The sequence below is a fragment of the Channa argus genome, chromosome 9 (genome assembly GCF_033026475.1).
Source record: "Channa argus isolate prfri chromosome 9, Channa argus male v1.0, whole genome shotgun sequence".
NCBI classification, from domain to species: Eukaryota; Metazoa; Chordata; class Actinopteri; order Anabantiformes; family Channidae; genus Channa; species Channa argus.
In genome coordinates, this window is record NC_090205.1 from 6,102,058 (window position 1) to 6,173,620 (window position 71,563).

Here is a 71,563-nt window from a genome sequence, read left to right on the forward strand (position 1 = left end):
AGTACTTTGCAGGGCTAGCATCAGGATTACTGACTCGTACGGTCTTAGCTATTTCTAGTGCTGGACCCTTTAAACTTTCCATCAGCCTGCGTTTTTTTCTCTCTGTCTGTATATTCACTCTCCTCTACCTAAGCCATACTTGCTCCAGCCAATGATCAAGCTGCTCTTCACCTGATGGAACAGGATGTGTTCCTGAGAAGATGCGCAGTCTGTGATATCCACCTTCAGACAGAGGTTTATTCGTTGTTTCCAAAATATCACCAAAATCCTGTAGCACTAAATCAGCTGTACTTGTAGACAGCTGTCCACCTGGGAGTAGACCTCTAATGTCCTCTATTGTTTTCCCTTCAGCCCGCAACAGCAATTTTAATTTGCTCTGAAAGTTCTCTTCCACAGCTGGGGCGTTATCTATAGTCACTAATGTCCATGCTTCTCCACCTTCAGGAAGGTGCACCTCAGGTGGAACACTTGTTAGTTACGGCTTCTTTACATTCACGCAGAACCATAAGGCTGTTAAGTTCTTCATTAAAGATTCTTCCCCTTACTGTCACTCTACCCAGGCAATTGATGGTCTCAAGAGTCTCTTCAATACATGCTATTTCCACCTCTTTTGGGACAATTACTAATAGTCCATGAGCCTCATCCAAACCTTCACCTCTGCACCATCTTTTCAGCTCAGAAACTAAGTCAGGGTTATCTGCCATGGTTTTGGATTAATATTCAAATCTGTATTTATTCCTACTAAATACCCAAGACTAGTCCCAGCGGTGCCTCCATTTATGTAGCCAGTCTACTCTCCTTTAGGTGTATGAGGGGCCCTGAGTTCTTTACTTAGCTCTAAACTCAGTTTTGATTACTTGAATATTTTTTATGGTCTTGAATTTCACCTGTAAAAGCAGATTATTACTAACTTCAAATACACTAGTTTACTCACCCTTTAAGAAATCTTTTTAGAACTGGGATATCTATCGAAATTATTGAAGCAATAACATCACAAAACAGTTATAGTTTAAACTTAAATCCCTATTTAATTGAAAAGTAAAAATAAAAAGATATACGAATATATATAATAACTTAAAATGTTTACATTCCTTATTCCTAAATAATATATATTCTTAAATATATGGCACAGTATCAGAACAAAAAATACATTTACCCTTCAGGGCTGTTTAACCTGACTCACAGATGTTTTAACTGTCCTTTTATCAAAAACTCAATCAATTAATAAAACCAAAAAATAGTTGCAGGCCTGAGTCGGTGCTGGGGGGCGTTGTGACCAAAAACTCAGTGGCCGCTTCACTCCAACAAGAGCAACAAACTAAAATGTGATACCTTTTTCCACAGGTGAGCGATATGTCCAACCAATCCTGCGACTCCCTCTGTCACTGTCTCCGAGTCAGACGTCTGTAGAGCTGTAGAGCCTGTCCAAAGGTGTCTCTGTCCTCCGAATCAGCAACAGTTCAACAGGACACGTGTAGCTGGGTTAGCTTGGTTAGCTAGCTGCCTCCCTCGGTTGACGCTGTTACTACTCCTCATCGGATTGATGAGTAGGTCCTCTCCTGATAAACACTTCGTATTTCTCGCTGAAATACTTAGTCCATCAGAAAAAAAAAAAAACTATCCACTTGCAGATTATCGATCTGACAATCTAAAACTGTTACCACAGGTTACTAGCGTACAGCTTCAAACTTTTTCCTTCACACTTAACTCGTTAGCTCGTTAACATCCTCTCGCTCTCTCCTGATCACGATCTCAGCGCATGTTCACATTCACTTCCGTTAACAAAATAAAATCCTACGTTATCGCCTCAAAAAGATCCCACATCAAAACATTTGAAACATTTTAACCCATGAATTCAACATTTTATATCAGAAACATTTTACAACAAATATAACAAAATATATAATTTGACCCGGTTTACCTGTGCATTTGTAAATAAGTATTTATCTAACAAACCTTGTTTATTTATCTATTTAGATCACTTATTAATATATTTTAAATATTTAAATTTATATTTGGGCTACACTGCAAAAAATGGTTCAACAATGGTTTGAGTAAAACACTGAGTTTGAGGTATTGACTTGGCCTCCAAGTTCTATAAATCTCAATGTACTCGAGCATCTGTGGGATGTGCTGGAAAAACAAGTCAGATCCATAGAGGCCTTGGAACTTATCAAGCATCTGTTACTGAGGGCTTAGAACCAGATAACTTCAGGGGTCTTGTGGAGTCTGTGCTTCGATGGGTCAGGTCTGTCATTGGAGGCAAAAGGGACCTACCCAAGGTTTGGGGAGTGATTATAATGTTAGGGTTGATTGGTGTGTATCCTCTGCAGTGTGCAGAGTGTACACAACTTAGCTCAAGCAGCACTGGCCCCACTGAAACAAGCAGCCATAAAGAAATCAAACATTTGTGAATGTCTCAATTGTAATTTACATTATACACAAATTAAATTGCTTCACTTCTTTCCTTTGTAGTTGTTCTTCTTCTTCTCTGTATCTTTCTGCAGATGTCCACAGCTTTGGAGCTGTGTGTTTCCAATGTGCAGTTACTGGCTCTGTCAGACCCCTGGCATTTTGGTTGTAGACCAGTAAAAAAGCATCAATCATCTCATTCCTAGACACCTGGAAGATATCACAGCATATGCTCACATCCTCTTTATGGGTACAGTTACTTAAAAGGAACATGAGGTGGCCCTGGTGGCTAATGTAGAGAATAGAGTTGAACAGAGGAATGTAAACAGAAAGTAAAACTTGTTAAGAGTTTGCTAACAAGAAAGGATGACAACATTTCATACCACACATATGTAGCTGTTCAGTAAAGAGTTGAAGTTTCCCTCCTGGCTATGTGTGGAAGTGTCCTTGGGCAAGACACTGAAATCCCAAGTTGCTCCCAGTGTGTCAGGTGAGCACCATGCATGGCAGCCATCGGTGTGTGAGTGGGTGAATGAGAAGCAACATTGTAAAGTGTTTTGGAAAAAAGTGTTGTATAAGTGGCCATTTATCATTTATCCTCAGGCTCTGACACAGAGATAAAGATATGTCATTACACCACATTATTACCAAATTAAACAGTTTATGAAAGGGTGCAGCTCCCACGATCTCATGGTCACAGACCATAGTAAAGTTAGGGTTATACTGGTAATATTGTGTTACTATATGTTATTTTGTGTGTTTTTGTATTCATGATTTGCAGTGTTACGTTTTGTCTTGTTTTACCATGTATAAATGTCAGCCTCATTCAAATGAGTGAGTGACAGCAGTGAGGTACAAGACCCACAGTACACAAAGAATCCCAGAAAACACTGCTGCAAACACAGTTTTCCATATGAACCTGTCAATGTAGGCAAATGCTTGTGTTTGTACACTAATGGCGTCCAAAGGCCGGAGATGACATAGTCAGATTCTCTGTGCATGGTAACATTAATACCACTTAGTGGACAGGAGTCAGCCCTGATAGACGGGTATCGAACCACACGGGTCATCACAGCTGGCAGTGTATGTGGTTGTACATGCTGAACACCCGTCCATCACAACATTGAGCAGTTGCATCTAATGTTGTGATGTGTTACATAATTGCCAACAGGACAAAAGCCTGGAGAACAACAGCTCCATGAAATCTCCTCTCTGAGCTCCTGGAACCTGAACAGAGAAAAGACCTGTGAGTACAGTCAATGATACAAAGGTACCAACAGAGGATAACAGTTCACTCAGTGTGAAGAGATTTCTGATTGGACATTGTTACCTGTCTGATTTATTGATTTGTTGTCTTGAGTGAACAAACTAACCATAGTCAACATTCATATATTTCTTCCATTAATCATAAGGTGTTGAGCTCTTACTAGAAGTTCTGCAGCGCTAACTGCAGTAAATTGTAAATGATGAAAGTTTGTTTCAATCATTGAGGAAACTGAGCTTTAGAGGAAGTGACTAGTTTCGATGGTGAGCAATCTTCTACAAACAACATTATTTTAAGACCCACCACAGCTATAAAGAAGTGAAACATGAGAACATGTTACTGTTTATCCGTCTTTAATGAAGACAGTTATTCATAAATTATTCAGTTTATTCACTAGGAAGATAAATGAAGAACAAAGTAAAATTCATTCTGCCACCACTGATGCACCTTTAGGAGGATTTGGATAAAGAGTCATAACTGGGGGCGACTGTAGCTCAGTTGGTAAAGGCAGTCGTCGATTCGCGGACCTGGCTATATGTTGAAGTGTCCCTGGGCAAGACACTGAACCCCTAACAGCCCATTCCCCTCCCCAGCTGTGCAGTGCCGGTCCAACCCGGTAGAAATTGCGGACAATGATCGCTGTGGCGACACTGAACTCACGGAATAAGCCGAAAGGAGAGTAGTAGGAGAAAGAGTCATAACTAACGTGGCCACAAGATGTCACTATCAATCCTTTTCCAGGTGCTTCCCTCTACATGGTCAGTCAAAATGGGAAAAAGTGTCTTAGAATTTTACTGTTTACTGCATTAACATTACACATGTTCAAATAGTTGGATGCCTGACATTCAATTTTATGGGAGCTTTAAATCAATGCACTCTTTTGTACATAGGAAATAAGTCAGGCTGTGTGTGACAGTGTAAAGGACAAGCACTGTTTAACTATAATCCTTTGAACTCATGAGTTGACCAGATGCTATGAAAACCAGAATCCCTAATTATCAGTCTCGTGCAAGGTACAACACAAGTTAGACACAGATAGATAAATAATATAAAAGCATGTGACGGAAGAGCTAATAATCTAAACAGGACCAGACAGCCGGACCTGGCATGGTGTCGACCAAAGGATTCAAAAAGCTGAGAAGAGACATGAACACGGAAGAGCAAACTCCTAAACATCTAACATCACAGCAACTTGAGAGAGTGGAGAACTCCTCTGCTGGGAAAAAAAGACAGCAGATCATGCTGTTTGATGTCAGAGACACTAAAACTAAAACTAATGTTGATACTGATCTGAGACTAATCACCTCCCAAGATCAGGACAAACTGTGTCGAGAATAATGTCAGCTTCAACTCCAAAACCCACTCGCCTGCAATTTTGGATGCATACTAATGGGGTGGAGATTGGATCAAGCTCCTGTGAATGTGTGAACGGGAATGTGATGCTGCATTGCCAAATTAATGCGACAAAACATGAGGCAAAGGAGACTGTGGCTGAGGACTAGGATGAGATCTTTTTGAACTCAGCTGAGATGTGGACTTTATTAGAGCTAATTTGCCAGATACATCAATGTCTGTGTGTTGACATTATTGCACGCTAATATTTAGGACTGAAATTAAATTAATTTAAATTAGCCAAAGCTCCTTAACTGATCGCAGTTAAAAAAATTAACGACAAGGTTTTTGGGGAACCTTGATAGAAATTACTGGATACAGAACAGAGTGGATTGAAGGATATTGCACTGTTGTTCAACCGTTGAGCGGAGGAGAACAGAAGATGATGATGAAGAGTGCGAAGCATCAGAGGGAGCTGATCAATGGACAGTGGACTCTGACACTACATGTTCATGTGGCATAAATAAGATGGAAATCAGTCATTAACTTGTTATTTACTCACTTATATCCTGACTACATGCTTATTTCACATACATACATGAATACAGATTTTTGGTTTAGGTCTGAGCATCTACATTACTTGCTGAGTGTTTATGATTCTCATGTCTGCTTTTGTTTTGAAATCAGGATCCCTGCAAGCCACCAGTGGCGATTGTTCACATTGAGTCCATAAAGATGTTTTTCCCTTAATTGGGTTTTTTCCGTCTGTGTTCTCTGGGTCTGGATTGTCCCGGAATTTCACCTGAAACAGGGTTTTTTGCCTGAACTTGCAGTGAAGGGAAATTAAATTAATTCATATGAAATGATCTTACTTGAACTGTTTTTTAAAGAATTTACACATTTGAAGTTTTTTGACAATTGTGAATAGTTAAAATTGAGGAGATTGTTGTACGGTGAGAGAGTTGCCTTTTGAGACTCTGAGGTGATTATTTTTCAATCCTTCATCTGTTTTTCATTTTGTTATCAATGACATTTGTTAACTCTAATTAACTACTAGTAATTTAGCTTACAAGGCCCAGACTGTTATTAATCTGACAGGATGATGGTCTGATTCTAATATGAGGCAGGTTTATGGTCTGTAAACTTGTTTCTGTTTTACTTGTTTGCTTTGAAGTGTTACGTAGTCTCGTCGACTAAGGGAGGAGGGACTGTAGTGGTTAGACATTAAATATTAGAGTTCATGTATAATATAAACTGTATTACATGTAGGAATGAAGGAGTACTTGGAAGTTGTATTATTATATATGGCGTTTTTCAGTACATGGGAAATGTGTGTGCTACTGTTGAAAACAGTAGGGGCATAGAATTTTTGGCAAGATAGAGGTTGAAAACAGGATATGATGTTTATCCCTGAACTGTTGCTAAGGAGGAGAAAGATGGGAGAGTATTAGAGTCTTTTTGCCTTTTTGCCTGTCTGACTGATGCTTTATCCACAGCATTAACCATCTGCCTTCATACACCTGTACAGCTGGACTGAGGTCAGGTGACCCTGGAGGAGAAGGTCATCCCTGGTTGGCCGTAACAAACTCCCTGGCAGCATTAGCTGTGTGTATGAACCAGTGTGAATGTGAATTCAATAAAAGCGCCTAAAGCCAGTGCTTTAATGTCCTTTCATGTTAAATATGATAAACCACACAGGCAAAACCATTAAAGTGTGTGACTGGACAAGTTTCAGGCTGTACTGTACTATACTGTCTAACCTGTTGCTGGTTGTATCCTGGTTGGTTATCACCAGTTTATAAGGTGCAGTTGTGCGCAGCCTCAGTAATTCGTCCTCCATGATGACGATGTCAGGGTGAGCAAGTTTCTGCATCAGCTTTCCCATGAACGAACCGACTACAAACACGACACAAATCACTTCCGTTAAACATTTTGGTGAACAATCTGCATCCACAAACCAAAGCTTAATACATTTATTTAAAAAAAAGAACACAAGTCAACAAACCCTCCAGCTACACACAAGTCTGTTTAGCCTGTAGCCTCGTGATCACATGTCCCTCTTGGACACAATGAATGATACATGTCTGTACATATATGTAAAAAGGCTGTTTCCCAGGTGGAATAGAGGAGCTACAGTCAGTAAACCAGTTTTGAAATGCAGAAAGGTTAACATTGGTGTATTTGTATCTGTGCCTATCACATACAAATACTATGAAAATATAATGAATATGTATAGTTGTGTATTGCAGTACTGTTACTCTGAAGCAAATAAAAGGAAATATAAGAGTTGTAAAGTCACATGTTGTTAATATTTTTCCGTCTGTGACGCCTGAGTTTTCTTGATGTTGTAATATGACGTTTTTTGATTACAGCATTTTGGATGTAAGGTTCATTTTGCTGAGCGACATGTTTGCAAAGACTCAGTGATGAGTTAACGGCCATAAAAGCTGCAATAAGCAGGTTGACTTAACTCAGATCTGTTCACTGGACGTGACACTGTAGTTAAAACCCGGTGAGCTGCACAACAGACGATCATGTTGTAAAAACCAGTAAAGTTGCCGGTCTGTGAGGATTCTCAGTCATCCAGGTCATGGTTATCCCAAAGTGCTGTTCAGTGGAACCTGGACTTCAGCGTGTAGATCTCCAAGATGTGTCCTCTGTCCTCTGAATGTCTTGTCCAAGCACCAGTCCAGTTCCCACTGAACAGCACTTTTAGTGTAAAGTTAGCTCCCACTGTTTGTTAGCTGTTAGCTACACTAGCTGTAGCTGTTGACCTGCCTGCATCGGCTAACGTTATCTGCTGTAGCTAACAGTACAGAAACACTAGAAACACTGTTTGGCTGAGCAGGACAAAGTCAAGAGCAAAACACCACGGCGACTCAGACACAGGTAAAGGTGAGACTTACCTGAGGGACTTTGGAGGCGGCTCTGCGCTCCTCCCTTCAGCACTGGCTTTACTGACCGACCTCGGAGCTTCACGTGTTCTTCACTAAGCCTGAGCGCGGACTGTAAGGCAAACTGTGAGCTGAACCGTACTCTGCCGGTAAGGCTGAGCCTGGGAGTCCGAGCTGAGGGCAAACAAAACTTCCACTGCAGACTAATCGGTTTACGCGCTCACAAATCTTGCAGACTGAAGAACAGTAGCAAAATTCCACCGATAAAATCACAATTGTGAGGCTTTCCAGCACTTTTACTTTTAACCTAAGTGTTTTGTCAGATTATTAGACATTTACAGTTAGTTATTTGAGTGAATACATTCGCACATTATTTTACACACAAATATTACAGTCACAGATTTGTTATATATTTGTTATAAACCTGTTATATTTTTATTGCTTACTTCTACACTTGTGCTTGCAATTTATACATTTCATTTGACTTCTGTTGTGTCTTGTGATTAAAATTTAATCAAAAGGACGGAATTGTGATGGAAAATCAAGTATGATTAAATGATTGCATTTTACTCTTAGCATCTTACCAAGTTATAATGGCAACTTGTACTCACTGTACTTTTGAAATATTGTTCAAATTTTGTCTCATATACATGTTTTGTGTCAAAGTGTTTGCAGAACTGCTCCAAGGTCATTTACTGTCTAACAGCAGACCATCCCACACTGCAGTGACCCAGAGTCACTTCATGCTCACAGGTGCTTATCAAAGTGCTGGAAAGGGAAAAGGTTCCATAAAAGGAGAAAAGAGCTGGGAGCCAGAGCCTGAGGGTGGAGAATGTTCTGCCCAGCAACAGAAGGTTCTAAAAAGGTTCTAATGTGTGATGTATGAAGTTTAGAACTGCATAGGATGGAGAATTGATACTGTCGATGTACTTTTCTCTTGCAAGATAATAAAACCCTAAAAGACGTCCTGGATGTTGAAGCTTCTTTACTGATTACACTTGAGGTGTCTAAGACCAGATATTGTCATTTTTGCCATGGCAGAGAAGAAATAGATGAAATGCAGAAATGGATTCTCTGATTAGTCTATTGTGTTTGTATACATGTTAAGGACCTGTGTCATAATGCTACAATAATAACTTGTTGTCTATTTTTTTAGTCCTTTGTATGTGACAGATTGAGCTGAATATGTTCTGGCAAATGAATCCAGGCTGATTAAATATTAAAAAACCTTATTTCCCAACTATTTGACCTTTTATTTACCGACTGACATGTTTGCTGGGTTGTATTATTAGGCATTACCATGTATTCAGAGTATCATCAATGTGGAAGAAATCACAAAACTAGAAGTGTTGTTCTTATGGAGTTTTTACTTTGCATGAGATGATTTTTCAACAGAGAACATGTTTGTATGTAAATGAAACAGGTGGTGCACAGGGACAAGATATATTACTGTAAGTCAGACCTCGACCCAAAAGCAGAATGAGCACACAAACACACACAGGCTGAAGAAAGGAAGTAAATTAAGTTTAATTAGGACAATTGGAGAAAACAAAGGCTGACTGCTCAAACTAAAAACACCTCACAGAGAGAAATATTAATACAAAATACAACAAAAGGAGGGATGAGGGATAAAGCTGACAAACTCAGGGGTCCAGTACTATATGAAAGTCAACTAAACAAGGCAGAGCACATTAGAGGGTAAACAGTTCAGGTCTGAGTACTGCAGAGGAAAGAGGATAAACCTGACAGTTCGGACTGTGGGAGCTGACAGAACACAGACAGAGTCTGCTCTGAGGCAGGTTTAAGAAGGTTCATACTAATCAGCAGCAAGTGCAGGCAGCTGTGCATCCATCCACAGCATCAGTCCAGGGTGAGACAATGACAGGGAGGAAGAGCAGCCACCTACAGAGGGAGACAGAGTTAGAACAATAATAAGCAAAGCACACAAACACACAGGCCTTGACAGAGCATATTCATGTTTTATATGAAACATTTCCATATGTATGATGTCAAAACATTTACCAGTGTTACACTTCTTTCTCACAGATCCATTTAAGAGAATGTCCACAGGACAGGTCATTCCACTTGTGACCTTTTTGAACATTAATTTCTGCACAGTCTTCTCCATCAGTCGAATATTTAAGAAGATTATCGGGCTGCTTCACATCCCAGTATCTAACCAGTCAATGAACAAAAAAATAAAAATCCTGAAATTGTGAATATCTGACATAAAAAGACTCTTGATGGTCTCTATGTTGATAACTTATTAAATGTTATGACAGCAGTGGTGCAGTCAGAGCCAACAGTACTGAAACAGACAGGAAGTGTGTCAGCAGTCATTCTAGCAGCTCTGAGAGTCTCCAGTCAGTGGTGTTCAGAGCCAAATGCTAACTTGAGCTTTTATGTCTTATTTCCCTTTTATGCCTACTATGTTCTATTTAATCTCTTTTATCTGTTTGCTTATTTTCACTCACGTGTTTCAGTTGTATTGGACCAAACACACATCATTTCCAGATGTATTTAGATTTAAACAAAGTGAAGCATATTTCTGTCTTACTTAAAAGTCAGTGGAGTTCCATCGATCCATCTCCAGGTCCCCTCTCTCTCTCTGTCACTCAAACCAATCCAAGTTCCAATTCTGGTGAATGCTGAGAGAAATGTCTGTTCAATTGAAACAAAAGACAATCGCTGCAATTATATTTTAGTTGTAACCAGCAGGAGTGAGACACAAAGACACAGCACACACACATTCATATCCACAAAAAAGCTGAAACACTTCCATTCATGATACAGTGGATTCAGAAAGCAATCACATGCTCATATTTCTTCCTCATGTCCAAATCATCCACATTTATTATAATAGTGGCATAACTATTAGATTGGCCAGCAACATCAACAATGCATAAAAATATAAAGTACAGATTCATTTATTTATGATTATGATTATTTTTACATCTGAAATTAGCAGAAGAAACTATTAAAGCATCATGTGAATTGGAGAAAGCATTTTTGTGCAAAACTATAACTTTACATATTGTCACTTTAGTAAAAGATATCTAAAAATTCCTGATCATGTTCATCATTCTTTGTTTGGACACACTGCACCTGTTCTTCAGCACTGTTAATGACCACCAGGTCTGCTCCTCTCTTTTTGCAGTCCTCTCTGCCTTTTGTCCATGAACCAGACTCAGTGGACAGGAGATAACAGGAGTAGACGAACATCATCCATCCTGCAGGACAAGTTTTCTCTGCAACGTAAAACAATAGATATTAGAAATGTATCAAGACACAACTCCATCTACTGCCAGAGAAAGATGGTATGAAGTAAAACATGCAAACAGAGGAGTTTGAAGTGTCTTCACATCTTAACATTTTAATGTGCTCACAGAATGTGAACATGTCCTTAATCCTAAACATATAGTGAACAGTTCACAAGTCTAAATCCTTGACAAGATCAAATGTCCTGTCCCTCACTGCCCACACTCACTCACTCTGACACTTGTTCAGTTCCTCTGCTGTTTTATTGAGTCTGGTATTCAGCTGGTCTCTCTCTTCAGTCAGTGAAGACACTTTGTTCTTACTGTCCTGGAGAAGTTCAGTCAGGTTGGTTTTGATGCTGGAGAGTTCTGCAGCTGCACGTTGTGCTGAGTTATCATCTGAAACCACATGAATTCATATAATGTAATACCACATACTATTTAGCCAGGTCTGATTCTTTGCTATCTTTATAATCTTTAAATCTTTATAATGAACTGATGCCCATTTAAGTTCCATATGGTAAAAATATTCACCACAATCCTACACTTTTAATCCTACAGTTCAATAAGTGGATTTTCCTCTTATGCCCCGTTTAAAAAAGCATTAAAAACAGTGGTTAACCAGGGGGTCCTGGGCAAAGAAGTGTAATGAAGCTCCTCAGTAGCAGTGGAGCCTTTACAGGAAGCTTAAGGGGATTTGTTGCTGACTTTGCTAAATGTGCCAAAATGAGGGGCCACTGGGGCCTTTTCCTCATTTTTGGTTGAGGCATCAGACATTTGCCTGTTTTGCCTGTTCTGATGGTACAACTCTGTAAACATAGCAATATACCTATTGACTATATTGATATAGAAATGCTGTTGATGACATTGAAATAATAAAACACAAAAACGCATAATGCTAATTTACTATTACAGAAGAAGTGAAGGTGAAGTTGTTTGTCTGGTGCTGAACAGCTACATCCACTTTTCCCGCTAAACTTTGTCTTTTTAGTCAAATCTACTTACTCTAAAAATAATTAAATTCTTACATTTAAAAATGCCATAAAAGCTTTGAAATTCAAAAACATAAGTAAGAAACCTTAAAAGTTAAATTTGTAAAGTATATGACAATAATTCTGAAACTCATAAAGTGACTCTGGTATTAACTTATAAAACATAGACTCACAGTGGACACCGAGGACGATGAGTCCAGCCAACAGGAAAACACTCAGCAGCCCCAGACAGAGACCAACAGCTTTATAAAGTCTCCTGTCTGAGCTCCTGGGACCTGAACAGAAAAAGACCCGTAAACACAGTCTTAGATCAGAAATAACATATGATTAAAACAGATTTAATCTCCACTCAGCAACTAATTAAACATTCTTACCTGTCTGATTTGTTGAAGGACTTGAGTAAACAGACTTGTCATATTCAACATTGACATATATTTCCTCCATTGATCACAGGTTTGTTAACTGCCTCAGAGCTCTGGTCAGCTTTGCAGCACAGTACATGTAAATGATAAAGACACTTTGGTTTCAGATACTAAGAGGAAGTGATGGGCCTTGTGGTTTTGATAGTGGGCAATGCTCATTAGAAGACACACTAAAATACATGTGTGATTAAGACAACCCAGCTACAAAAACACAACAGACTTTCACTATGTGTGTTGCTGCACTTGAGACATTTCTATGCTGAATTTGAACTCTTGGACAAAGAGAAGAGCACGATTGTTCTCTGTTTGATCCATCTCTCTGCACTTATGTCCATAAACCTGTTTGTCTTCCAAATTAGAGCAGAGCAGATTTTAAACTTAATTAAATTAAATCAACTGTTTCTTTGAATGTCTCAATTGTTTTGTACATACGTAGACACAACTTAAATGCTTAATTGCTCTACTTCATTCCCTTGTGGTTGTTCTTCTTCTTCTCTGTGTCTTTCAGCAGGTGTCTTCAGCTTTGCAGCTGTGTGTTTCCAATGTGCAGTTACTGACTCTGTCAAATCCGTAAAAGATCTAAACCAATTCCAGACCACCGACATTTTTTCTGTAAAAAGCTTCACTCGTCTTATCCTTACGTATGCTCACCTTCTTTTTATTGATTTTAATTCTGCATTTGATACAATACGACCTTATCTAATACTTAAGGAATTAGGACAGATGAGTGTAAATCATTTTATTATTAATTTGTGTTTCTGTTTTCTAACCTGATCAGTACTGGTGTTGCTCAGGGGAGTGTGAGCTCTACATTGCATAAAAATAAATGTGTGAACACCAATGCTTTCAACCACATACTGCAATTTCAAGATAACACTGCTATTTTCAGGCTCTGACACAGAGAGGAAGATATGTCGATACACCACATTATTACCAAAAGAGTTTATGAAATAGTGCAGCTCCCACCATCTCATGGTCACAGACCATAGTAAAGTTAGGGTTATACTAGTAATATTGTGTTATATGTATGCTTTTGTATTTATTTTTGTATTTATGATTTGCAGTGTTACGTTTTGTCTTGTTTTACCATGTATAAATGTCAGCCTGATTCAAATGAGTGAGTGACAGCAGTGAGGTACAAGACCCACAGTACACAAAGAATCCCAGAAAACACTGCTGCAAACACAGTTTTCCATATGAACCTGTCAATGTAGGCAAATGCTTGTGTTTGTACACTAATGGCGTCCAAAGGCCGGAGATGACATAGTCAGATTCTCTGTGCATGGTAACATTAATACCACTTAGTGGACAGGAGTCAGCCCTGACAGACGGGTATCGAACCACACGGGTCATCACAGCTGGCAGTGTATGTGGTTGTACATGCTGAACACCCGTCCATCACAACATTGAGCAGTTGCATCTAATGTTGTGATGTGTTACATAATTGCCAACAGGACAAAAGCCTGGAGAACAACAGCTCCATGAAATCTCCTCTCTGAGCTCCTGGGACCTGAACAGAGAAAAGACCTGTGAATACAGCCAATGATACAAAGGTACCAACAGAGGAAGCAACATTATTTGAAGACACACCACAGCTATAAAGAAGTGAAACATGAGAACATGTTGTTACTGTTTAGCCGTCTTTAATGAAGACAGTTATTCATAAATTATTCAGTTTATTCACTATTAAGATAAATGAAGAACAAAGCAAAATTCAATCTGCCACCACTGATGAACCTTTAGGAGGATTTGGAGAAAGAGTCATAACTAACGTGGCCACAAGATGTCACTGTTAGATTCAAGCAAACACACAATTTGAACAAACACTCACTGTTGTTTAACATTCATGATAACAGATGAACAAAAATCTTTTGTCATGTTTTGTGTGACTTGAATCATTTATTTTTGTGTGCTGTAAATATGTAGATTATTTGAGATTTGGAACTTTTAGCAATTTACATTTTAAAATAAATGTATTTCTGTATTTTTAAGATTATTGTAACATTTGAAAGATGCTTTTAAAAACATTGTAACTTGTGTAATTCTCATGTAAAATGGGCTCTAATGTGAGTGAGGCATAGAAATAGCACTTGTTTATTCAATATTAGAAATAAATGAACGATGCTCTCATTTACTAGCCAGTACTTACTGTAATATTGTTTTAGATTCTTCAAAACAATGTAGTCTGATATAAATGATAGAAAAACTAAGCTCTCAGACCTCCCAATAAAGTTGATGTATATCAGTTTAAATAACTTATGTAAACAAAATTTCTAACTGGACTCTAAATAGTAATAATAATAATAATAATAATAATAATAATAATAATAATAATAATAATGATTTTTGCATAGACCTTGTATACATGTGCCCTGTTTGGCTTCATTCAACAGGTGGCTCATTTCAGAGGCAGTTTGTGCTGCAAAAACAGTTAAGTCCAAACTCCGAGTCCGTGAAGCTCCATCAATCCTTTTCCAGGTGCTTCCCTCTACATGGTCTGTCAAAATGGGGAAAAGTGTCTTAGAATTTTACTGTTTACTGCATTAACATTACACATGTTCTAATAGTTGGATGCCTGACATTCAATTTTATGGGAGCTTTAAATCAATGCACTCTTTTTTTACATAGGAAATAAGTCAGGCTGTGTGTGACAGTGTAAAGGACAAGCACTGTTTAACTATAATCGTTTGAACTCATGAGTTGACCAGATGCTATGAAAACCAGAATCCCTAATTATCAGTCTCGTGCAAGGTACAACACAAGCTAGACACAGATAGATAAATAATATAAAAGCATGTGACGGAAGAGCTAATAATCTAAACAGGAGCAGACAGCCGGACCTGGCATGGTGTCGACCAAAGGATTCAAAAAGCTGAGATGAGACATTAACACGGAAGAGCAAACTCCTAAACATCTAACATCACAGCAACTTGAGAGAGTGGAGAACTCCTCTGCTGGGAAAAAAGGGACAGCAGATCATGCTGTTGGATGTCAGAGACACTATTCTTAAGCCCGATGGAAAAACTAATGTTGATACTGATCTGAGACTAATCACCTCCCAAGATCAGGACAAACTGTGTGGAGAATAATGTCAGCTTCAACTCCAAAACCCACTCGCCTGCAATTTTGGATGCATACTAATGGGGTGGAGATTGGATCAAGCTCCTGTGAATGTGTGAACGGGAATGTGATGCTGCATTGCCAAATTAATGCGACAAAACATGAGGCAAAGGAGACTGTGGCTGAGGACTAGGATGAGATCTTTTTGAACTCAGCTGAGATGTGGACTTTATTAGAGCTAATTTGCCAGATACATCAATGTCTGTGTGTTGACCTTATTGCACGCTAATATTTAGTACTGAAATTAAATTCATTTAAATTAGCCAAAGCTCCTTAACTGATCGCAGTTAAAAAAATAACGACAAGGTTTTTGGGGAACCTTGATAGAAATTACTGGATACAGAACAGAGTGGATTGAAGGATATTGCACTGTTGTTTTGTTATTTTTCAATCCTTCATCTGTTTTTCATTTTGTTATCAATGACATTTGTTAACTCTAATTAACTACTAGTAATTTAGCTTACAAGGCCCAGACTGTTATTAATCTGACAGGATGATGGTCTGATTCTAATATGAGGCAGGTTTATGGTCTGTAAACTTGTTTCTGTTTTACTTGTTTGCTTTGAAGTGTTACGTAGTCTCGTCTACTACAGGAGGAGGGACTGTAGTGGTTAGAGTTTACATATTAGAGTTCATGTATAATATAATATAAACTGTATTACATGTATGAATGAAGGAGTACTTGGAAGTTGTATTATCATATATGGTGTTTCTTCAGTACATGGGAAATGTGTGTGCGTCAGTAACAATGGAACAGGTCAGGAGAACCTGGCGTTTGTCCCAGAATTAAACATTTCCAGGCGATTCTGTTGAAAACAGTAGGGGCATAGAATTTTTGGCAAGATAGAGGTTGAAAACAGGATATGATGTTTATCCCTGAACTGTTGCTAAGGAGGAGAAAGATGGGAGAGTATTAGAGTCTTTTTGCCTGTCTGACTGATGCTTTATCCACAGCATTAACCATCTGCCTTCATACACCTGTACAGCTGGACTGAGGTCAGGTGACCCTGGAGGAGAAGGTCATCCCTGGTGGGCCGTAACAAACTCCCTGGCAGCATTAGCTGTGTGTATGAACCAGTGTGAATGTGAATTCAATAAAAGAGCCTAAAGCCAGTGCTTTAATATTCTTTCATGTTAAATATGATAAACCACACAGGCAAAACCATTAAAGTGTGTGACTGGACAAGTTGCAGGCTGTACTGTACTATACTGTCTAACCTGTTGCTGGTTGTATCCTGGTTGGTTATCACCAGTTTATAAGGTGCAGTTGTGCGCAGCCTCAGTAATTCGTCCTCCATGATGACGATGTCAGGGTGAGCAAGTTTCTGCATCAGCTTTCCCATGAACGAACCGACTACAAACAGGACACAAATCACTTCCGTTAAACATTTTGGTGAACAATCTGCATCCACAAACCAAAGCTTAATACATTTATTTAAAAAAAAGAACACAAGTCAACAAACCCTCCAGCTACACACAAGTCTGTTTAGCCTGTAGCCTCGTGATCACATGTCCCTCTTGGACACAATGAATGATACATGTCTGTACATATATGTAAAAAGGCTGTTTCCCAGGTGGAATAGAGGAGCTACAGTCAGTAAACCAGATTGAAATGCAGAAAGGTTAACATTGGTGTATTTGTATCTGTGCCTATCACATACAAATACTATGAAAATATAATGGATATGTATAGTTGTGTATTGCAGTACTGTTACTCTATGCAGCAATGGCTAGAAAGCTAATTTAATCATATTACATGTATTACGTGTCCTCTGTCCTCTGAAAGTCTTGTTCAAGCACCAGTCCAGTTCCCACTGAACAGCACTTTTAGTGTAAAGTTAGCTCCCACTGTTTGTTAGCTGTTAGCTACACTAGCTGTAGCTGTTGACCTGCCTGCATCGGCTAACGTTATCTGCTGTAGCTAACAGTACAGAAACACTAGAAACACTGTTTGGCTGAGCAGGACAAAGTCAAGAGCAAAACACCACAAAGACAGGTAAAGGTGAGACTCACCTGAGGGACTGTGGAGGCGGCTCTGCGCTCCTCCGTCGAGCACTGGCTTTACTGACCGGCCTCAGAGCTTCATGTGTTCTTCACTAAGCCTGAGCGCGGACTGTAAGGCAAACTGTGAGCTGAACCGTACTGCGCCTGTAAGGCTGAGCCTGGGAGCCCGAGCTGAGGGCAAACAAAACCTCCAATACACACTAATCGGTTTACGCGCACACAAATCTTGCAGACTGAAGAACAGTAGCAAAATTCCACCGATAAAATCACAATTGTGAGGCTTTCCAGCACTTTTGCTTATAACCTAAGTGTTTTCTCAGATTATTAGACATTTAGAGTTAGTTATTTGAGTGAAAACATTTGCACATTATTTTACACACAAATATTACAGTAACAGATTTGGTATATATTTGTTATAAACCTGTTATATTTTTATTGCTTACTTCTACACTTGTTGTGCTTGCAATTTATACATTTCATTTGACTTCTGTTGTGTCTTGTGATTAAAATGTAATCAAAAGGAGGGAATTGTGATGGAAAATCAAGTATGATTAAATTATTGCATTTTACTCTTAGCATCTTACCAAGTTATAATGGCAACTTGTACTCACTGTACTTTTGAAATATTGTTCAAATTTTGTCTCATATACATGTTTTGTGTCAAAGTGTTTGCAGAACTGCTCCAAGGTCATTTACTGTCTAACAGCAGACCATCCCACACTGCAGTGACCCAGAGTCACTTCATGCTCACAGGTGCTTATCAAAGTGCTGGAAAGGGAAAAGGTTCCATAAAAGGAGAAAAGAGCTGGGAGCCAGAGCCTGAGGGTGGAGAATGTTCTGCCCAGCAACAGAAGGTTCTAAAAAGGTTCTAATGTGTGATGTATGAAGTTTAGAACTGCATAGGATGGAGAATTGATACTGTCGATGTACTTTTCTCTTGCAAGATAATAAAACCCTAAAAGACGTCCTGGATGTTGAAGCTTCTTTACTGATTACACTTGAGGTGTCTAAGACCAGATATTGTCATTTTTGCCATGGCAGAGAAGAAATAGATGAAATGCAGAAATGGATTCTCTGATTAGTCTATTGTGTTTGTATACATGTTAAGGACCTGTGTCATAATGCTACAATAATAACTTGTTGTCTATTTTTTAGTCCTTTGTATGTGGCAGATTGAGCTGAATATGTTCTGGCAAATGAATCCAGGCTGATTAAATATTAAAAAACCTTATTTCCCAACTATTTGACCTTTTATTTACCGACTGACATGTTTGCTGGGTTGTATTATTAGGCATTACCATGTATTCAGAGTATCATCAATGTGGAAGAAATCACAAAACTAGAAGTGTTGTTCTTATGGAGTTTTTACTTTGCATGAGATGATCTTTCAACACAGAACATGTTTGTATATAAATGAAACAGGTGCACAGGGACAAGATATATTACTGTAAGTCAGACCTCGACCCAAAAGCAGAATGAGCACACAAACACACACAGGCTGAGGAAAGGAAGTAAATTAAGTTTAATTAGGACAATTGGAGAAAAAAAAGGCTGACTGCTCAAACTAAAAACACCTCACAGAGAGAAATATTAATACAAAATACAACAAAAGGAGGGATGAGGGATAAAGCTGACAAACTCAGGGGTCCAGTACTATATGAAAGTCAACTAAACAAGGCAGAGCACATTAGAGGGTAAACAGTTCAGGTCTGAGTACTGCAGAGGAAAGAGGATAAACCTGACAGTTCGGACTGTGGGAGCTGACAGAACACAGACAGAGTCTGCTCTGAGGCAGGTTTAAGAAGGTTCATACTAATCAGCAGCAAGTGCAGGCAGCTGTGCATCCATCCACAGCATCAGTCCAGGGTGAGACAATGACAGAGAGGAAGAGCAGCCACCTACAGAGGGAGACAGAGTTTGAACAATAATAAGCAAAGCACACAAACACACAGGCCTTGACAGAGCATATTCATGTTTTATATGAAACATTTCCATATGTATGATGTCAAAACATTTACCAGTGTTACACTTCTTTCTCACAGATCCATTTAAGAGAATGTCCACAGGACAGGTCATTCCACTTGTGACCTTTTTGAACATTAATTTCTGCACAGTCTTCTCCATCAGTCGAATATTTAAGAAGATTATCGGGCTGCTTCACATCCCAGTATCTAACCAGTCAATGAACGAAAAAAAACAATGGTGAAGTTGTGAATATCTGACATAAAAAGACTCTTGATGGTCTCTATGCTGATAACTTATTAAATGTTATGACATCAGTGGTGCAGTCAGAGCCAACAGTACTGAAACAGACAGGAAGTGTGTCAGCAGTCATTCTAGCAGCTCTGAGAGTCTCCAGTCAGTGGTGTTCAGAGCCAAATGCTAACTTGAGCTTTTATGTCTTATTTCCCTTTTATGCCTACTATGTTCTATTTAATCTCTTTTATCTGTTTGTCTCTTTTCACTCACGTGTTTCAGTTGTGTTGGACCAAACAAACATTATTTCCAGATGTATTTAGATTTAAACAAATTGAAGCTTAATTCCGTCTTACTTAAAAGTCAGTGTAGTTCCATCGATCCATCTCCAGGTCCCCTCTCTCTCTCTGTCACTCAAACCAATCCAAGTTCCAATTCTGGTGAATGCTGAGAGAAATGTCTGTTCAATTGAAACAAAAGACAATCGCTGCAATTATATTTTAGTTGTAACCAGCAGGAGTGAGACACAAAGACACAGCACACACACATTCATATCCACAAAAAAGCTGAAACACTTCCATTCATGATACAGTGGATTCAGAAAGCAATCACATGCTCATATTTCTTCCTCATGTCCAAATCATCCACATTTATTATAATAGTGGCATAACTATTAGATTGGCCAGCAACATCAACAATGCATAAAAATATAAAGTACAGATTCATTTATTTATGATTATGATTATTTTTACATCTGAAATTAGCAGAAGAAACTATTAAAGCATCATGTGAATTGGAGAAAGCATTTTTGTGCAAAACTATAACTTTACATATTGTCACTTTAGTAAAAGATATCTAAAAATTCCTGATCATGTTCATCATTCTTTGTTTGGACACACTGCACCTGTTCTTCAGCACTGTTAATGACCACCAGGTCTGCTCCTCTCTTTCTGCAGTCCTCTCTGCCTTTTGTCCATGAACCAGAGTCATTGGAGAAGAGATAACAGGAGTAGCTGAACATCATCCATCCTGCAAGACAAGTTTTCTCTGCAACGTAAAACAATAGATATTAGAAATGTATCAAGACACAACTCCATCTACTGCCAGAGAAAGATGGTATGAAGTAAAACATGCAAACAGAGGAGTTTTAAGTGTCTTCACATCTTAACATTTTTATGTGCTCACAGAATGTGAACGTGTCCTTAATCCTAAACATATAGTGAACAGTTCACAAGTCTAAATCCTTGACAAGATCAAATGTCCTGTCCCTCACTGCCCACACTCACTTACTCTGCTCTGGTATTCTGTCCTGGAGAAGCTCAGTCAGGTTGGTTTTGATGGTGGAAAGTTCTGCAGCTGCACGTTGTGCTGAGTTATCATCTGAAACCACATGAATTCATATAATGTAATACTACTTACTATTTAAATGATTTATTCTTAGTTGTATTTCTATAACATTGTCAAAAGAAATTATGTTTATTTGTTTTGTTCAGATACAGAATGAATACAACTGTATGTTTTTGTGTGTATGATATGATAAGTTAGCCCACATTCTAATATGAAATGCAACATTCACAGTGACATAAAGTTGTATCTTCACTGGGATAAATTATAGGGTTTTATAGTCTGTTTCTAAAATAAAAAATTGTAATAACAATAATACAGTAATCATAAGAGCTAGTTTCTTTGAAAAGAAGGGAAAATGGAAGATCTGGGACTATGGATATGCAAACCATGAACAAAGCAGTGTTTTCTTAGAATTTTCACAACACAACTTTAATGCATTATGTCACTGACAGAACTAGACTGATAAACAATAAACTCCACCAATCAGCCCGTCTGTGCTCGGTTCAGTTAGGTTACACACTAAAGTGAAATCTACGAGTTTTAAGCACATGAGTCCTGCTGGGAGCTACTTAAGCTACTTCACATCTTATCATTTTAATGTGCTCACAGAATGTGAACGTGTCCTTAATCCTAAACATATAGTGAACAGTTCACAAGTCTAAATCCTTAAAAGATCAAATGTCCTGTCCCTCACTGCCCACACTCACTCACTCTGACACTTGTTCAGTTTCTCTGCTGTTTTATTGAGTCTGGCTTTCAGCTGGTCTCTCTCTTCAGTCAGTGAAGACACTTTGTTCTTACTGTCCTGGAGAAGTTCAGTCAGCTTGTCTTTGATGCTGGAGAGTTCTGCAGCTACACCATGTGCTGAGTTATAATCTGAAACCACATGAATTCATATAATGTAATACTACATACTATTTAGCCAGGTCTTATTCTTTGCTATCTTCTTCTTTTGGTATAATCTTTAAATCTTTAAATCTTTATAATGAACTGATGCCCATAATTTAAGTTCCATATGCTAAAAATCTTCACCACAATCCTAAACTTTTAATCCTACAGTTCAATAATTGGATTTTCCTCTTATGCCCCGTTTAAAAAAGCATTAAAAACAGTGGTTAACCAGGGGGTCCTGGGCAAAGAAGTGTAATGAGGCTCCTCAGTAGCAGTGTAGCACAGTATACAGCCTTTACAGGAAGCTTAAGGGGATTTGTTGCTGACTTTGCTAAATGTGCCAAAATGAGGGGCCACTGGGGCCTTTTCCTCATTTTTGGTTGAGGCATCAGACATTTGCCTGTTTTGCCTGTTCTGATGGTACAACTCTGTAAACATAGCAAGATACCTATTGACTATATTGATATAGAAATGCTGTTGATGACATTGAAATAATAAAACACATTTGCATTCAGGCATAATGCTAATATACTATTACAGAAGAAGTGAAGGTGAAGTTGTTTGTCTGGTGCTGAACAGCTACATCCACTTTTCCTGCTAAACTTTGTCTTTTTAGTCAAATCTACTTACTCTAAAAATAATTAAATTCTTACATTTAAAAATGCCATAAAAGCTTTGAAATTCAAAAACATAAGTAAGAAACCTTAAAAGTTAAATTTGTAAAAGTATATGACAATAATTCTGAAACTCATAAAGTGACTCTGGTATTAACTTATAAAACACAGACTCACAGTGGACACCGCGGACGATGAGTCCAGCCACCAGGAAAACACTCATCAGCCCCAGACAGAGACCAATAGTTTTATAAAGTCTCCTGTCTGAGCTCCTGGGACCTGAACAGAAAAAGACCAGTAAACACAGTCTTAGATCAGAAATAACATATGATTAAAACAGATTTAATCTCCACTCAGCAACTAATTAAACATTCTTACCTGTGTGATTTGTTGAAGGACTTGAGCGAACAGACTTGTCATGTTCAACACTGACATATATTTCCTCCATTGATCACAGGTTTGTTAACTGCCTCAGAGCTCTGGTCAGCTTTGCAGCTCAGTACATGTAAATGATAAAGACACTTTGGTTTCAGATACTAAGAGGAAGTGATGGGCCTTGTGGTTTTGATAGTGGGCAATGCTCATTAGAAGACACACTAAAATACATGTGTGATTAAGACAACCCAGCTACAAAAACACAACAGACTTTCACTATGTGTGTTGCTGCACTTGAGACATTTCTATGCTGAATTTGAACTCTTGGACAAAGAGAAGAGCACGATTGTTCTCTGTTTGATCCATCTCTCTGCACTTATGTCCATAAACCTGTTTGTCTTCCAAATTAGAGCAGAGCAGATTTTAAACTTAATTAAATTAAATCAACTGTTTCTTTGAATGTCTCAATTGTTTTGTACATACGTAGACACAACTTAAATGCTTAATTGCTCTACTTCATTCCCTTGTGGTTGTTCTTCTTCTTCTCTGTGTCTTTCAGCAGGTGTCTTCAGCTTTGCAGCTGTGTGTTTCCAATGTGCAGTTACTGACTCTGTCAAATCCGTAAAAGATCTAAACCAATTCCAGACCACCGACATTTTTTCTGTAAAAAGCTTCACTCGTCTTATCCTTACGTATGCTCACCTTCTTTTTATTGATTTTAATTCTGCATTTGATACAATACGACCTTATCTAATACTTAAGGAATTAGGACAGATGAGTGTAAATCATTTTATTATTAATTTGTATTTCTGTTTTCTAACCTGATCAGTACTGGTGTTGCTCAGGGGAGTGTGAGCTCTACATTGCATAAAAATAGATGTGTGAACACAAATGCTTTCAACCAGATACTGAGGGTTCAAGATAACACTGCTATTTTCAGGCTTTGACACAGAGAGGAAGATATGTCGATACACCACGTTATTACCAAAAGAGTTTATGAAATGGTGCAGCTCCCACCATCTCATGGTTACAGATCCTTGTAAAGTCAGGTTATACTGGTAATATTGTGTTATATGTATGCTTTTGTATTTATTTTTGTATTTATGATTTGCAGTGTTACGTTTTGTCTTGTTTTACCATGTATAAATGTCAGCCTGATTCAAATGAGTGAGTGACAGCAGTGAGGTACAAGACCCACAGTACACAAAGAATCCCAGAAAACACTGCTGCAAACACAGTTTTCCATATGAACCTGTCAATGTAGGCAAATGCTTGTGTTTGAACACTAATGGCGTCCAAAGGCCGGAGATGACATAGTCAGATTCTCTGTGCATGGTAACATTAATACCACTTAGTGGACAGGAGTCAGCCCTGACAGACGGGTATCGAACCACACGGGTCATCACAGCTTGCAGTGTATGTGGTTGTACATGCTGAACCCCCGTCCATCACAACATTGAGCAGTTGCATCTAATGTTGTGATGTGTTACATAATTGCCAACAGGACAAAAGCCTGGAGAACAACAGCTCCATGAAATCTCCTCTCTGAGCTCCTGGAACCTGAACAGAGAAAAGACCTGTGAATACAGTCAATGATACAACGGTACCAACAGAGGAAGCAACATTATTTTAAGATCCACCACAGCTATAAAGAAGTGAAACATGAGAACATGTTGTTACTGTTTAGCCGTCTTTAATGAAGACAGTTATTCATAAATTATTCAGTTTATTCACTGAGAAGATAAATGAAGAACAAAGTAAAATTCATTCTGCCACCACTGATGCACCTTTTGGAGGATTTGTAGAAAGAGTCATAACTAACGTGGCCACAAGATGTCACTGTTAGATTCAAGCAAACACACAATTTGAACAAACACTCACTGTTGTTTAACATTCAGATGAACAAAAATCTTTTGTCATTTTGTGTGTGACTTGAATTATTTATTTTTGTGTGCTGTCAATATGTAGATTATTTAAGATTTGGAACTTTTAGCAATTTACATTTTAAAATAAATGTATTTCTGTATTTTTAGGATTATTGTAACATTTGAATGCTGCTTTTAAACACATTGTAACTTGTGTAATTCTTATGTAAAATGGGCTCTAATGTGAGTGAGGCATAGAAATAGCACTTGTTTATTCAATGTTAGAAATAAATGAGCGATGCTCTCATTTACTAGCCAGTACTTACTGTAATATTGTTTTAGATTCTTCAAAACAATGTAGTCTGATATAAATGATAGAAAAACTAAGCTCTCAGACCTCCCAATAAAGTTGATGTATATCAGTTTAAATAACTTATGTAAACAAAATTTCTAACTGGACTCTAAATAGTAATAATAATAATAATAATAATAATAATAATAATGATTTTTGCATAGACCTTGTATACATGTGCCCTGTTTGGCTTCATTCAACAGGTGGCTCATTTCAGAGGCAGTTTGTGCTGCAAAAACAGTTAAGTCCAAACTCCGAGTCCGTGAAGCTCCATCAATCCTTTTCCAGGTGCTTCCCTCTACATGGTCTGTCAAAATGGGGAAAAGTGTCTTAGAATTTTACTGTTTACTGCATTAACATTACACATGTTCTAATAGTTGGATGCCTGACATTCAATTTTATGGGAGCTTTAAATCAATGCACTCTTTTTTTACATAGGAAATAAGTCAGGCTGTGTGTGACAGTGTAAAGGACAAGCACTGTTTAACTATAATCGTTTGAACTCATGAGTTGACCAGATGCTATGAAAACCAGAATCCCTAATTATCAGTCTCGTGCAAGGTACAACACAAGCTAGACACAGATAGATAAATAATATAAAAGCATGTGACGGAAGAGCTAATAATCTAAACAGGAGCAGACAGCCGGACCTGGCATGGTGTCGACCAAAGGATTCAAAAAGCTGAGATGAGACATTAACACGGAAGAGCAAACTCCTAAACATCTAACATCACAGCAACTTGAGAGAGTGGAGAACTCCTCTGCTGGGAAAAAAGGGACAGCAGATCATGCTGTTGGATGTCAGAGACACTATTCTTAAGCCCGATGGAAAAACTAATGTTGATACTGATCTGAGACTAATCACCTCCCAAGATCAGGACAAACTGTGTGGAGAATAATGTCAGCTTCAACTCCAAAACCCACTCGCCTGCAATTTTGGATGCATACTAATGGGGTGGAGATTGGATCAAGCTCCTGTGAATGTGTGAACGGGAATGTGATGCTGCATTGCCAAATTAATGCGACAAAACATGAGGCAAAGGAGACTGAGGCTGAGGACTAGGATGAGATCTTTTTGAACTCAGCTGAGATGTGGACTTTATTAGAGCTAATTTGCCAGATACATCAATGTCTGTGTGTTGACCTTGGAGTCCATGGAGATGTTTTTCCCTTAATTAGGTTTTTTCCGTCTGTGTTCTCTGGGTCTGGATTGTCCCGGAATTTCACCTGAAACAGGGTTTTTTGCCTGAACTTGCAGTGAAGGGAAATTAAATTAAATCATATGAAATGATCTTACTTGAACTGTTTTTTAAAGAATTTACACATTTGAAGTTTTTTGACAATTGTGAATAGTTAAAATTGAGGAGATTGTTGTACGGTGAGAGAGTTGCCTTTTGAGACTCTGAGGTGATTATTTTTCAATCCTTCATCTGTTTTTCATTTTGTTATCAATGACATTTGTTAACTCTAATTAACTACTAGTAATTTAGCTTACAAGGCCCAGACTGTTATTAATCTGACAGTCTGATGGTCTGATTCTAATATGAGGCAGGTTTATGGTCTGTAAACTTGTTTCTGTTTTACTTGTTTGCTTTGAAGTGTTACGTAGTCTCGTCTACTACAGGAGGAGGGACTGTAGTGGTTAGAGTTTACATATTAGAGTTCATGTATAATATAATATAAACTGTATTACATGTATGAATGAAGGAGTACTTGGAAGTTGTATTATCATATATGGTGTTTCTTCAGTACATGGGAAATGTGTGTGCGTCAGTAACAATGGAACAGGTCAGGAGAACCTGGCATTTGTCCCAGAATTAAACATTTCCAGGCGACTCTGTTGAAAACAGTAGGGGAATAGAATTTTTGGCAAGAAAGAGGAAGAAAACAGTATATGATGTTTGTCTCTGAACTGTTGCTAAGGAGGAGAAAGATGGGAGAGTATTAGAGTCTTTTTGCCTTTTTGCCTGTCTGACTGATGCTTTATCCACAGCATTAACCATCTGCCTTCATGCTTTACTGACTGTAGCTCCAGTTAGTAAACCAGTTTTGAAATACAGAAAGGTTAACATTGTTGTATTTGTATCTGTGCCTATCACATACAAATACTATGAAAATATAATGAATATGTATAGTTGTGTATTGCAGTACTGTTACTCTGCAGCAATGGCTAGAAAGCTAATTTAATCATATTACATGTATTACGTGTCCTCTGTCCTCTAAAAGTCTTGTTCAAGCACCAGTCCAGTTCCCACTGAACAGCACTTTTAGTGTAAAGTTAGCTCCCACTGTTTGTTAGCTGTTAGCTACACTAGCTGTAGCTGTTGACCTGCCTGCATCGGCTAACGTTATCTGCTGTAGCTAACAGTACAGAAACACTAGAAACACTGTTTGGCTGAGCAGGACAAAGTCAAGAGCAAAACACCACGGCCACTCAGACACAGGTAAAGGTGAGACTTACCTGAGGGACTTTGGAGGCGGCTCTGCGCTCCTCCGTCCAGCACTGGCTTTACTGACCGGCCTCGGAGCGTCATGTGTTCTTCACTAACCCTGAGCGCGGACTGTAAGGCAAACTGTGAGCTGAGCCTGGGAGCCCGAGCTGAGGGCCAACAAACCTTCCAATACACACTAATCGGTTTACGCGCACACAAATCTTGCAGACGGAAGAACTGTAGAAAAATTCCACCGATAAAATCAGCACTTTTACTTATAACCTAAGTGTTTTCTCAGATTATTAGACATTTAAAGTTAGTTATTTGAGTGAATAAATTTTCACATTACACACACACAAATCCCTGTACACATACACATAATTTTGCTACTATTCTACTTCCATATACAGAGAAATCTAAAATGAAGCAGTTTTCCCTGCAGAGGAAAATGCAGAAATGCATTTTCTGATTAGTCTATTGTGTTTGTATATATGTTAAAGATCTGTGTCATAATGCTACAATAATAATGTGTTGTCTATTTTAGTCCTTTGTATGTGGCAGATTGAGCTGAATATGTTCAGGTAAATGAATCCAGATTTATAAAAAAAACAAACAAAAAAAAATCTTATTTCCCAAATATTTGACCTCTAATTGACAGACTGACATGTTTGCTGGGTTGTATTATTGGGCATTACCATGTATTCAGAGTATCACCAATGTGGAAGAAATCACAAAACTAGAAGTGTTGTTCTCATGGAGTTTTTACTTTGAATGAGATGATCTTTCAACAGAGAATATTATTGTATGTAAATGAAACAGGTTACTGTAAGTCAGACCTCGACCCAAAAGCAGAATGAGCACACAAACACACACAAGCTGAGGAAAGGAAGTAAATTAAGTTTAATTAGGACAATCGGAGAAAACAAAGGCTGACTGCTCAAACTAAAAACACCTCAGAGAGGAACATTAATACAAAATACAACAAAAGGCCTCAGTGTGAGGGAGAATTCCAAAGACGCACAGACACAGAGTGCACTTTGAGGCAGGATTAAGAAGGTTCATACTAATCAGCAGCAAGTGCAGGCAGCTGCGCATCCATCCACAGCATCAGTCCACAGTGAGACAATGACAGGGAGGAAGAGCAGCCACCTACAGAGGGAGACAGAGTTACAACAATAATAAGCAAAGCACAAAAACACACAGGCCTTGACAGAGCATATTCATGTTTTATATGAAACATTTCCATATGTATGATGTCAAAACATTTACCAGTGTTAGATGTTTTTCTCACAGATCCATTGCAGAGACAGTTCACATGGCAGATCATTCCACTTATTCAATTCAATTCAATTCAATTCAACTTTATTTATATAGCGCCAATTTACAACAAAGTCATCTCAAGGCACTTTACAGAATAAAGTCCAGACTACACAAGTATGTATAAGCAACCCAACAAATCCCCCTTGAGCAAGCCCTAGGCAACAGTGGAGAGGAAAAACTCCCTTTAATGGGAGAAACCTCCAGCAGAACCAGGCTCAGGGTGGGTGGCCATCTGCCTTGACCGGTTGGGGTGAGTGGAAAGTGGAGAAAGAAAAGAAAAGAGCAACGAAAAGCAACAACAAAAAGCAACAACAAAACAACAAGAAAAGCAACAACAAAACAACAAAAAAGCAACAACAAAAAAGCAACAACAAAGCATCGTACAGGTTGTAGGATATAGAATTAATGGTATACAGTGGTGACAAGTAAATGTATAGAGAAAAGCTAGTTCAGGTTGAGTGAGCAGTTTAACTATAAGCTTTATCAAAAAGGAAGGTTTTAAGCCTAGTCTTAAAAGTAGAGAGGGTGTCTGCTCCCCGAATTTGGATTGGAAGCTGGTTCCACAGGAGAGGAGCTTGATAGCTAAAGGCTCTGCCTCCCATTCTACTTTTGCAAACTCTGGGAACCACAAGTAGGCCTGTATTTTGGGATCGAAGTGCTCTAATCGGGCGATACAGAACTATGAGATCTTTTAAATATGATGGAGCTTGACCATTAAGAGCTTTGTATGTAAGGAGGAGGGTTTTGAACTCTATTCTAGATTTTATGGGAAGCCAATGAAGAGAAGCTAGTGAAGGTGAAATATGATCTCTCTTTCCTAATCCAGTCAGCACTCTTGCTGCAGCATTTTGGATTAATTGAAGGCTTTTTAGGGAGTTATTAGGACACCCCAGAAGTAGGGAATTACAGTAGTCCAACCTAGAAGTAACAAATGCATGGACCAGTTTTTCGGCATCACTTTGAGACAGGATGCTTCTAATTTTAGCAATGTTCCGTAGGTGGAAGAAGGCTGTTCTAGAGATTTGTCTTATATGTGACGTAAATGCCAAATCCTGGTCAAAAATAACTCCAAGGTTCCTCACCGCAGTACTGGAGGCCAAAGTTATGTCATCTAAAGTAACTATATTGTTAGACAGCATATTTCTCATGTTTTTAGGCCCAAAGAGGATGATTTCAGTTTTGTCTGAATTTAGAAGTAGGAAATTGTAGGACATCCAGGTCTTTATGTCTTTTAGACATGCTTCAAGTTTGACTAATTGGTTAGTATCTTCTGGTTTCACAGATAAATAGAGCTGGGTATCATCTGCATAGCAGTGGAAGTTTATGGAATGTTTCCTAATAATTTTGCCTAAAGGTGACATGTACAGATTAAAAAGTATTGGTCCTAACACAGAGCCCTGTGGAACTCCATAGCTAACTTTGGTGCATAAAGAAGAGTCATCATTAACATGAACAAGTTGGAATCTGTCTGACAGATAAGATTTAAACCAATGTAATGTGGTTCCTTTAATCCCAAATCCATGTTCTAGTCTCTGTAATAAAATGTTGTGGTCAATGGTGTCAAATGCGGCACTAAGGTCTAGTAAGACGAGTACGGACACAAGTCCGTTATCTGAAGCGAGGAGAAGATCATTGGAGACTTTTACCAGTGCTGTTTCTGTACTGTGATGAGCTCTATATCCTGACTGAAAGTCTTCATACAAATTATTCCTGTAAAGGTGATCACATAATTGTTTTGCAACTACTTTTTCCAGGATTTTAGAGATAAACGGGAGATTTGATATTGGTCTATAGTTGGCTAAATCACCTGGATCAAGACAGGGTTTTTTAAGTAATGGTTTGATTACAGCAACTTTATAAGCCTTTGGTACATAGCCAGTTTCTAAAGATAGGTTAATCAAATCTAATATGAAAGTGTCTATTAAAGGTAGAACATCTTTAAGCAATTTGGTTGGAACAGGGTCTAAAAGACATGTTGTTAGTTTTGAGGAGGCGATAGTTGAACTTAGCTCAGTGAGATCTATGGGTGAAAAACAGTCTAAGATGGATTGGGGCCTTATTGAGGATTCTAGAGCTGTTGTACATGAAGATCTATCTGTATGACCTTTTGGAACTATTTCTGCACAGTCCTCTCCACCAGTTGAATACCCAGCCCCATCATTAGGTTCTCCCCGATTCCAGTTCCTAAGATGTGAATGAACAAAACAAAAACAATCGGGAAATTGTGAATATCTGAAATAAAAAAACTCTTGATGGTCTCTATGTTGATAACTTATTAAATGTTATGACAGCAGTGGTGCAGTCAGAGCCAACAGTACTGAAACAGACAGGAAGTGTGTCAGAATTCATTCTAGCAGCTCTGAGAGTCTCCAGTCAGTGGTGTTCAGAGGAAAATCCTAACTCTGACACTGTGCAGGTGAAACAGTGTGAAAAGGTTGTCAGCTTCTATTTCTGTCATTTTTGTTCCTCCGTAAAACCACAAAGGCCTTTATGAGCTCTTTATAGAAACCTCTTTGTTTCAGCGCTGGGTGGGTCCTCAAGGTGAACCTGGTGCCAAGAAGATATGGTCTGAAGTGTCGTACAGCCAAGACCACCGCCAACAGTTCTCACCTAGTGACAGTAGTTGCGTTCAGCCCGACTCAGACTGCAGCTGTAGTAGGCCACCACTCTTTCTCTTGTCTCTCCCCCTTGGGAGAGCACCGCTCCGATTCCCACTTCACTGGCATCTGTATCCACAACGAACGGCTGCTGGGGGTCGGGGTATGCCAGGACAGGAGCCTCTGAGAGGGCTGTCTTCAACTGCTGGAAAGCCACCGAGCAGGCCTCCGACCACTCAAACCGCCGGCCTTTCTCAGTCACTCGGTGGAGGGGACTGGCGATGGTGGCAAAGTCTTTCACAAACCTCCTGTAGTAGGAAGCTAGGCAAAGGAAACTCCTCAGCTCATTCGTGGTGGTCGGCTGGGGCCACTCCTTAATTGCGGCCACCTTTGCCTGGTCCGTGGTCACCCCACGCTCGCTGACCACATGCCCCAGGAACTGAGTCTCTCTGGCCAGCAAGTGGCATTTTGCTGGGTTAAGCTGCAGTCCAGCCTGATGTATGGCCGTGAAGACTCCTGCGAGGTTGCTGATGGCGTCCTCGAAACCCTTGACGTGCACCAGCAGGTCGTCCAGGTAGACCACGCAGCAGCCCTGTGGAATGTCCTTGAGAACCTGCTCCATCAACCGTTCAAAGGTGGCAGGGGCATTGCACAGTACAAAAGGCATTACCTTGAACTGCCAAAGTTCTTGCCCTATGGTAAAAGCAGTCTTTGGACGGGCCTCTGGTGCCAGCTCCATTTGCCAGTACCTGCTACGTAAGTCCAAGGAGCTGAACCAACAGGACCCAGCAACATAATCCAGGGCAACGTCGATGCGGGGGAGGCGGTAGTAGTCTTTTCTGGTTACTGGGTTTAAGCGCCTATAATCTACAGAAGGGCGCCACTTTCCAGTCTTTTTCCGCACCATAACCATTGGTGCAGCCCAGGGGCTGTCCGAGGGCTCGATGAGGTCGTTGGCCACCATGCTTTCGATCAGTTCCTGGGCGGCTTGGCGTTTCACCAGCGGCAGTCTATGGGGTCGCAGGCGAATTGGGGGCGCATCGCTAGTGTCAATGTGATGCTGCACCAGACCCGTCATAGTGCAGTCCTCGTCCCTAGCAGAAAAAATGTCTGTAAAGTTCTGCAGCAGCCTGCTCAGCTACTTCCGCTGTGCTGCATCCAGGTGTCCTCCGCTCCCCTGCTCTAGCTCTGCAACAGCGGCAGCAGTCTCACCAGAGGGAGAGACAGAGGCAGGGCCAGCAGGTCCAGACCAGCAATGCACTCCTCTCTAATGTCTGCGAGCCAAAACTCATGGCTCATCTGTTGCGCCCCCACCACCACAGGTAACAGTTTCTTGCCTGGCATAATTGTCGTTTCTCCACTGTGAGCAGTTCAGTAGTAGTGGGGGTCCACTCCTTGGGGAGAGGACCAGCGGTCCCTGACAGTACCCCCCGCCGCACTAAGCAGATGGTGGATCCCGTATCCACTAGCGCACTGCAGAACCGCCCCGCGATGACACAGTCTAAATACAGTCCCAAAGCCGCTCCGCAGCGTCCCACTGTGGGGCAGTCTATTTGGAGGGGTGGTTGGGAGCGGGATAAGGGGTCCCTCACTGCCTCATCCCGTATCTGTTTCCCGTTAGTGGTTCAGCTCTGGGGCGGGGGCTCGCGGCTAGGCAGTCTCTGGCAAAATGCCCCGGCTCCCTGCAGCGGTGACAGCGGTCGTCCCTTGACAGCTTGCTGGGCCCGACTGGTCCCCTCTCCCTCCAAGCTGTCACCAGCGGCCTCCCAGCTGGCTGCCCTGACTGGCCTGTGCCTGGACAGGGACCAGCCTGGTGCTGACCCAGCCCCCAGCACCTCCTTCGCATACTCAGCTTCCTTCAGGGCCTCATCCAGTGATTGGGGCATGGCCAGGCGGACATGTTGGCAAAGCTGCTCCTGTGCTAGCCCCCGCAGAAAGGAGTGGAGACTTAGTTCCTCTCGGGCTGCAGCTGGGAAGGTGGGGTAGACGGGCTGGGTGTAGAGCTGCACGTCAGCGGCGAAGGCCCCTAAGCTCTCTCCATCTTGTCTGTAGCGTCCAGCTAGCTGTTCTCTGCTCTGCTCAACAGAGGTCCTCTGCCCGAAGCGCCGTTTGAGAGCACCAGTGATGGCTCGGAGCTCCCGACGATCCTCTGGGAGTAGGTCGGCGAGCACTTGCAAGACAGGACCCTCCAGGGCCAGGGCCAGATGAGTAGCCGTTTCCTCGCCACTCCATCCCCCGTGGAGGGCGGCCAAATCGACCTAGGTGAGGTAAGGTTCCAGGGGGGTCAGGCCATTGTAGCGCGGTACCTTGACCGGCGTCAAGGGTAACAGTTCCTGTCTCTCGTGGTTGGGGTAACGATGTGTAGACCGTGGCACACTGGTGCCATCAGGTCGGTGCAACTCACCAGTCTTTCGCCAAGCCCCCTGCTTGAGGTGCTCCAGCAGCACGCTGCTCTCTAGGACTGCACGCTCTAATTCGCCTATGCTTCGCTCCATGACGAAGTCTACTAGACGGTGGAATCCCACTTCTGACACCAATGTAGCGCCTCACGGCTTATGGGAGCAACTGTGGGAGGCGGCGAAGCGGAAACTAAGGCTAACCCTAACTGACTTAGCTAACTAGCTAATCAGCTAGCATGGGTGCTAGCAGGCTAATGCAAGAGCAACTTGTCAAAATGGCAGGAAGAAGGGAGAGCACTTGTGCCCCATACACCGCATGACTCCAAGTGTCTCAAGCTGTTTAACAGGAAGTAATGCTAAGACAGATATTGTCTTTTTACAGTTACCTCTAGCAATAGATATAGCTGGGCTTTATTTTGAACACACAAAAAGTGGCTGGTCACCGTGAAGGCTACTCCTATACACAGCACTTTCCCTCACGGTGCCAGCCAACACATACATCACGTATAACAAAACCAGAACATCTGAACACACCTAATAACACTAATCTTAACACAAATAATGCACATTAAACACTTTAAACGCATAGAACTATTAACATGGCTATTACCCATAATTCCCTGGGGCTCACTGAGCCAGCCCCCAAACCAACCCACTAGCCAGGCCGTTACAATACATTTACAGAGATATTTGGATTTAAAGAAGGTGAAGCACATTTCTGTCTTACGTAAAAGTCAGTGGAGATCCATCGATCCTTTTCCAGGTTCCCTCTTCAGCTATGTCAGTTAAACCGATCCATGCTGACTGATTGGTGAATCCAGAGAGAAATTCCTGTTCAATACAGAGACAGAATTCCACAGTTTTTATGTTCTAGTTTTAACCACATTACACCTTCACATGTGTGTTAGGGCAGAGACAGATTACACACACTTTTAAAATATAAACTAGTGTAAACGTAACAGAAAACAAATTGAGATCCACAACAACCACATAAGCTAAAAAGTTGGAGTTATTCCATTTATGTTACGATGGATTCAGAGAACAATCAAATGCTAAAATATCTTCCTAATATAAAATTACAATTATTAAATTGGCTCATTGCCAAGAACAACAACTTAGAAGCTAGAAATGAAACCTTTTGACTATAACTAGAATTAGGCACAAAAACAAGACAGTAACTGTCTTGGTCTCCAGTCTGTCTCTGGTCCAACACAGTGAGAGACACAGACAGACAAGGATTCACACTCATATTCACACCTACAGGAAATTTAGAGTCACCAGTTAAGCAAACATGGGAGGAGGAAACCAGAGTGGTAAAGATCATGGGGGGAACTCATTCTGACCTCCTCCCTACAAAGACAATGTCAACTTTAAATTACCCATTTCCCACTAGTCTTAGTCGTGCTAACGTGCTTGTAGGTGGTTCTGCAGAAATGGCCCTTTATGTCCTTTAATCAGTCCTCATTCCTTGTTCAGCCACACACACATGGACACACACACATGCTGTACCTGTTCTTCTGCATTGTTTATGATCACTAGATCTGCTCCTTTATTCTGGCAGTCCTCTCTGGCCTTTGTCCACGAACCAGACTCAGTGGAGAGAAAATAAAAGGACCAGTTGAATTTTGTCCATCCCACAGAAGTTTTCCGTGTAACATAAGACAGTAGACAATAGAAGTCAGTCAAGACAAACTCCATCTGCTGCCAAAGAAAGACAGTGTGAGGTAAAACATGCAAATGTGGCACAGAGGTGTTTTTAGTGTCTGACTCGTGGTTAGAATCACAGAAACATGACCTCAACATGTTAACATTAGTTTATTAACTTACACAAACATTGTTTGTGCAAACATAAGTTTGTCTAAATGGACTTGAATCTAATATGGAAAATACAGTTGAATTCAATCTTTATTTATATAGATCTTTAAAAACCACCAGGAGTTTTAAAGCTCCAAAGTGCTTTACAGCAAATAAACTGTCATGTGCCTTGTCCCTTACTGTCCACACTCACTGGTCAAACTCTCAAGTCTGTCTCGGTCTTTAGTCATTTCAATGAGTCTGGATTTCAGCTGATCCTTTTCTTTAGTTACGTTAGATATTTGGGCATTCAGTCTGTCTTTCTCTGCAGTCAGGGAAGACACTCTGGAATTTAGCTGGCCTCTCTCTGCAGTCAGGAAATTAATTCTAGCAGTCAGTCGGCGTCTCTCTTCAGTCAGGGAAGACAGTTTAGCATTCAGCTGGTCTCTCTCTTCAGTCAGGGAAGACATATTGTTCCTGCTGTCCTGGAGACTCTTATTCATGTTGGCCTTCATAGCTTTCCCACTGTTTACTGTGTTATGGTCTAAAAGATAATAAAGAATGTGTGAATGACAAGCATCATATAATACAATTCACCTTATTTCCTATTTTTTTCCTCCATGGCTACAGTGAACTAATGCTTCCTATGTTCCATAGATTATTTCTAGTTTACACTTGTAAACATGTTCCTTAGTGTTTTATTAGTCTCATGAAACATCAAACAAATTTAATCACTTTCATCAAACAATGAAATGTATGACAAAACCTGAATAGCTACATGCATTTTGGCTTTGTCTGTTTAATTAATGTTGTAATTTTACATTTTAAAAAGCAATTTTAATTTTTTTAATAAAAGTTTTAAAATTTAAAAAAGAAAAACTGAAGCAATAGGTAACAATATTATTAAACAGTAATATTTGAATGTTTAGGACTAAATGTTAGAATTGAACTTGTGTGTATTTGTATTTTAGCTTTGTGTATTTTATTTAGTGTTGTTTTTACAATTGTCTCAAAACACATTTCTCCAGATTTAACACAAAAAACATATTAAGCTTGAACTTTATAGTCTTATATCATTCAGAGTAGCATAATGCTCCTTATAAGAACAAATTAAATGTTAATTTATGAAAACCAGACTCACAGTGGAGATTGAAGATGAAGAGTCCAGTCAACAGGAAAACACTCAGCAGCCCCAGACACAGAACCACAGCTCTATAAATTCTCCTCTCTGAGCTCCAAAGATCTGAACAGAGAAAAGACCAGTGAATACAGTCAATGAGTTCATAGTAAGACCAGATAATATCAGATTTATTCCCACTCAGTCTGTAAGCATCTATGTCTGACTGAACATTCTTACCTGTCTGCGTTGTTTTCCATCTTGAGAGAAAAGACCTGTCAAATTTAAAATTCATTTGTATTTCCTCCATTGATAAGGTGGTCAGCTCTTACTAGAAGCTCATCTCTGCAGCACAGATTGCAGTAAAATATAAATGAAGAAAGTTAGTTTCAGTTTTTGAGGAAGCTGAGCTTAAGAGGAAATGAATCATTTTGAGGGCCAAATCTTTACGGAGCAGCATTTTAAGACACACGTCCTTACAGCCACATAGGACTGAATTATAACGAGGAGTTTAGGACAATATGGATGAGAGGAGGTGGCAGACAGAATATGTTGGTCAAACTGACATCCACCATGTATAACACCTCCCAGCCCCTGCTTCACACTGTGGAGGCTCTGAGCAGCTGCTTCAGCACAAGATTGTTACACCTCCAGTGTATGAAGAAGCGCTATCGCAGGTCGTTCCTCCCCTCAGCTATCAGACTGTACAACACACCAATACAGAGACACAAATGGGAGTCACTTTTTTGTCATGTGTAAGGTTATTATGGGAGAAACTCATGTGTCTGTTATGAAACCTTTTTGTGCTCTATTTGTTTAGGTGAGGGGAAATATCTTTGACTTAATGTGTGGAGTGATATCTGGTTCTTTTCGTTTCACTGCTGGAACACTGGAATTTCCCCATTGTGGGATCAACAAAGTCTTATCTTAGCTTACACAGACTGTGGGAAACCTTTTTGGTCAAAACCCAGTTTGATTAGGAGAGATGGCCTCCATCCAAAACAGTTAAGACAGATACTGCTGTATTACAGTCACTGAGGAAGTAACAGTAAGAACAGCAGAATGTTCTGCAATATTCTCAGTGAAGTAAATATGAGTTTAAGAAGCTTCACAGATGGTGTCAGACTCAAATTAACCAACCGATGATACTGAACATCACTGATTTGTCAAAAACATAATAATAAAGTTTATTTACAAAGCACATTTGAAACAGCAAGAGGCTGCAATAAAGTGCTTCACAAACAGATACAAATATTAAACATCAAAAATGTACAAGTCAAAAGGATACAAAGGATAAAAGGGCAATTTTAAAACAAGCACAAATAAAATGTCAAGGACACCAATAAAAGAAGACAATAGTGATAAACTGTCCATTTACTGCTGAACGGTGAATGCAACTTTAAATAGCTGTGTACTGAGCATAGATTTAAAAGACTATTAATGTGTAGAACAAGTGGATCCTCACACTGGTTTACATAGTTACACAGCACAGAAACTGGTGAGAAAGAGCCGTACGCTACACTTACTGTCTCAGACACAAGATACCAAAGACTTTTTGTGGAATAATATCTGACTTGCTAAAAGAACATGTTACTACATTCCACAGCCGGGGACTTGTGAGTATCCCCACATTTGCCTCACACCTCTCACTCTGGGCAAATCCAAAAAAAAAGGAATGAGTCCAACTACTCTCTAGAAGTTTGGTTCCAGAGACAGTGCCATGTGTAGAGGTAAGCCCCACTATATCTAGTTGGTATCACTCATCCTCTCACAGCAACTCCAGTTCACTTCCCTGACAGAAAGGTGAAATTCCATGTTCCTAGATATACTGTAGCTTCCAAAGCACTGAGTGGAAGCACTGAATGGAAGTGGGATGGGATTGCAATGGGAGGTAGTACAACTTATAAAGTGAGAGAGACTGTCCATGACTTGGGGGAGTCCACCACAGTAAGGGGGTGATTCTCAGAGGGGAAGCATGTCTCAATCCTTGAAAACATTAAAGGTCTTATCCCGTACTGCCTACACCTACTTACTCTGAAGCCTGTTCAGTTCCTCTGCTGTTTTATTGAGTCTGGCATTCAGCTGGTCTCTCTCTTCAGTCAGTGAAGACACTTTGTTCTTACTGTCCTGGAGAAGCTCAGTCAGGTTGACTTTTATGTCAGAGAGTTCTGCAGCTGCACCTTGTTCTGAGTTATAATCTGAAAGCACATGAATTCATATAATGTAATACCACATACTATTTAGCCAGGTCAGATGTTTTCCCCCAAACTTTAAAATAAATTGATGCCCATGATTTAAGTTCCATATTCTAAATATCTCCACCACAATCTTACACTTTTACTCCTACAGCACATTAAGTGGATTTTCCTCTTATGCCCAGTTTAAAAAAGCACCAAACAAAGCAGGGGGTCCTAGAAAAAGAAGTGTAATGAGGCTCCTTAGTAGCAGTGGTGCACAGTATAGAGCCTTTACAGGAGGTTTAAGGAGATTTGTTGCTGACTTTGCTAAATGTGCCAAAATGAGGGGCCACTGGGGCCTTTTCCTCATTCTTGGTGTAAAGTTTCATTTTTCATATTTTCCCTCTTTTTTGGTCTGATTGTGCATGTTACTGTAAGCAATGCAACACTGATACCATATTATTAAAATATTAATATTATTAAAAAATGGAAACATTTTGAGGATTGTTCGTTTTCTCTGTTAACAGTTGTAAATAAATTAAGTTTAAATGGCCACAATTTTTACACATTATGTTATTTCTCATTTAGTGAAAGTGATACTTTTGTATTTTGATGCATTAGTGTGGTCATTATTGTTGCAGCTGGTAATGTTTGGCTTATTTCTACCGCTGGTATCCTGGTTTTGGACTTTTATTTTGTGGCCCCTTCTCCTTACTTCCTGTCCCTGGTTCTTTTGCCTGGCTTTACCCTCGTTGTCCCTCATTATTTGCACCTGTTCCCTCCTCTATTTAAGTTCAGTCTTCCCTTCACTCCCCTCCCAGATCCTTGTTGTTGTTCCTGTCTTCATTGTTGTCGTTATTACCCTCACCAACACCTCAGACTCTGGACTCTAGGTAAAAGCTGAACGTGTGTTTCATGGACTCTTGAATTCGGGACTCTTGTTTCTCTTGGACTTGGACTTGTTTCTCTTGGTATTCTGGACCCTGTGCAGCTTTCCCCTTTGGTGTGAGGTTTGGTGATATTCTTGTTTGCAGTTTTGTTTTTCCCTGTCTCGTTAATTTAGTTTATCTGTTTGTTAATTTCCTTAAACTTCCCCGTGTGTTTACCTGTGTAGTGACTTTTTGTCCGTGCCTTATCTGGTTTACCTCTGTTTATCAGTTTTCCTTAGTCCCCCTCCGTGTACTTACCTGTTAGTAGTTTTTATGTTTATCCAAGCCTTATTATTTCCTGAGCCTTTGTTAACCTAAGTTATGTAAATTATGTTACCAACTTGCTTTCTATTAAGTTAATCCCCCTCATGTTCTGGTCCCTTTGGTTAGTCTTCTTTGTTCTGAATCCGGTTCCTAGTATCCTCCTGTTAGGAGCGACTTCTGTTCACTATTTACATCGGTCAATAAAGCCCCTCGTTATTTGCAATCCCTCTCTCTCTTCACTTGGGTCCTCCCTTAACCAAAACCGTGACAAAATTCCTGTAAATCAGTATCTACTGTTTGTCAGTATGTAGTTTTTCTATCCTAAAGATGCTGTACATTTATTTCTGATTGCAGCCTTTTCATCACACAGCAGGACAAACAGCTGCTGACAGAGAAGTTGCAGGGAAACAGATGCAAAGGTGAAACAAGTCTCCTCCTTAGTTATCAGTACATGAAATCCTGAGGAGCTCTTGAAACTACTGCATGTCATGTTCTGATTATGTGTATTATTGATTCAGGTTTAATGGACAGCAGCGTCCTCTTCAGGAGAGAGGGAAACAGCGATGTGACGACCACGCTGCTCTTGCTGTGGTGTCATACCAGCTGTGAGTGACCACCCAGCTACTCTAGAGCTGCAGCTAACAGTTATTTTAATTACTGATGCATGATGTTCACAAATCCACTTATTCAACAATTTCATTGAAAAATTGTCAGTATTGTGAAAAGTGATCAATGCAGTCTTAGAAAATGATGCCTTGAAAAACACAAAGAATTTGTGTTGGTGATGTGGTGACTGTGTAAATGATTTGCAGTGTGCAGGATAAAACAAAAGTGCATTAAATGACAAGCTGAGGACAGAGAAACACATGGTAGGAGGAAGGTCAGCTGTAGTCTCTCACACACAAACAGGCTGGTTGTGTTGTACCAGTGGAGGGTTTTTGGTGCAGGGCTTACTGCAGGAATATGACTCAAACATGAAACCCTCAGTGGTTCTATTCAGAACCACAACAGGAAACAGTTAAACATGGGCCAAGTGACAAGGAAAAGAACCTATTTCATAGGTTGAGCTGTAAACTAAACACATTTTTAGGATGTCCTAAACAGTAGTAAAAAGTAAAACTTCCATTTAGTAATACTTTATACTTTGACTCCACTACATGTATCTGACAGGTGCAGTTACCAGTTATTTTTATACCAATATTTAAAAACAATGATGACTTAATAAGATGAGAATTTATTTTGACATTTCAGGGGTAAATTAATAAGAGATCAAAAAGAATAAGAAGTCTAAAATAAGTCCTAAGATGTCATTTATGACATTCTTTATGGAATAAAGAATCTGTGGTGCAAATGTTTTTAGAAGAGCCTTCCAAAGAATTCCAGCAAACATGTAGAAAATAGGTATTAACAAAATAAAAAAAATTGCTTAGTCCTATATAAAGTAAAATCAGATCCATTTTTACCAGCTGCAAGGCTGCACGGTGGTGGACTGGTCAGTGCTGCTGTCTCACAGCTAGATGTTCCTGTGTGGAGTTTGCATGTTCTCCCCATGCTTGCATGGGTTTCCTCCAGGCCCAGTACAAACTTGGGAGCATTTATTAACATGATACTAACCTTTATAAGTGCAGACTTGAAGAAATATTGAACTATTGTATGTTTTACAAACAGTCTGCCGAGCTAGAGCTAAGTCTCGCAGTTCAAATCCCAGCCCACGCACCAGATGTGTCCTTATGCAAGACACTGAATGCTAGATCCTCAGGTGGGCCCCTGAGGCCACCCACTGCTCCCTTTAGGGGGACGTGTTAAATGCAGAGGAGTTTCAGTGTAACATGTATGTGGGCTCAATGATCACAAGAAAAGCTAAGTTTATGACTGAATTTCAGTCCAAATGTCCTGAAGCAAAAACACATTTTGTCTCAGTTATAAGTTAAAGCTATAAAAAAGTATCTGGCAACCAAATATTTGTGCTTATTAATTGCTTATAACTAATCTATAAAGTAATGAATGGCGTATCTACAGAGCTTATAAAGCCTTTATAAATGGAGAGTTGTATCTCCACCTCCACCTGCTGTAGTGAGCTAACATGCCAACACTTTATTTGATTTACATACTGACATGTGTACATTTGCATTGTTTAACATGTCCTCTTGGTTAAGAGAATCTGTAGTTCTTACCTGGCCTGGCTTACCGGAGGCTGGTTGTATTTGTGACACGGAAGGGGTTTACCAGAAATTTGGTTCTGTACTGTCTTGCCGTGTAGGTATTTGTTAAAGAAGATTGTCGCAAGAGAAACTAAAGCCGCATATTGTCCACAACCCAGACAGTATACTATCCTACCCAATTCAGAAAAATAGGGTTACAGACTGGTTGCTTGTCACATGCTTTTGAGGATGCAGGACAGAAGACTGCTGCAACCAACCTTCATCAGAAGACTTGGTATGAAAAATGTTGCTTCACCCTCACCAGCCAGGTGATCTTGTTCTTGATGACTCAGCACAAAAGCTGAAGAAGCTCGCTTCCAGATGGAAAGGGCCACTGTTGGTTTAGCTACGGTTGAGCAGAGATGGACACTCAGGTGTCCCTTTATGAGATTACAGATTCTAGGAATGCACACTCATGGAAATGGATTGTTCATCACATCAGGGTTAAAGGCTATAAATAACCTTTACCACCTACCTCTACCCACTGCACCATCACTGACCTTAGCCCCCTCTCTTAATGCCTTGTCAGGGGCCCTTCCTTTTTGCCCTCCTCCCCCACATGTCCCGGCCACAGCTGGATAAGGATTTATTATTACAAGCCCGATTCCAAAAAGGTTGGCACACTGTACAAATTGAGAATATAAAAGAAATGCAATAATTTACAAATCTCAAATGTATATTTCACAATAGAATATAGATAACATATCAAATCTTGAAAGTATGAAATTCTGAAATGCCTTGCCAAATATTGGCTCATTTTGGATTTCATGAGAGCTACACATTCCAAAAAAGTTGGGACAGGTAGCAATAAGAGGCCGGAAAAGTTAAATGTGCATATAAGGAACAGCTGGAGGACCAATTTGCACCTTATTAGGTCAATTGGCAACATGACTGGGTATAAAAGAGCCTCTCAGAGTGGCAGTGTCTCTCAGAAGTCAAGATGGTCAGAGGGTCACCAGTTCCCCCAATGCTGCGGCGAAAAATAGTGGAGCAATATCAGAAGTTTCTCAGAGAAAAATTGCAAAGAGTTTGAAGTTATCATCTACAGTGCATAATATCATCCAACAATTCAGAGAATCGAACAATATCTGTGCGTAAGGGTCAAGGCCTGAAAACCATATTGGATGCCCGTGATCTTCGGGCCCTTAGACGGCACTGCATCACATACAGGAATGCTACTGGAATGGAAATCACAACATGGGCTCAGGAATACTTCCAGAAAACATTGTTGGTGAACACAATCCACCGTGCCATTTGCCGTTGCCGGCTAAAACTCTATAGGACAAAAAAGAAGCCATATCTAAACATGATCCAGAAGCGCAGGCGTTTTCTCTGGGCCAAGGCTCATTTAAAATGGACTGTGGCAAAGTGGAAAACTGATCTGTGGTCAGATGAATCAAAATTTCCTTTTTGGAAAACTGGGACGCCAGGTCATCCGGACTAAAGAGGACAAGGACAACCCAAGTTGTTATCAGCGCTCAGTTCAGAAGTCTGCATCTGTGATGGTATGGGGTTGCATGAGTGCGGGTGGCATGGGCAGCTTAAACATCTGGAAAGGCACCATCAATGCTGAAAGGTACATCCAAGTTCTAGAACAACATGCTCCCATCCAGACATCGTCTCTTTCAGGGAAGACCTTGCATTTTCCAACATGACAATGCCAGACCACATACTGCATCAGTTACATCATGGCTGTGTAGAAGAAGGATCCAGGTATTGAATGGCCAGCCTGCAGTCCAGATCTTTTACCCATAGAAAACATTTGGCGCATCATAAAAAGGAAGATGCGACAAAGGAGACCAAAGAGAGTTGAGCAATTAGAAGCCTGTATTAGACAAAAATGGGACAACATTCCTATTCCTAAACTTGAGCAACTTATCTCCTCAGTCCGCAGATGTTTGCAGACTGTTATAAAAAGAAGAGGGGATGCCACACAGTGGTAAACATGGCCTTGTCCCAACTTTTTTGAGATGTGTTGATGCCATGAAATTTAAAATCAACTTATTTTTCCCTTAGTTCGTAGTAGTTTGCTGTTTCAGGACTTTAAATTAATAACATTAAAGGTTAAAATTATGCTTAGCATAAGGTTATTCTAAGCAGAATGAAGCAACAGCTTGGCTGAGTAGCAAAAGGTTTCCAATCAAGAAGAAAGAAGTTCAGTTGGCACAATTCAATCTTCGTATACATAAGCTGGTTTCTTAACTGTCACGTAAACAGGATAGCTGGTTTTCAAAAACAGGGTAGTGGATTGGGGAAACCCGATTTCCACACACAGATTTTTACTGAATTAATTCAATGTCATTGCTATGTATATGTGTAACCAGGTTTCTAATCATCTCCCTGAAGGATGAGATCATTAATCCACTTATGTACATAGGCCCAGAATACCAACCCCTCTGGACAAGGATGTTTGGCTTGAGAAAGAAAGGTCAGAGAGCAGCATTGTTTCTCACTAGATCTTTGAGCTTGGCTTTCAAAATAAGTCAGAGGTGGAAAAGAAATCAATTACTCTTCTGCTGCATGTATACACAGATTTCTGGTAACCAGGTGAGATCTGCATAACATGATACCCGAGAAAGCTGAAGGTCGAAGTGAACTGGTTATATAAGTGCATGTATATGCACTCTTTAAAAGAGTGATGCATAAGGACTTTGGGGTCTTGTCCTGAGGCGTCGACTCTACCGTTGTTGTGTCCAAATGTACCTGGGAAGCATCTACTTAGTTTGTCCAATGTACAAATCTGTACATATCTTGCTGCTCTGGATTGCGTATATCACATTGCTCTGCTTATGTCTGGGTGTTTTGTCTTTGGGGTGGACCTCTTTTAGCCACAGTGTGTTGCTGGGTTTGAAATGTTCAGGGATGCGGTGTTTATTTAAAATTCTTCAAAAGTTTCTAAGATACTCGAGCCACATATGGGATGACAATGACAGAAAATGGAAAAGCAACAATACCCCAAATGATCATAAAAAAGGACGAGTTGTACAAAACTAAATAGCAGGTCCAGTTGCCACCAAACAGCATTTTCTGGGTCTCTGACCATTCTGTATCCTCCAGTTGATCACTCATAGTTCTACTCTATTGCTAATGAAATCACAGCATCACTTATGTTAAACTTACATTTTGTAACTACTTGATTGCTGCACCAACACAGTCGCTCACAGGTGGAAATTCAGTGCTCCAGAGTGTGCATTGCATGTGGCATATGGTGCTTATCAGTGAAAGTTATGAAGAGCTATAGAGAAATAGAAGTATTTCCTTTTTTTCAGTATAAATACAGTAAATGCAAACGTAATTGCTTTAAATGTAATATTACTTATTTATTTGCATTTATACAGATATTCCTCTCTAACTTCACCGCACTAGGCACCTGGTGGTGGATTGGTTTGACTGACAGGGAAGAGGAAGGCACCTGGAAATGGATTGATGGAGCCTTACTGACTCAGAGGTTTGACCCTAATGTGTTTTTAGCACATATTAAAGCCTCTGACATTAGCAAACTGTTGACTTAACACTTTACTGAAAGAATTCTGAATAATAACTTAACATTAGAGTGAATCATAGAATATTCAGCTCAATTAAGACTTTGATCAACCATTCAGTTCATTTAAAACTACAAGGCAATGAAACTACCCCAATGTAGGAATAAAACCCAGATTCAAAAAACAGATTTTAGGTCCTATGACTTGTGAAAAATGTTCACAAATATTTCTAGAAAGAAGCAGCATGGTGGTGGTGTGGTTGGCGGTGCTACCTCACAACTAGAAGGTCCCCAGCTTTAATCCATCTGCTGACCTTGGTCTTTGCGTGTTTTGCCTAAAGTTTGATTCTTTTTCTTTTTAGGTACTGGGAAACAAAACAGCCTGACAATGGTATTGGAGACACAATGTGGGGTGAGGAAGACTGTGCCCACATCCGAACTCAAAAGAAAACTAAAAATAACTGGAATGATCTGTCATGTGATGCTTCTCTGCACTGGATTTGTGAGAAAATGGCTCAGTGCTAGTGTACATCATGTATCCTTGCTTTTAGAAAGGTATTTGTTGTGGAGATCTTGTTGATGTTTAACGACAATTTAATTGAGTTTATACCAAAGATTATGTAATATGTAATCTGCCTTTATGACTAACCACATGGCTGTATAACTTAATAAAGATGTGTTATGTCTAGAGAGGTGCGAGGTTTTGTTGGAACATTCTACTATGTGCGATAAAACCACAGGGGGCTGATTTTGTCTGTGACACAAGGTTATGAGACTGGTTTTGACCAGTTTATGACCAGGGTTTATTCCCCCCCACTGCAACACCTTTGGGGTTTGGTCTATATCCAAGGAAGTCGTGAACTTTTATAAATAATTTGTACATGAACGTGTTCTTGTTCAGACTGATCTGAACCCTCTTGCAATAGTTTTTTTGCTGTTTGACCTTCAAAAACTTCAACCCACACCAGAAAGGCATCACAAATCAAAAATGGCTTCTCTCAGGTTGAGAAGCTGTCATCCTGTGCTACCCGGACAATGCTCCAATCTGTGTAGGATCTGAGCCAGATCATCGAAATGAAAGAAGATGGCAGCCATGCCTTAGCAGATAATCTGTAGTGTTGTTTTCCAATGATGTATGCCGCACAGTGAGTAGCTCTGTCTCATGAGAAAAGGGAATATCCCGAGACAGACTTGACACCATGACATGGGTGATGTCATGGTAAGGAAAGGAGTAAAGGTCCCAGGCTCAATCCTAAGCCAGGTCATAAAGAACTACCACCACTCTGTGAATTTATGGTAAAAAATTGTTGTTTCCTATATGGGGAGGACTCTGCTTCACAAGTGAGGAAAGTCTGAGTGAAAGGCGGAGAAGAATGAAAAGAGCACTCAACGGCACACATGCCTGTCCAATAAAGGAAAGGGAAAAAACGTCATCCTGATAATCCTGACACATTACATGTTCTGTTGAAACATTATCTCATCAAGACCTCTCTTTTGCTCCCACTCTGTCTCCAGCCCATGCTTACTTCTCTCCGCAGACCGGCTTTATTGTTATTTCTATGTTTTGTCCGTGTTGATATTGTATGTCTGCTGCTTGGCCATTGGTCTCGCTTGTAAAAGGGATTTCTCTATAGGATTTCCTGCTAAATAAAGGCAAATAACCTGCCAAGAACTTTCTTTCCTTTTCCCATCGGTGCACACAACTTAAATTCGGATATATCCTGCAGTTACCTGGCCTGCTTTTTTACGTTAATTTCCAAATTACAAAGTTGCTATGTGCTCCATGTACTCTGAAAGCATGGTAGCACTTCAGGCTATAACCTGCAAGTTACAGTTTAATTATTTCGTACAGACTATGTATCACCAGGTTCCAACAGTGGGACAAATGTTCACTGGTAAAGTGGAAGAAAACAGTTAGTTGGGGAATAATAGAACATGACAATAACTGGAAATATTAGGAGACCTGGGCCCATATTGATTACATTTCCTGGAAGGGGAAATCCCTCATAACTGGCCAGAAATTCTCAGAAGAATACAGTTGTGGTCCTGTTTTTTGGGGCAGGAGTAAGAGCAGGTCCAGGCCTAAACAAAGGAAGCAATGTTAGATAAAGTGCAATATTCATAACTGTAAGACAGAATGTAGAGTGCAGTAATACTGTTACAGTATTATGAGAAAATGCTAGACCACAATACTTTTCAGATCCTATCACTGCCCATTAGCACTCCCCAAGATCTTTATCCCAGTCTGTGGATCAGTCAGTAAACCCAACTGTCCCTGGCTGTAATTCCTGAATGGTTAATGCCACACTTTTGTTAAATCCCTTTAATTAAAGCTGAAAGAGTTAAAGCAAGTTTTCCGTTTCAAATTCACTGTAGTGGTTTACAGAGGCCAAATGCCAAAAATCACATTGCTGTTTCAATATTTATGAACCTGACTGCAGGACTGTGAAAAACCCCTTTACCAAAGATCAGTGAAGAAAATATTGAGCTAGCAGCTTCTCATATTTCACCTTTAGATCTGACTTGGTTATTGCCAACATCACTTGTAAATATTAAACAAATCCAAAAAGTCTTTATAGAAATGACTGTTGGCAACTGGACCTTAAGACGTTAGCAGAGCAGAGCTTACAGTCAGTTTAACTTTGGTTGCTGTCACTTATCTTAAACAGCTATAGATGAACAGACATTTTTCAACCTCCAACTACCTGCTCAACCAATGTGAGTGTGGCTGGTTAATGCACATGGCTCTACAGAAGATCAGACCTTTCTTTCTCCTGACCTTTGGCAACATTTCACCATTATGTATCTCAGGGTAACTTGTTACTGTAAAAACTACCAGACATCCTGTTTCAAATGTACTTTCCTGTGTCCAAGAGAATGTGGCACACATCCTTTAAATTCTCCACACACGTACAATATCCTTTTTTCTTGCCCTCTATGTACTAAGCCTTGAAATAATCGCAGTCCATCTTTTTTTTTTCTTTTCGGCTTATCATGTGAGTTCAGGGTCGCCACAGCGGATCATTGTCCACATGTTGATTTGGCACAGTTTTTATGCCGGATGCCCTTCCTGACGCAACCCTCCCCAATTTCTACCGGGCTTGGACCGGCACTGCACAGATGGAAATAACAGTACATCATTAATATATTGAAATATGAGAACATATAGGCATTTCATATACTTAAAATACAGATGTAGTAATTCAAAGAGTCATAGTTTTTCTGTGTGGTATGTCTGTGGTATCCTACTGGTGGCATTTCATCAGGGATGAGGTGTTTAATTCGAAGCTTGCAACCCGTTCTTCATCTCAACCATGAGGTGTTATAAGGTCTCGTCCTTGCCCCCAGTACCCAGTACTGTAGAGTGCACATGTGCACAACCAATCAGGCATAACATAACAGTTTGACCCCCTGTGCAATTTAATGCAATGCAATGCAGCAGCTGTGCCATGAGTTCTACTTTAACAAGGTTATCATTTCTCTATTTTTAAGTTGGAACTGCCAGAAAGGGGATAATTCTGCTGTGTGTTTATTATTGAGGTCAAAGTGAGTAGTGGAGTCGTACTGGAGTTAATTATAAGAAGAGGTGGTTCTAATGTTTTGCCCCCCTCATTCCTGCCACCTACAGAAGATATAGCGTGATCGCATGCCATCCCACTGCACAAAAGATCTGGCGTAACAGTGATAAACTGACACAGCATCAGACCATCCCTTTCTGTGGCTACATCTAAAGTATACTAAGTATATCTAAATTAAGTGGCCTGTAGTTGTCTTTTTTAAACTTGTTTTTCACTGGGTACATTTGATCAGTTACCAATGCCGGCACCTTTTGACTTGTCTACACATTAGTAGAGTCATGGACAGTTAAAGGCCCCACCACTGACAAAAATGACCACAAATGTGTCACATTTTCTTTTGGTAATTTTTTTTTTTTTTTTTTGGGTCAGTTTCAATCTCTTTGACGACTTTATGATCAATGGAGCAAATGAATGTCAGTGTTGAAAGTGACAAGTCTGTTCATTCAAGACCTTCATTTTTTTTATATAAAATCGTTTAGAACAAACATTTTTCAAATATTAAGTTAAGTAATATTAATATTAAGTAATATAAGTTTTTGAGTGATGCTCACCCTTTTTAACAATTTCTGCTTCATTAGTAAGGTTTGCACCATTTGTATTTTAATTTGACAATGACTAATATCTGACAGTGGTGGGCGAACACAGCAAAGCAGAGAGAGGGGGATGGGGTGCAGCAGAGTGATTTACATTCTCATGCTAGCCCTCAACTATATACTAAAAGAAATACTAAGGTGTGGTCTGAAATTATAATGATATAGCTTCTCCAGGACAGTTAGAACAAAATGTCTTCACTGACCGAAGAGAGTAAACAGCTGATTGCCAGCCTCATACAAACATTTGAAGACCTGTACAGGCTACAGAGTGAGTGTGTCATTTGATTCATGCACAATAAAAACCTCTGTGCTAAAGTTAAGTTATACTGTCACTATGTGGCAGATGGAGTTTTATCTCGTCTGACTGATGTCTGTTTTCTCTTATAGAGGAAATGTGTTTTACAGGATGGACAATGTTAAATATTTCCTGTTACTTCATCCCCATTGAGTTTGGTCCTTTGGAAAGAGGCAGACAGGACTGCAAAGACAGAAATGGATCTAGTTGTGATAGATAGTGCTGCAGAACAGGTACAATGTGAACATTATAGGAAACTGAGGTCAATGACAAAGGTAAACACTGAATTTTTATTATTTGGAAATGGCTTAATGGATCTTCAGACTCTGAGGTTTGACTTTTTAAAGCACAAACTACAGCCTGTACAACAGTTTCAGTGAAAACAGAGCATTAGTGTGACTCACAGATAAGAAAATTTAGGTTCATAATTTAAAAGCTCAAAGCTGAGCAGCTGTTTCTGTGAATGAAAAAGTACAAACCAGATGCAGAAAATTATTAGTTTCTGTGATGTGTGGAGAAGAAACATCACAAATAAATTCAATAAAGAGACTACCTAGGTGAAAATAGGTTATTATATCTAATTATTTGTTAGAAATCTGAGTAAAACAAATGTTTTATAGAATTTGAGGAGATAAAGCTCAGGTGGTAGAGCCGCCGCCTACCAACCATAGGGTCGGAGGTTCACGCCCCGCTCTTCCCGACCACATGTCGAAGTGTCCCTGGGCAAGACACTGAACCCCCACCAGCCCATCCCCAGCTGGTCCCAAACCCGGTTTTCCTTTTGGTTTATCCTGTGAGTGTAAAACCACTTTAATCATAAGCCTGCTTTCTTTTGCTTAAATGCATTTGGTTTTTTTCAGATGTTTAGTTTTCAGGAGGCCTTGGTGTTTAGTCTATACATCTTATAAGCAGTTTGACAACCCCAGAATCAGTTTTTAAAGCAGGAAACAGTCACTCATGTTTTAATTTTTAAAATAGCAAAATGGCTTACCAGTGTATGAAACCCTTTTGTCTCATTTTCACACAAAGATCAAGATTGTTTTTCGACAAATTTACAGATTTGACCATCGTGAGTATTTGTAGCGTTGTCTGCGACCTCTTTCTGTCCTGAAATATGTGAAACATCTTCACAAATACCAAGCAATTAAAAATATGATTGTTAGTGAAATAAACAGAATGTCTTTTGAGCAGTTTTATTACAAAGTATAAAGAATAAAAAAAAGCATAAAGAAGACAATACCCTCACTAATACATTAAGTTAGAAATGCAGACCTAAAGCTCAGACATAAGACCGTGACCCATTGGACTGGAAGGGGAGTCAGGTGGTCTGCCATGCTCTCAACATGATGTATTTTTCTGCAGTGGGGATGAATCACAAAACATTGGAGTTTACACTAGAAATGCTTTGGTCAGATGGACTCATGTGCTCATCACCATCCATATTGGTGCTTATCACCATGGTGCTTATCATTTGTATTTAGTACTGTACACTTGTGATCAGAATGCCCGAGATGCAATTTGAAACAAAGTGCAATGGGGCTATGAGTGAAAAACTTCTACACTTTATTAAAATCGGGAACTAAATTCAGGTTCAATTCGGGCAGTGAATTCAGACTAAAATTAGGAAGTAAAGTTACAAATATAACTATCAAAACTATGGGGCTAAACCCAGGGACTAAACTTGAAGATTCTGTCCACATCTTTGACTTATAGCCAAAAAATAGTAATAAAACATTCAAATTTGGCAGTTAACTTCAGGAACCCAACTCTGAGACAAAACCAAGTAAACTATGGGTTAAACTCTGGGAATAAATTTGGGCACCCAAACTTTGGGTACTTATAAAGTACTAAAGAAAAAACTAAATTTGGGAACGAATATCAAGGTTTAATCACGGGAACTAAACTCCGAGACTAAACCAAAATGAAACATTCTTATAGAAATGTGCTATGTAGCTATGTGATTAATGTTACTATTAATTTACACCCATATAAAGCAAATAGCATGAGCTAGATGAACTATTTCCCAAAGATTTGTCTTCTAATTTACGAATGTAAATGTAGGGTGTCATCATTGTAATAGATATCGACAAAAACTTCAAAAATCGGAAATGTTGCTGTTATGCAATTTTAAATTGCATGAAATTATTTGCATGAAATTAAGACATTTTTCAACACAGAAATTATTATATAAATGAAATATAAATGACAGAGGTGATGGACAGAGACAGGGCATATTCATGTCTTACATAAAACATTTCCATATGTATGATGTCAAAACATTTACCAGTGTTACACTTATTTTTCTCAGAGATTGTCAGATCCCCAATTTCACTTCCTCCTTCAGGACTTTTATTTTACAGCCACTTCCTGTTTCCTTGTCCCGTCACATTGTTTCTGCTTTACTAATCACTAATCACTTTGCTTATACACCTCCGCAGTTCCCTCACCAAGCTGCTAGATTGTCTGCATTATCGTCGCGGTTTTTCAGCCTTCATCAGAGTTCGTCGTTGCCATCCACGGTTTGGACCACGCTGCCTCTGCCTGCCGCTCTGGTTTAGTGACTAACTGCTCCGTATTGACTCTCTGTTGCCGACTATATATATATATATTATGAGTACTGCTAAATGCAAGTAAGAACTCAAGGTTCATCACGGACCCTCGTAACCATGCCATGCCCATGTTTTGATTGTCACACGTGATTTCCTACCTGTGAAGCTCAGACCAAAGTTTGACTACGTGCTCATGAATAACACTAATTATTGAATCAAGCATCAGTGGATATATATATTCACTGAAAGGGATTTTGGAGTTATTGAATATTGTTTCACCAAAGGGCTTTTGGAGTTGTCTCCACGTCAGGGATTGGAGATCCACCCCGGCTACGTTCCACGCGCACACTTCCAGAACCATACTCCACTCTTCCCCGTAAGATCCCTACCTCCCCTCCAGACTCAGCTCGTCTCCTAAGTACTCACCTGTGTCCTCCCTCATGGACTCGAGATCAGCACCACCTAGCGAGTCGGAGGGCTAACCACATTAACTTCCTGTCTTGCCAACAATAACACTTCTCAGATACAACTTCTCAGTTTTAAACTTCATTAACACTGAGAAGTTGTATCAAGCACCTTAGTGGGTCCAACCCTAAAACTAGCATATTACACAGATTTCTGCCAGTTGAATTCCCAACCCCATCATTTGGTTCTACCACATCAATGTGTAACAGGTCAATGGAAGAAACATTAGACTGTATATTGTAACGCCCCACGTCTGGGGGAGCTAACTGTAGGAGGCAATGAAGCTAAGGCTAAGCTAATGCTTAGCGGGCTAATACGGGAACAAACTTTCCAAAATAGCAGGAGGATGAGAGCCTTTGTGCCCACGACTCTAAGTGTCTCGAGCTGATTGGCATGAGACAATAAACAGACAGCTCTTGCCTTTTTACAGCTATCCCCGTCACCCTGGCACATTAAACATTTTAAACACACAGAACTATTTACACTTTACTCATAATGCCCCAGGGCTCGTTGTGCCAGTCCCAAAACTGATCTACTAGCCATGCCCATGCCCCCTTCCCCCTGCATTGGCAATGGGGGTGGCCGACAAAGGACTGTCCTGACATTCCGTCACCGGAGTCGAAGACAGGATGGTACTATGCAAACAGATCTCTGTGCAGCACCATCTTCCAGCCCCATCCCGGCATGCAGACCCGATCCACCACCTCAGAGATCTGGACAAGGATCTCTCTGGGTCCATGCAAGTGGCTGGTGAGTTTTAGGGAGAGTCCCCACTTCCACATGGGGTAGTGAACCCAGACCTTGTCACCAACTGAAAAAGGGTGTCCATGGCACAGACGATCGTACAACCACTTTTGTCAGACCTCAGTGTCCCCCCTGAGACTCTCGAGCCAGGTGATGAACCAGAGGAGGTAGCCCAACTCTGGGTTACCATCAATCTCAGGCGTTGGGGGTGCCCCAAAAACCAAGTCCACTGCTGTCTGGAGCTGCCACAGGAACAGTCACTCTGATGCCAGCTGGTTAAGATGGCGAGTTGGGTGGGCAGGGTGCAAAAATAACCCATCCAACCAGTCTATCACACTGAAGGTGAAGTGGTGTGGTTCAGGTCTTTTTCTCGCCAAGCCGCTGGCACACCTCAGCAAACTGCCGGCTCTCAAAGTTCTGCCCTGATAGCTGTGTTGTTCATCCAGTACCCCAAACCGGGAAAACATCTCCTCCACCAGAGGCTGACACACTGTTTGTTAGCCGTTAGCTACACTAGCTGTAGCTGTTGAGCTGCCTGCATCGGGTAACGTTATCTGCTGTAGCCAACAGTACAGAAACACTAGAAACACTGTTTGGCTGAGCAGGACAAAGTCAAGAGCAAAACACCACGGCCAACTCAACTGTGAGGCTCACTGAGCTGAACCGTATGTAGCCTGTAAGGCTGAGCCTGGGAGTCTGAACTAAGGGAAATCTAACCTTCCGATACAGACAAAACTTGCAGATGCAAGAGCAAAAATCCACCCATAAAAAGACAGCCATTGGAAGGGTTTTCAGCACTTTTAGTTAAAAGTGCTTTCTCAGCTTATTAGACATTAACACTTAGTTTTTTAAATGAATACATTTTCTCATTATTTTAAATACACACAAATTATTTACAGTTACAGATTTGTGTACAGACACACAAGCAGACTGAAATACAAATTCCAGCATGCATGGACGCACAAATCCCTGTATATATAAAAGAATTAAGCTGCTATTCTACTCCCATACACTGTTGCACGTGATGATTTAATGATTTGCATAATGGCTGGGATTAGAGTGGGTGCAACTGCTTAAAGGACCCTGGAGGAGACGGGATCCAATACTGAGCCAAGATGTGGACTCACCAGGCACCTGACTACAGAAAATGAAGTATTGTTTCCTGCAAAGAAACATGCAGAAATGGAGGACAGCAGCCTGATTTCTTATTACTCTACTGTTTTTTTTTTTACTTTGCATGAAATGATTTTTCAACAGATAATATGTTTGTATATAAATGAAACATGACAGAGATGGTGGACAGAGCATATTCATGTCAAACATAAAACATTTGCCAGTTTTACACTTTTTTCTCACAGATCCATTTCAGAGAATATCCACAAGGCAGGTCATTCCACTTGTGACCTGTCTGAACTTTAATTTCTGCACAGTCCTCTCGATTAAATGAATACCATGGCCCGTCATTTGGTTCTCCCTCATCCCAGTTCCTAATGGGTGAATGAACAAAACAAAAAACAATCGTGAAATTGTGAATATCTGACATAAAAAGACTCTTGATGGTCTCTATGTTGATAACTTATTAAATGTTATGACAGCAGTGGTGCAGTCAGAGCCAACAGTACTGAAACAGACAGGAAGTGTGTCAGCAGTCATTCTAGCAGCTCTGAGAGTCTCCAGTCAGTGGTGTTCAGAGCCAAATCCTAACTCTGACACTGTGCAGGTGAAACAGTGTGAAAAGGTTGTCGGCTTCTATTTCTGTCATTTTTGTTCCTCAGTCAAACCACGAAGGCCTTTATGAGCTCTTTCTAGAAACCTCTTTGTTTCAGTTGTGTTGGTCCAAACATACATTTACAGAGATTTTTGGATTTAAAGAAGGTGAAGCACATTTCTGTCTTACTTAAAAGTCAGTGGAGATCCATCGATCCATTTCCAGGTTCCCTCTTCAGCTCTGTCACTTAAACCGATCCATGCTGACTCCTTGGTGAATCCAGAGAGAAATTCCTGTTCAATACAGAGACAGAATTCCACAGTTTCTATGTTCTAGTTTTAACCACATTACACCTTCACATGTGTGTTATGGCAGAGGTACAGAGATGGATAACACACACTTTCAATCTTAGAAAAAAATACAGCAGAAATATAAGAAATTGAGATCCACAACAAACCAATAAGCTAAATAGTTAGAGTTATTCCATTTATGTTATGATGGATTCAGAGAACAATCAAATGCTAAAATATCTCCCTAATATAAAATTACAATTATTAAAATGGCTTATTGCCAGGAACAACAACTTAGGAGCTAGAACTGAAACCTTTAGACTATAACTAGATTCAGGCAGAAAAAATATCCATCCATTATCTGTAACCACCTCTTCTGCGTAAGGCTGCAGGGGGCTGGAGCCTATCCCAGCTTTCATAGGGTGAGAGGTGGGTAAACTCTGGACAGGTCTCCAGCCGACCTCCTTCCTATTAAAACTTCACTAGTCACCTTTAAATTGTGTCAGCAAATGCAGCTCCACTGCTGAGTTCCCTAGTCTCAGTCATGGTCCATGGTTGTAGGTGGCTATAAATGCACTGGTTTCAACATCAGATTTGGCCCTTTATGTCTTTTAATCTCATTCCTTGTTCAGTCACATAAATGTGGACACTAACACTCTACCTGTTCTTCTTTGCTGTTTATTATCACCAGATCTGCTCTTTTATTTTGGCAGTCGCTTCTTCCATTTGTCCAAGAGTCCGACCTACTCGAGAGAATATAGCAGGACCAGCTGAACTGTGTCCATCCTGCAGGACAAGTTTTCTCTGTCACATATAAGACAGAAGACAATAGAAATCGGTCAAGACAAAATGAAGACACCATGAGGTAAAACATACAAATGTGGCACAGAGGTGATTTGTAGTGTCTGACTCCTGTTTAGAATTACATAACAATAACCTCAACATGTTAACATTAGTTTATTAACTTGCACTTAGAATCTGACCAATGCTTTCAAAGTCTTTGGGAAACATTATTTGTGCAAACATAAGTGTCTAAACTGTCTTATATGGACGATTGTACTGTGTACTATTGTGTACAGCTGTGTATAGTTTTTTGGCATCAGTAAGGTGTCATGTGCCTTGTCCCTTACTGCCCATACTCACTGGACAAACTGTCAAGCCTGTCTCTGTCTTTAGTCATTTCACTGAGTTTGGCAGTCAGGGAGGACACTCTGGAATTCAGCTGGTCTTTGTCTTTAGTCACGGAGGACACTCTGGAATTCAGTTGGTCCTTCTCTGCAGTCAGGGAGGACACTCTGGAATTCAGCTGGTCTTTGTCTTTAGTCACGGAGGACACTCTGGAATTCAGTTGGTCCTTCTCTGCAGTCAGGGAGGACACTCTGGAATTCAGCTGGTCCTTCTCTGCAGTTAGAGAAGACAGACTGGAATTCAGCTGGTCTCTCTCTGCAGTCAGGGAAGACACTCTGGAATTCAGCCGGTCTCTCTCTGCAGTCAGGGAAGACACTCTGGAATTCAGCTGGTCCTTCTCTGCAGTCAGGGAAGACAGACTGGAATTCAGCTGCTCTCTCTCTGCAGTCAGGGAAGACACTCTGGAATTCAGTTGGTCCTTCTCTGCAGTCAGGGAAGACAGACTGGAATTCAGCTGGTCTCTCTCTGCAGTCAGGGAAGACAGACTGGAATTCAGCTGGTCTCTCTCTGCAGTCAGGGAAGACACTCTGGAATTCAGCTGGTCCTTCTCTGCAGTCAGGGAAGACACTCTGGAATTCAGCTGGTCCTTCTCTGCAGTCAGGGAAGACAGACTGGAATTCAGTTGGTCCTTCTCTGCAGTCAGGGAAGACACTGTGGCATTCAGCTGGTCTCTCTCTGCAGTCAGGGAAGACACTGTGGCATTCAGCTGGTCTCTCTCTGCAGTCAGGGAAGACACTCTGGAATTTAGCTGGTCCTTCTCTGCAGTCAGGGAAGACAGACTGGAATTCAGCTGCTCTCTCTCTGCAGTCAGGGAAGACACTCTGGAATTCAGTTGGTCCTTCTCTGCAGTCAGGGAAGACAGACTGGAATTCAGCTGGTCTCTCTCTGCAGTCAGGGAAGACAGACTGGAATTCAGCTGGTCTCTCTCTGCAGTCAGGGAAGACACTCTGGAATTTAGCTGGTCCTTCTCTGCAGTCATGGAAGACACTCTGGAATTTAGCTGGTCCTTCTCTGCAGTCAAGGAAGACACTGTGGCATTCAGCTGATCTCTCTCTGCAGTCAGGGAAGACACTCTGGAATTCAGCCGGTCTCTCTCTGCAGTCAGGGAAGACACTCTGGAATTCAGCTGGTCCTTCTCTGCAGTCAGGGAAGACACTGTGGAATTTAGCTGGTCCTTCTCTGCAGTCAGGGAAGACACTGTGGAATTTAGCTGGTCCTTCTCTGCAGTCAGGGAAGACAGCCTTTTATCCACCTGGCATCTCTCTGCAGTCAGGAAATTAATTCTGGATTTCAGGTGGCATCTCTCTGCAGTCAAGGAAAACACTGTGACATTCAGCTGGTCCTTCTCTGCAGTCAGGGAAGACAGATTGTTCTTACTGTCCTGGAGACTCCCAGTCATGTTGGCTTTGATAGTGAAGAGTTCAGCTGCCACACTGTTTACTGTGTTATGGTCTAAACATAATAAAGAGTGTGTGAAACACAAGAACCATATAATGCAATTTAACTAATTTCCTATTTTTTATATTATGATTATAATGAACTGATGCTCCTAATTTAAATTCTGTGGATTAAATATCTCCACTAAATTCTTACACTTTCCATAGTCCCATAAAGCATCAAACAAATTGTAATACACTATTTGGACAAAAGTATTTGGTCAAACCTGTTAATTACTGAATTCAGGTGTTTCAATCAGACCCATTGTCACAGGTTTATAAAATCAATCACCATTTGCAAACATTTGTGAAAAAAAAAAATTGGGTTGTTCTGAAAAGATTCAAACATGGTACTGTGATAGGATGCCACCTTAGCTATAAGGCACCTCGTTTTTCAGGGTTTGGGCTATAAAAATTTTAGCTTTGTCTTTTTAGTTAGTGTTGTAATTTTACATTTTATTAAACTATTTCAAATATATTATAAAAAAATTAAATAAAAAGAAATGATTTGATAAATATAAATCTTTAAAACTAAATTTAACGTTGAATTTAACTTCTGTGTGTACTTGTATTTTAACTTTGTATATTTCATTCAGTGTTGTTTTGACAGTTAGTTAAAAAAACATTTGTGGCAGATTTAAAACATAAACATATTAAGCTTAAACATCTAAAATACAGTTCGAAGTAGCATAATGCTTAAGATAAGAATGTTGACTTATGAAAACCAGACTCACAGTGGAGACTGAAGATGAATAATCCCGTCAACAGGAAAACACTCAGCAGCCCCAGACAGAGAACAGCTCTATAAAATCTCCTCTCTGAGCTCAAACGACCTGAAAAGAGAAAAAAAAAAAACTGTGAATACAGTCAATGAATTCATAGTAAGATCAGATAATATCAGATTCATTCCCCACTTAGTTTGTAAGCATCTATGTCTGATTGAACCTTCTTACCTGTCTGACTTGTTGGCCATCTTAAGAGAAAAGACCTGTCATTTATACCATTCATATGTATTTCCTCCATTGATTATAATGTGCTCAGCTCTTACTAGAAGGTCAGCTCTGCAGCACACACGGCAGTAAAATGGGAAAAAAGAAAGTCGGATTCAGTTTTTGAGGAAGCGGAGCATTAGAGGAAATGACACACTTTGATGTCACTTTGATGAAGTCTCATTATACCACCCCACAGTCAAGAAGACCTGAATCATAAGAATTTTAGGACATTATTTATGAAAAGAGAAATGGACAATGAGGTCACATTTACTGACACACTCTCAGGAGGCTTTGTGGATTATAAGATGCCTTTTCTTCTGATTGAAAAGTGATAATTAACATGGCCACAAGATGTCATTATTAGACATAAACATACAATTTTAGACAATGAAACCAACATCTATGCTGTTGTTTTGAATTCATTATCAAATATGAAAGAGGAGTTTTAAAACACATGATTCTTTCAAATAGGCTGAGGGAACATGGGATATCTGGAACTGTTTTTAATTGATTTTCATCTTACTTTTGTTGAAACTAGTAAAAACATATCAAAACCCTCTGAAATAACTTAGGGAGCAATTTTAGTACAACTACTTTTTAACTTGTATATGTAAACTTTTGGAAATTCTGGGAACCACAAGTAGGCCTGCATTCTGAGATCAAAGTGGTCTACTGGGATCATATGGTACTATGAGGTCTTCTATATATGATGGAGCCTGACCACTCAGAGCTTTATTATGAAGCACATTCATTCATCTGCATTTATCTCTAGCTTTGTTTAACGTTAGCTGGATGTGTGTCTGAAATAAGGACTGATGGGAGAGAGTTGTCTTACAGACAGTGAGTGGAGAGAGACTTTCCTGATGTCCTGAAAAGCACTTATGAAGCTGTGTGGCAAGATGAAAGATGTTATGCAACCCGATGAGGCCACAGTCCCCATAGTTCTAACTCTGAAGTTGACGACAATATCAACTTATTGCCAAAGACTTTGGTGTGCAAGTCTACAGTGAAACAAATGTGTGTACATGTTTTGCAAAGGCATAATGACAATGATCTGGGATGTCATCAGTGTTTCATCTAAGGTGACAGCCCATGAAGTGATCTCAGGACCAATGTTTTATTCCTCATATTATTATGTGCATAGATGGCACCCGCATCCACAACAAGTAAATAACATATGCAGTCCAAAAACTGGTTTGAAATACAGCTAGTCCTCTGTGAAAGAGCTGGAAACATCAGATGGAAGAGTGGTAGTACAGATGGTAGTGCTGCTGCTGTTGCTGCCCCATTCTTCAGAGACCTCCATCATCACTGTTCCAACTCTCTCAGACATCTGGGCCATGGACTCCAAAAAATCTCATAAAATAGACACCGACTTGTTTCACTGCCTCCCTCAGCCATGCAACCAGACAACTTTTTTTTAAATATCGGTATTACGGTGCTTTTGGCCATCCAGACACTTTGGGTGTTTTAGTCTTTCATCAGGTTCAGCATTAATAGCCTCTCTACCGGTGTGCCGCAGGGCTCAGTTCTTGGTCCTCTCCTCTTTTCTATCTATACTTCATCCCTAGGTGCCATCATTCACTCACATGGTCTTTCCTATCACTGCTACGCTGATGACACACAGCTCTTCCTGTCCTTTCCACCGGACGACTCCACTGTCTCATCGCGCATTTCTGCCTGTCTCTCAGACATCTCAGCCTGGATGAGTGACAGACACCTTCAACTCAACCTCTCTAAGACCGAAGTCCTTGTCTTCCCAGCCAGACCTTTGATGCAACACAACATCAGCATCAACATTGGATCTACAGTGATTGTCCCCACTAATTCGGCCAAACATCTGGGGGTCATCATCGACGACCAACTGAGCTTTAAGGACCACATCTCCTCAGTCTCTAGGGCTTGCAGATTTGCTCTTTACAACATCAGGAAGATCAGACCCTACATCACGGAATATACAACCCAACTCATTGTACAGGCGCTGGTCATATCTCGTCTTGATTACAGCAACGCTTTGTTGATGGGGTTACCGGTATCCACAATCAAACCCTTGCAGATGATCCAAAATGCGGCAGCTCGCCTAATTTTTAATCAGCCAAAAAAGACCCATGTCACACCACTTTTTAGATCTCTACACTGGCTTCCTGTTGCTGCTCGCATCAGGTTCAAAGCTCTGTCTCTTGCTTACAGGGTGGTTAAACTCGACAGCTCCCGCTTACCTCAACTCACTCATTCAAGTCTACAATCCTTCTCGCCCGCTGCGGTCTGCCAACGAACGACGTCTGGTGGTCCCAGCACCGCATAGAAGACACCAAGCAAAACTGTTCAGCGCAATGATCCCACGATGGTGGAACGAGCTACCAAACACTGCACGCTCAGCTGATTCTCTCCCAATATTCAAAAAACTGCTGAAAACTGAACTCTTCCGCATCTTCCTATGCACTTAAATCTTAAAAAAAAAAACACAACAAAAACTTTCTGCTCTCTTGCACTTGTATCTCGTGAACTGTGAACACTTTTCTGATAGGACTTTGCTTTGATGTTTTCTCCCTGACTTAGATTTTTGCTGCCTTGTACCTCACTTGTAAGTCGCTTTGGATAAAAGCGTCTGCTAAATGACTAAATGTAAATGTAAATGTAAAATTAATAAGACCTCTTCATCTGTCCAATAATGTTGGTTTTTGGTAATGTTGGTTGGATTGCTTGCGTTGCTGCTCACCATGTTGAAAATCGTAACTGTTTACGTTGATGTCAACTTCTGTGACAACTCGCTGTTTTCTCTGGTTATATGTGCACAAGTGAAGAGAGAGTTTATGTGTAAATATGGCAAACAAATTAACGTTCTCCAAAAGAAATCTACCTAGAGACTACAGGTTTCCCTAATACCCTACCATCCATTCCTGTCACAGTCCTCAGAGTTGATGAATGAGGAAAATGAAAGAGGAATGAGGAGTAGAAGAGGTGACTGGTGTGGAGCAGGAAGTAGCAAAGATTAGTAAGAGTGAAGTGAGGAGGACGTTGAAGAGGATGAAGAGTGGAAAGGCAGTTGGTCCTGATGACATACCTGTGGAGGTATGGAAGTGTCTAGGTGAGGTGGCAGCAGAGTTTCTGACTAGTTTGTTTAACAAGATCTTGGAGAGTGAGAGGATGCTGAGGACTGGAGGAGAAGTGTACTGGTGCCCATTTTTAAGAACAAGGGAGATGAGCAGAGCTGTGGCAACTACAGAGGAATAAAGTTGAAGAACCAAACGATGACGTTGTGTCAGTAGTTATTTACATAATTTGTTAAATTAAGTTAAATTAGTTTGTGGACTTTTGAGTTGAGTTGAGTTGAAGCTGGAAGATACCATCTCAGATGAGTCCTGCGCTGGAAGCAGGAACATTTACACGTTTTCACGCCAGATGGTCTTCCTGCTGCAGGCCTCCCATTTTATCAGGGCTCAGCCCTTGGTGGCTGGATTCAAACCCACGGCCTTCTGCATCCTAACCCAATGCTCTACCACAGAACCTCCAGGGCCCCACTAAAGTAAAAGTGTAAGTATTGGCCTAAGAAAGTCTGCACAAGTACCACAGCAAATGTTTTAGATCTTTTAGATGAACATCATCCATCCTGCAGGACAAGTTTTCTCTGCAACGTAAAACAATAGATATTAGAAATGTATCAAGACACAACTCCATCTACTGCCAGAGAAAGATGGTATGAAGTAAAACATGCAAACAGAGTAGTTTTAAGTGTCTTCACATATTAACATTTTAATGTGCTCACAGAATGTATACACATTTGCACACAGGCATAATGCTAATCTAATATTAGAGAATAAGTGATAGTGAAGTTGCGGTTTGTCTGGTGCAGAACTTTGTCTTTTTAGTCAAAACTACCAACTCTAAAAAATAATTCAATTTTTAAATTTTAAAATGCCATAAAAGTTTTGAAATTCAAAAACATGAGAAAAAAACTTGAGAAGTTAAATTTGTACATTTAAATGACAATACTTCTGAAACTCATAAAGTGACTCTGATAATAACTTTTAAAACAGACTCACGGTGGACACCGAGGACGATGAGTCCAGACAACAGGAAAACACTCAGCAGCCCCAGACAGAGAACAACAGCTCCATGACATCTGCTGTCTGAGCTCCTGGCACCTGAACAGAAAAAGACCAGTAAACACAGTCTTAGATCAGAAATAACATATGATTAAAACAGATTTAATCTCCAGTCAGCAACTAATTAAACATTCTTACCTGTCTGATTTGTTGAAGGACTTGAGTAAACAGACTTGTCATGTTCAACATTGACATATATTTCCTCCATTGATCACAGGTTTGTTAACTGCCTCAGAGCTCTGATCAGCTTTGCAGCACAGTACATGTAAATGATAAAGACACTTTGGTTTCAGATACTAAGAATCCTGAGCTTTAGAGGAAGTTTGTGTGGTTTTGATGGTCAGCAATAAGAAGTGTGCTCATTAGAAGACAGACTAAAATACATGTGTCATTAACAACCCAGCCACAAAAATAAAACAGATTTTGACTGTGTGTGTTGCTGCATTTGAGACATTTCTATTGAGTCTTTCTGTCTCTGCTGAATTTAAAATCTTGGGCAAAGAGAAGAGCACGATTGTTCTCTGTTTGATCCATCTCTCTGCACTTATGTCCATAAACCTGTTTGTCTTCCAAATCAGAGCAGTGCAGATTTTCTGGATTATCACCTTGAACACTGTTGAACACGATGGTGAACAATGTTCTACAAAAACATTATTTGAAGACAAACCACAGCTATTAAATTATTCAGTTTATTCTCTAGGAAGATAAATGAAGAACAAAGTAAAATTCAATCTGCCACCACTGATGCCCCTTTAGGAGGATTTGGAGAAAGAGTCATAACTAACATGGCCACAAGATGTCACTGTTAGATTCAAGCAAACACACAATTTGAACAAACACTAGTGTTTAACATTTATGATCACAGATGAAAAAATAACTTTTGTCATCTTTTGTGTGAGTTATCTGTAGATTCTTTGAGATTGTAAGAGATTGTAGATTCTTTGAGATATAAATCGCTAAAAGAGATTTTAGCGATTTACATCTTCTAATTAATTTGTTTCTATATTTTTAGGATTATTATAACATTAAACACATTGTAAATTGTGAGATACTCTTCTAATGTGAGTGAGGCATAGAAATAGCACTTGTTTATTCAATGTTAGAAATAAATGAGCGGTGCTCTCATTTACTAGCCAGTACTTACTGTAATATTGTTTTAGATTCCTGTAAACAATGTAAATTATGGAAAAGTAAGCTCTCAGACCTCCCAATAAAGTTGATGTATACATGGACAAAGTGCTTGGTACCCTTCCTGTAAAGAAAGAAAAACCCTCAATGGTCCATGAAATAATTTGAATCTGACAAAAGTAATAAATAAAAATGTACTGAAAATCAGCTTATGAAAATCAGACTTTGCTTTTGAATTGTGCTTCAACAGAATCATTTTAAACAACTAATCAAACTGGCCTGGACAAAAATGATGGAACCCTTAGAAAAGATTCCAAATAATTTGACCATAGGGACACGTTAAGCTGAAGTGTGTCCTGTAATTAGCATCACAGGTGTGTGTAGAACATGGACCACAGAAAGCTAAGGAGAGAGTTGTCTCAGGAGATTAGAAAGAAAATTACTGACAAACATGTTAAAGGTAAAGTTTATAAGACCATCGCCAAGCAGCTTGATGTTCCTGTGACTACAGCTGCACATATTATTCAGAAGTTTAAGCTCAGTGGAACTGTAGCCAACATCTGTGGATGTAGCTGCAAGAGGAAAATCGATGACAAATTGAAGAGATGGATGATATGAATGGTAACTAATGAGCCCAGATGAACTTCTAAAGAGACTGGAGGTGAATTCCAACGTGAAGGTGCATCTGTGTCAGATCACACCATCCGTCACTGTTTGAGCCAAAGTGGACTTAATGGAGCACGACCGAGGAGGACTCCACTGCTGAAGGCAAATCATAGAAAAGTGAGACTGGAATTTGCCAAAATGCATATTGACAAGCCACAAAGCTTCTAGGTGACTGTCCTTTGGACAGATGAGACAAATCTGGAACTTTTTGACACAGACACAAAAATGAAGCATACAAAGAAAAGAACACTGCTCATACTGTAAAACATGGAGGAGGCTCGGTTTTGTTTTGAGGCTGCTTTGCTGCTTCTAGTGCAGGGTGTCTTGAATCTGTGCAGGCAGTGAATAATGCTGCCCAGTGTCAGAAAGCTTGGTCTCAGTCACGTGTCCTCCAACAGGATAATGACCCACACAGCTCAAAACACCCAAGACTGGCTAAGAACAAACACTGAACTATTCTGAAGTGGCCTTTGATGAGCCCTGATCTAAATCCTCTTCAAGAAAGAACTGAAACATGCAGTGTGGAGAAGGCTCCCTTCAAACCTGAGACCGCTGGAGCAGTTTGCTCACGAGGAGTGGGCCAAAATACCTGTCGACAGGTGCAGAAGTCACAGAAATCACTTTGTTGCAGTGAACAGCTCAGAAGTTTGTGCAACAAAACAAAAGGTTCCATCATTTTTGTCCAGGCCAATTTCATTAGTTGTTTTTTAAAATGCTTCTGTTGAAGCACAATTCAAAAGCAATGTCTTATTTTCACTACTTAATTTTTTATTATTATATATTATATATAATTAGCTACTGAACACACACAGTGTTGAGAGTTTTGACTAATGATGGACCCAAACCCAAAAACATTTCAACAGATCGGACAGTGGGTGAATCCTAGCTGGAGGTTTAAATGGAGTCATTGATGAGCTGATAGAGAGCAGGTGGGCGAGTGTGTGAGAGCTGGACTCCAGTCGGGACAAATGTGAGTGACTGACAGAATGAAGAAAGAGCATGAGAGGAAAATATTGGGATGTAAACAAAGTGAAGCACTTACTTCAAAGTCAGTGAAGATCCATCCATCCATTTCCAGGTGCCCTCTTTGTCTGTGTCACTCAAACCAATCCATGCATCACTCTGAGCCAGTTCAGAGAGGAAAGTCTGTTCAGTACAAGAAAACCAGAGTTTACGTTCCAGTCTTAAGCATCTTATACCTACTTGTACCACAGTCGACAGTTTGAAACTTAAAAAGCTGCATAAATAATTGACAAATTGATATCTACAAAAACCACACAGTCAACTAGAAAAATGATTTGACATCTTCATCAATGAACAGTCCAAGCTCACAAAAAAAGGAGCTACAGCAGCTTCACAGCACGTAGCATTTCAACATCACACAGACCAGAATCCACAACTTTATCCACAACTTCTCTGTAGGTGAACATTCCTTTATTTCCTCAGTCCTCACTCTTTGTTCTGTCACACAAACATGGACACACAAACACACTGCACCTGTTCTTCAGCGCTGTCTACGACCACCAGATCTGCTCCTTTACTGCGGGAGTCCTCTCTGCCTTTTGTCCAAGATTCATATCTATAATTCACATGTTGAGTTTTTTCTTAAACTGTTTGAGTAAGGTGATGACACAGTATGCTAATTTCAGAAGCTGTAACATTTTCTACAAAACACATTAAAGTCCAACCTCAGAATCAGTAAAGTTGAGACTGAGCTAACCTGTTTAGCTGGGAGTTTGTTTAGTGTTTAGTTTGTTTAACACTCAGGTTCAGATCAGGCCATTCCTCCCAATCACTCCCCTCAAGGTTTCATTGCCCACCTGCATGTGATGGGCCTACAGGGTAGTGGCTCCACTCCCAGGTCTGGCTCCAGAAGGGTTCCCAGGTCTACCCATTCCAGGCGAGGTACCACATTACGGAACTGCTGTCTGTGAATTGCACTTGTTCTGTCGAACACAGACACGACAAACATGACCTGCACGAATATTTAGATATGGTTTAAAATAAATGCTTTTTATTGGTTAAAATAGGAAAAAAGACAGCAAACATACATGCAGTTCTCTTTTTTGAATATATTTGAGTTCAAGCCCTAACCCAACTTTTTCACAGCAGGCAGTAACATATTAAGCCTAAATTATTTTGGCTGCTGATACATTTCCTGTAAAACTAACTTGTAGCATTTACATACATTGACAACAGTGCGGGAAAAGTGAAAATTGATTTTTCAAATGACAACATGGGAAATGATTTGGCAGTTTTCTTATCCTAATAACCATCTATTATAACAAACCTCCAAAGTTAGAACCTTAACTATTACATAAACATACATAAAGAGCAAGGACTCTACACTAACAGACACCAGTGAAGCACAGTGTGCTGTTCCCTCTTAACTGAGTCACTGCAAGTCATCGTCCACAGAAATACTGCAAACACACTGTGGTAGATGTTTATTGGAAACCATGTATCTGCCCAATCTGGTCTGAGTTGTACTTCCCCATTTATCTTTCCCCAGTTCCCCCATCAATTCAAATACAAAGATTTTATCTTAAGCTTCATGTTTTTAATCTTTTATTTGAGCAGTTATATGATTGTTTTGATAATAGAACTGCCGAATCTCATTGGTCTAGAAAATTATGAAACATATTCCTAAATTGTCAAAAAATAGAATCTAAGGGGAGAACATTACCATACTTACATTTCAAATTAAGTTTTAAACATAATACGAAACAAATTCACAGATTATGCTGATTTCTCACATCTGGGGTTTCAGAAAATCTACGAGAACTAATGTTTCAATGTTCTAATGTCTTGGGAAAAATCCAAGAGCAACAACAGCTACAGCAGATTAGAGTTTCAACCCCAGAAAGTGAATTTAATCTACCTCTCCCTCACTGTTAACCCTTCAAACTCGAGTTTCAGATCTTTAGAAGACTTTCTATTATGAAACTCTACTACCAGGGAAAGACAACTTTGTATTTTTTGTGAAATTAACTCTTTCGAAAGTAGGATGTTTCTCTCTTTTGTCATGTTGCTGTGATGGACATGTAGAAATCTCTTCCACCTGTTATATGAACCTGTTCTTCTGCACTGTCTATAATAACTTGATCTGCTTCTGTCTTTGCCATGAACCAGACTTACAGGAAATCAAGTCCTGTAACAGGAAAAACTGAACATGCTCCATCCTGCAGGACACATTTTCTCTGAAACATACATAAAAATTAGTCAGTCTGTGCCAAAGTAAAAACACACTTAATCAGCACAGAATTGGTTTTCTACACAGTCTCTGACTAAGAACTTATTTTTCCATTTTATATAGTAACTAATTGTTCATTTGATGTGTGTGTTGGGTAACAAAGGTTTTTATACTGATGACTAAACTTTGTCACCAACCTAAAAGATGATGTATTTGAAGAAAACAAAAGAAAATCTCATCATGGTGATAATCTGAGACGGTGGACTGAAGGTGGTGAAAGCTGGTGGTGGTACAAACAGATGATAAGGGCAGAATAAAACAGTAAATAATGAAGTTCAGGTGAACACACCTGAGTGTAGAGGACAAGTAGGGACGTGACAAAGACATGTATAAGATGTATTAGGCAAAGTCAACTTATCCGGGCTGACAGTGAACAGAAACTCACTGACACATATTTCCTCAACTGCTCGTAAAGAGACCAACTGTCTCCTGGAAGATCAGCTCTGCAGCATTGACTGGACTTCCTGTAAGTGATGAAGGGCTTGTTGGTTTTTGGTTTCAGTCTGAAACTACTTTAGCTTTTGAGGAAGTTTCAGCTGTGGGCAGTTCTTTACTACACAACAAGGCTTCACACAGTTTCTCTCACATTAAACATAGTTTGACATTGTCCTTAAAATGGTTTGTGGCATCATTATAAAAGACTTTTCTTCTGACACAGAAGTCAGGATTCAGATGGTAACAAGAGGTCCCTGTTACACACAAACAGTTTTTAGACATTTGAACAAACACTGCTGTTGTTTCATTTACAAGATAAAAGACACGTAATAAAGACGTGAGAACACAAAATTAGACAGTTAATTATGGTGTTTATTGGTGACCCAATGTTTGGTAGACTATCAGAAAGTTTAGAAAAATTGCTGCACAAAAGGCCGAGTTCCAAAAACATAGTTTATGTCTTGCTTCCAATGCTGCATCATTTCTTTAGCATGACATCACAAAAAGTGCTAGAAAGTCTGCACAAGTACCACAGCAAATGTTTTACTCAAGTACTAAGCAGAATATTTATATTTTACTCAAAGTACAAACATATGTCAATGTTAAGTATGTCAATACCCGACGGTGGTCTGGGAACTTAGGTAACCATGTCTACAACTGACTAGAATGAACTGGACACTTTGTGTTGACAGTACAAACATACCATAACTGTGTGTATATACTGCCATTAAGAAACAAGGCCAGAAAGCATGACCTTTATCCACATATATTATTCAACAGTGATATGAGGTTATAGTGACACAATTAAAAAGAATAAACAAGAAGAATTTCATTATTTTAAATGATTTATTCTTATTTGTTGCATTATTATTCATTACATTGCTGGTTTTCTTAGAATTTTCACAAGACAACTTTAATGCATTATGTCACTGATAAAAATAGGTTGACAAACAGATAAACATCACCAGCCATCAGCCAGTCTGTGCACTGTTCACTTAACCAACCAAGATGTGGACTCACCAGGCACAAGGCTACAGAGAAATCTAGAATGAAGCCTTGTTCCCTGCAAATCAAACATGCAGAAATGGAGCCTGCTCTCTGATTAGTCCATGGTGTTTGTATATATGTCAAGGACCTATTGCTAGCAGTTTGTTCAACACAGAAAATGTTTGTATGTAACTGAAATATAAATGACAGAGGTGGTGGACAGAGACAGGACATATTCATGTCTTATATAAAATATTTCCATATGTATGATGTCAAAACATTTAGCAGTGTTAGATGTTTTTCTCACAGATCCATTGCAGAGACCGTTCACATGGCACGTCATCAAACGTATGACCTTTTTGAATTATATCTCCACAGTCCTCTCCACTAGCCTCCACTAGTTCTCGGTCATCAGAGTTCCTAACAGGTCAATGAATAAAACAAAAAACAATCGTGAAATTGTGAATATCTGACATAAAAAGACTCTTGATGGTCTCTATGTTGATAACTTATTAAATGTTATGACAGCAGTGGTGCAGTCAGAGCCAACAGTACTGAAACAGACAGGAAGTGTGTCAGCAGTCATTCTAGCAGCTCTGAGAGTCTCCAGTCAGTGGTGTTCAGAGCCAAATGCTAACTTGAGCTTTTATGTATTAATTCATCTCTTTTAATCTAATTAATTCTCGTTTGTCTCATTTTTTTGCTCTGGTTTAGTTGGTTGCTTCTCTTTCTGTGATTTAGGATTTTGGTCTTTTGTTTTGTCCTCAGTTAAACCACAAGGATTTTTATGAGCTCTTTACTGAAACTCACGTGTTTCAGTTGTATTGAACCAAACACACATTATTTCCAGATGTATTTAGATTTAAACAAATTGAAGCATATTTCTGTCTTACTTAAAAGTCAGTGTAGTTCCATCGATCCATCTCCAGGTCCCCTCTTCATCACTGTCACTCAAACCAATCCAAGCTCTCATTCTGGTGAATGCAGAGAGGAATGTCTGTTCAATTGAAACAAAAGAAAATCGCTGCAATTATATTTTAGTTGTAACCAGCCGGAGTGAGACACAAAGACACAGCACACACACATTCATATCCACAAAAAA

General features: G+C 39.9%; 4 protein-coding genes and 3 long non-coding RNA genes across 7 annotated transcripts in view; 1 reads left to right on the forward strand and 6 right to left on the reverse strand.

Moving 5' to 3' along the window:
* Positions 1–9,261: 9,261 nt before the first annotated feature.
* On the reverse strand, positions 9,262–11,144 carry LOC137132642 (uncharacterized). The gene is made up of 4 exons (XR_010915161.1): positions 11,008–11,144; positions 10,460–10,563; positions 9,925–10,077; positions 9,262–9,804 (listed from the first exon to the last, which is right to left on the reverse strand). It is a non-coding gene; the product is annotated as an uncharacterized lncRNA (long non-coding RNA).
* Positions 11,145–12,529: 1,385 nt separating this feature from the next.
* LOC137132641 (uncharacterized) lies at positions 12,530–17,954 on the reverse strand. The gene is made up of 3 exons (XR_010915160.1): positions 17,707–17,954; positions 16,912–17,047; positions 12,530–15,070 (listed from the first exon to the last, which is right to left on the reverse strand). It is a non-coding gene; the product is annotated as an uncharacterized lncRNA (long non-coding RNA).
* A 1,105-nt stretch (positions 17,955–19,059) lies between these two features.
* LOC137132649 (uncharacterized) lies at positions 19,060–20,934 on the reverse strand. The gene is made up of 4 exons (XR_010915163.1): positions 20,798–20,934; positions 20,250–20,353; positions 19,716–19,868; positions 19,060–19,595 (listed from the first exon to the last, which is right to left on the reverse strand). It is a non-coding gene; the product is annotated as an uncharacterized lncRNA (long non-coding RNA).
* A 7,717-nt stretch (positions 20,935–28,651) lies between these two features.
* Positions 28,652–37,709, reverse strand: LOC137132645 (CD209 antigen-like). Its single transcript, XM_067515457.1, has 6 exons — positions 37,237–37,709; positions 37,021–37,122; positions 36,093–36,423; positions 35,595–35,733; positions 34,813–34,916; positions 28,652–28,918 (listed from the first exon to the last, which is right to left on the reverse strand). The coding sequence occupies exons 1-6, from the start codon at positions 37,304–37,306 to the stop codon at positions 28,837–28,839; spliced, it is 828 nt and encodes a 275-aa protein (XP_067371558.1). The 5' UTR covers positions 37,307–37,709; the 3' UTR covers positions 28,652–28,836.
* A 2,269-nt stretch (positions 37,710–39,978) lies between these two features.
* Positions 39,979–46,780, forward strand: LOC137132647 (C-type lectin domain family 17, member A-like). The gene is made up of 5 exons (XM_067515460.1): positions 39,979–40,066; positions 40,721–40,785; positions 40,885–40,971; positions 45,934–46,015; positions 46,411–46,780. The coding sequence occupies exons 3-5, from the start codon at positions 40,890–40,892 to the stop codon at positions 46,571–46,573; spliced, it is 327 nt and encodes a 108-aa protein (XP_067371561.1). The 5' UTR covers positions 39,979–40,066; positions 40,721–40,785; positions 40,885–40,889; the 3' UTR covers positions 46,574–46,780.
* Positions 46,781–54,860: 8,080 nt separating this feature from the next.
* Positions 54,861–59,964, reverse strand: LOC137132644 (C-type lectin domain family 4 member M-like). The gene is made up of 6 exons (XM_067515456.1): positions 59,848–59,964; positions 59,629–59,727; positions 57,414–58,910; positions 56,932–57,074; positions 56,170–56,273; positions 54,861–55,759 (listed from the first exon to the last, which is right to left on the reverse strand). The coding sequence occupies exons 1-6, from the start codon at positions 59,915–59,917 to the stop codon at positions 55,612–55,614; spliced, it is 2,061 nt and encodes a 686-aa protein (XP_067371557.1). The 5' UTR covers positions 59,918–59,964; the 3' UTR covers positions 54,861–55,611.
* A 10,364-nt stretch (positions 59,965–70,328) lies between these two features.
* Positions 70,329–71,563, reverse strand: part of LOC137132646 (CD209 antigen-like protein C) — a 3,243-nt gene continuing 2,008 nt past the window's right edge. The window contains exons 5-6 of the mRNA XM_067515459.1: positions 71,355–71,458; positions 70,329–70,881 (exon numbers count right to left, since the gene is read on the reverse strand). Coding sequence (XP_067371560.1) covers positions 70,752–70,881; positions 71,355–71,458 — 234 coding nt within the window. The 3' untranslated portion in view covers positions 70,329–70,751. The remainder of the gene's footprint in view (positions 70,882–71,354; positions 71,459–71,563) is intronic.

What these genes read in the sequence shown, in the direction of transcription:
- LOC137132645 (XM_067515457.1), bottom strand. Translation starts at nt 37,306, where the DNA reads ATGGAGGAAATACAAATGAATTTTAAATTTGACAGGTCTTTTCTCTCA. An exon ending in ATGGAAAACAACGCAGACAG is followed by an intron (nt 37,123 to 37,236) that starts GTAAGAATGTTC and finishes TTCTCTGTTCAG; the next exon opens with ATCTTTGGAGCTCAGAGAGG. An exon ending in GGATCTCCACTGACTTTTAC is followed by an intron (nt 28,919 to 34,812) that starts GTAAGACAGAAA and finishes CTCCCTCTGTAG; the next exon opens with GTGGCTGCTCTTCCTCCCTG.
- LOC137132647 (XM_067515460.1), top strand. Translation starts at nt 40,890, where the DNA reads ATGGACAGCAGCGTCCTCTTCAGGAGAGAGGGAAACAGCGATGTGACG. An exon ending in GCTGTGGTGTCATACCAGCT is followed by an intron (nt 40,972 to 45,933) that starts GTGAGTGACCAC and finishes TCACCGCACTAG; the next exon opens with GCACCTGGTGGTGGATTGGT. An exon ending in GGAGCCTTACTGACTCAGAG is followed by an intron (nt 46,016 to 46,410) that starts GTTTGACCCTAA and finishes TTTTCTTTTTAG; the next exon opens with GTACTGGGAAACAAAACAGC.
- LOC137132644 (XM_067515456.1), bottom strand. Translation starts at nt 59,917, where the DNA reads ATGGAGGAAATACATATGAATGGTATAAATGACAGGTCTTTTCTCTTA. An exon ending in TAAACAGCAAAGAAGAACAG is followed by an intron (nt 56,274 to 56,931) that starts GTAGAGTGTTAG and finishes TGTATTGAACAG; the next exon opens with GAATTTCTCTCTGGATTCAC. An exon ending in GGATCTCCACTGACTTTTAA is followed by an intron (nt 55,760 to 56,169) that starts GTAAGACAGAAA and finishes TTCACCCATTAG; the next exon opens with GAACTGGGATGAGGGAGAAC.